The sequence below is a fragment of the Phalaenopsis equestris genome, unplaced genomic scaffold (assembly GCF_001263595.1).
Source record: "Phalaenopsis equestris unplaced genomic scaffold, ASM126359v1 Scaffold000002, whole genome shotgun sequence".
NCBI classification, from domain to species: Eukaryota; Viridiplantae; Streptophyta; class Magnoliopsida; order Asparagales; family Orchidaceae; genus Phalaenopsis; species Phalaenopsis equestris.
Genome location: NW_018164444.1, coordinates 70,875,875 through 70,933,172, shown reverse-complemented (window position 1 = coordinate 70,933,172; position 57,298 = coordinate 70,875,875). Strand labels below are relative to the sequence as shown.

Sequence of the window (57,298 nt, the reverse complement as noted above, 5' to 3'; positions counted from 1 at the left end):
TATATATATATATATATATATATATATATGTTGTATTGTAACCGTAAAGAGAATTTGTACTCTTTTTTTGTGAAATCTAAAGAAGCAGCCGCTCTGCTCTGAGGACGTAGGCAAATTGCCGAACCTCTTAAATCTCTGTGTTTTCTTCTTGATTTTGATGATTGTTGTGCTTTCTTTGCCTTAATTTCTCAACATTTCTCTTATCCAAATTGTTAGAACTATTCTCTCAATCCTCTCAGAAAGATCAGTTTAAACTTTTCACATATGGATTGGAAAGAGAAGTTATCTACAAGTTACTTGAAACTGAAAGCAGATTAACAGGTTATCGTCTCGCCACAACAGAAGTAAGAAAAAGAAAGGAAGAAAGGAAAGCGGGTGAATTAAAAAGAGGAAAGTAAATGAAACGCAAAACAGATCTACAAAAGACGGGCTTTAAGGAACTCCAATCTCGGTCTCTTCTGATTGAGATTATCGTTATAGGTAGGATAAAAAAAAACAGAAAAACATTAAGCAAAGCGAAAAACTCCAAGAAACTCCGACCCACCTCCCTGTCTGAGGGAACAGATTTGTAGCAATTGAGTGCGCAGTTTTCGAGAACAAAATAGCGCTTCCTGGAGTACTGCAGGCCAAGACGATTGAAACGGATTAAGTAGAGCCAGCCCTCCATGTTCCGATCATCCTGTTGCTGCGATAAACTCATCACAGATCCTCACCACCAAACCCTAAAATGCAAAGATAGAATCTTTCACTCAGATTCCTCTACCCGCCAACTTCCCGAGAGAGCTGAAGTTTCCCGGTTGGTTGATTGGCTCCTCTGTACAAAATCAAAACTGCGGAAGAGAAGGAAGCTATGACACCCTTTGAACACCAGAGGGCGGAAGCAGATGCATGAAATGGTAGTAGAATCAGTTCTTCTCCAACTCCGTCCTTCAGCTCTCCCCCAGTTCTTCCTGTAATTTATACTTTGAAATGAGTAGAAAAGCAAAGAAAGGCCCAAACTCTCTCTCTCTTGTTTTTCTCAGCATTGCCGCTCAATTGTAAATTGTTTAATATTTCTGCCATTTTAACAAGTAAGGGAGCACATGAGGCAAACGACGCGGTTAATGAATGAGAACGGTCATCGGGCCGCCATTGGTCGCATGTGTGGAGTAAGTGTGCCTACGAGTTATAAAAATGACATGTTTCAAAAATTTAATATCATTTAATTTTTATTTACTTCTAAAAAGTTATATACAAATGATTATAAGTAATAAGAATAAATAAAAGAGTGATATTTTCTAATATTCATAAAATCTTGATAATTATTCATCATAAAAGCAAAAATAATGTGTATTAGAAAGAAAATTGAAAGAATAACTATTTAAATATTTAAATATATCTTTGTATTCAAATTTGTTAGGATCGCTAAATTAAAAAATAATAAGGGTTGAATTCAAATTTGTTCTTGAATCACACTCAAGGAATAAAATATCAAGAATGAGAGAGAAAATGAGAAGAGAGAGAGAGAGAGAGAGAAAGGGCTAGGCAATTGAGTAACCTAGTTAAGGCAAGAAAGAACCGAATAAGAGAGATTTGGGAGGTGTTTCCTTAGCTCTAGTAAGTGGGAAATCAGGATTGGAATCGAAACTTCTCGGGAGAGGGTACTCCTGTGTACATTTGAAACCATTATTTATAGGGGTTGGCCTTTTATAAAAATGTTTTATTGTGGCTTATATCATTTCTAGACTTTTAAACATATATGATCTATTTTATTAGTAATATCCATACTAAAACTGAGGTCTTAGGGAGATCTTCTTCTGGTTGACTTCTTTAAAGAATGTGTAAATTTTCTGTCTCTTGGTGATTCTCGTTCTAGGTCTTTCATAGTTGGCCTATGAGTTTCCGACCCACGAGCACTTTATTTATCTTCAGTATGACTTTTTTATATTTTAAGTCAACATCTTTGTTGCCTGCTCCAAGGACGTGGCTTATCCTATTTTTTTGTGTTGGAGGATGAGTTGAGTACAATATTAGTTGAGTGTTATTTGACCCTTATCTAGTTCGAGTACTCACTTAATCTTGTACAGTGAGCAATGACACATAAAATTAATATTTAAAAAAATTTACATGCATGACACACAATTCTTTTATATCTACATATCTAACACTCAATGTTTTATATTAATAACTATGATATATTGATGTCATAAAGTTATGCATGAAAATATTTATTTAAATTTTAAAAAATAGGAATATTTGCTTTCTTTATATGTTTTTTAAAACTTAAGTGGTGTATATATAAATATAGATGTTTAAATGTTAGATGGGTAAGTAATATGAGAATTGTGTTATATGTGTATAAATACTCCTATTTTCTTAACCCATCCACCTAATTAAGTGACATTATTTTGGTTTTTTTTTTTTTTTTAACTCGAAGTCATCAGTTTGTCTAATCAGCATCTTAGGATTCCCTTTTCCAAAGTACCTCATTACTTGAATCGCCAGAATGATTTAGAGAAAAGGAGAGATTGGAAGAAGGGAAATAAGACGGAGACTAGACAGACAAATTAAAGAAAGAAACTGAAGAGCTTATGTGAGGTAAACCTCATGTAATAGGTCAAGAATGTAAACAGGATTGGATTGAAACACCCTGAACCGAATATCCAAGAAAGAATACCTATATAATCTACCCAAGTAACGAGAGAACCAAATTTGTGTGTTTGGTTTGGGTCAAGAGTACTTCTAAAGGGATGTTTCCAATTTGGTTAATTACACATTAGGGGATGCCCAAAAATACTCTCGATTAAAGAAGTTTTGTTTGCATTTAAGTAATAACTAGTGAGAGGGTGTCACAAAAGATGGGTATTCCACAGGAGCATCTCGACGCTTTCTAAGGTCACTTCTAGCCGCACAAGCAGAGAATGAGTCTCTCACAATCTCATAGGGATGGTGGCTCATTGGCAATCAAGACCTATAAAATAATCAGATCACCTCATAGGGTCCACACTATGCTTTTAAATCTAACCAAGCCATAAAGAAAGAGGGTGAATCACTGTATCTCAAACAGGCAGCGCCCTGTCCGCAATATAGGTCTACGAGATGCATCGACGAAGAGTCAAATGAGTGATATGGCTCAAAGGAGGTATATCAAAGAAGAGGTAGAGTAATCCTAATCGGGTAGAAATAGTTGGGGCAGGATACCAAGGAACCTTCATCCCAAGTTATTAAGACTCTAAGCATACATGTTCGTGGAGGTAGTTAACCCAACATAATCAAAGATTCTTTTTCAGCAATTTGTGAATTATGACATCTAAAGGAACCTCGGTAGTTCTAAAGTCAAGAGAAAGAAACTCTAAATCTTATGATCCTGTATAGATAAAAAGTAGAGGTGGGACTTATACCTTTCAAAGTGACGATGAAGCCGTTGGAGTAGAAATAAAAGAGATGTACGACTACAAAGTAAAGACACTCTCACAATAGACTTATGTCTCGTCTTGGTCGGGGAAGCCTCTAACAGCTTAAATACGTTAGACAACCACCTAAGTATAAATCTTATGCTTTGTTAGGAAGGTTGAAGAAGCGTAAGAACTTCTCTTTGGGACATGCAAATATGATGCAATGAGCAACATAAGTTCTAATGTGGAGGCTCTATTAGTATGACTTGGGTGATATCCATGTTATGTAAAATGTTTTAAATTCACTATGAAGGCCATGTAGGAAAGTAAAACCAGGTTTTGAAAATCTTGCAATGTTTTAATCCTAAATTTTGATTAGCTTTAATCATTTATTAAGGTTTAAAAAAATTATAGTTTTAGGCCTTCGGACATCCTAAATTATATTTGCAATGATCCCCGACAAGCCACAAACAAAGAACAAGTAACTAGCAAGTACACAACACGATGCATAAGAAAACAAGCCAATTACAAAGAATATAAAGTTGGGTGCCACTAAGTCGGTAACATATCACAAAAAAGCAAAACGCCGACCATACACCGCACATACCTACCCTGCCTAATTCTATACATCAAAGAGAAATCAAAATTAAGGTAAGTGACACGAGCTTACAACTCTTGATCCTCATCATGTGGTCTAACTCATTTGGCATCTCGGAACTCATGCCCCTACCTTATTTCTGACACACTCTACCTAGGCACTCTAAAAAGTACATGGTAAAAGTCTAAATAAAGGATTCAATCTGAATGGAAATATGGTAAGTACAAAAAGATATCTACATGCAACATAATGAACCATGTCTAGTGGGAGGATAACTAAGCAAGCACCTGCATAAGATATGTTGGTTTAACTTATTAATGCTCCTCCTTGTCGGACATGCTCCCTGTAAGAGACTGCCCCTAACATACTAGTGCACACGTCTCACACCGTAGTATACACACAAAAGGTAGCATGCAAAATGTTTAGCTAGGGCAAATAAAACAACAAAGAACAATAGTTATGACATCTAAAAAACTCCATATGCACCCTAGTCCTAGCCTAGTACACCATCTAATGCATAATGTCCTAGTCGCAGCATCTAAGTGTGTGCATATGTAGGTAGAAGGCTGACATATGTTTTGATGGACATATGTTTTTGGGTTTAACTGAAAAAATTAGAGTTAAATAGCACAATTAATGGGTTAAATGGTCATGTATAGATTGATTATGCCAATGGACATCCTATCATGGTCTTAGGGTCTAACTAGTTTGATCAATTTGAAGATCAAAATAAATTGAACAATTTAAACCCTTCAATGGTAAGAGGCACCCTAGCTTAACCCGACTAATTGGCTGAACTATATGGCCAATTAGGACATAAAGGTCTGAGCCAATATATAACACTTTAAGTGGGCTCTAAGACTTCGTGTCAAGGTTATTTGAAAGTCCCGAGTCCACTTAGGTTCATGGTGTAGTGGATAATCTAAGTGGGAACTTTCATGGTCAAAGGGTTGACCATGGCCATGTTAATTGATTTTATGGATTCAATTATGTTTGAACCACTTTAAAACATCTTAAGAAAAATTTAATTTAAACTACTGAAGCTAATTCATTTGAATTAATTCAATTGGCTTCAATGTGTAAAATTCTCAAGTGTTTTGGTAATATTTGTATGGCTCGACTTAATTGAGCTAATTGAGTGAAACCAATGGCAATTTGAACTTTATTAAATTTCACAAATCGATAATAGATTTCAATTCCAAAATTAAACTTAAAAAGTCTTATAATCAATTACATCGCAACGAAAACAATTGAACAAAAGAGAATAGAATCGGATGCTTGTTCATACTAATAAGAATCAAAAGAGTATACCTTAGAATGAACTAAAGGCAAGCCTATTGAAAAGATAATGAATAGAGTTTCCTTCATAGTGTATTTCAATATCCAATGGAGGTTATATGGTCATCTGCAATTACTTCATGTTTACCTAATGTCCAAATGATAACATATGGTTTATAACTAAGCTTAGTTATAGCAAAAACCTGTTGAATAATCTACGGTTGGAATGTGATTTAGATTGCTTGGAGCATTCAGGAGTAGACTAGATGTTCAAGCGAAAGCAATATGTGGACTTTTTGTTATGGCAATACTAATATCTAATTTGTGGGTGTAACAACAAATTCATTGCAAATTAATAAAAGCTAAAAATACAAGTTAAGCCTCCCGGTTCAATATATTCTAAAGAATAATAATTGTATTAATTGAAGGACCGTTTTATGACTCAACTAATCACTCCTAAAAACTTGATAAGGGGTAAAACGACTCAATTTCTATAGAAAATATTACGTCCATTAAATCAGAAGTGCGGTCGACGGCGTGGATCATACCACATCGTCATCCCACGCCGTAGTGCGATCCACATCGTCGTCCGCATGTCCAGGGCACGGATGCAACATTTTCTCATATTTATAAGTTTATTAAAATTTAAAGCTACTCAGTCTATGTTGAGTAATCAAGTTATTAGGCAAGCTTTTTGACTAGTTCCATTAGGTATTTATATCTTTCTTTATTATGCATGTCTTAATCGGCACATAAAAAGTGTTAGAATGACACATCCTCTTAAGAGTTAACAAAAAGGTTGTCCTTTCTAAAGGCAAACCAACATGGTTAGCATAATGACAACCATCTATTGCTAATTTATTAATTAAACAAAATTAACTTGTTTTTTACGGCAAGTACTAAGCTTTAGAACGAGTCAAGCTGACCCGGCTTGAAATCAAGTCCATAAAATGTAGAAAATTGGTTAGGGTTTGGATTTTGATTGGCAATCTAGCTTATCTCTTGAATTGGTCAGTTATTTGATTATGCAAAAGAACAAAGTTTTATGAGGAACAAAATAACCCATAAATGAGTATGTGTAAAGTTTTGGAGCATTTATAAGGCATATGTAGTAATTCCATGTGGGTTTAAGATTGGTGGAATATATAAAGATGTTAAATAAAATTATAGTTTTAAATAGGGCTGATACTTTTGTGCTGTATTGACAAAATTATTTGGAATTTATATGATTTGATGTAGAAATTGATGTTTTTCAGCTTGAGAGTAAACATTGACTCGATTTATAAAATGTTGCTAATATTGGCTTACAATTTGAAGATCGTAGTAGTTGTTCGATGTATTTCCGGATATGTTGAATGAATACACTATAAATATAGTATATAATACACCTAATACGTACATAGTTATCCACATGTAATAATATTTCGTAACTTGGAACGGACAGAAAGCATATATCAAAATTCTAATGTGTTTCATTTTGTAATTATTTTTTTTTTATTTGAATTTTGTATATTCTTAGTCTAGGGTTGATGATTCTTTATGACATTTTAAGCTTACTGGAAAATTATATGAAATTTATGTGATTTGTAATTGAATTTTAGTTGATTTAATTCAAGGATAACTCACACAAAATTAAATAACTTTGAAGGAAAATCGATTAGATTAATATATAATACAAAACCAAAAATAATTATGCATACATACAAACATACATGCATATCTCTCTCTCTCTCTATATATCTATACATACATACATACATATGTATGTATATATATATATATAGACTAGCTAGAAGAGTTTTCTTGATTTCTAAGATGAAGTTCCTAAAGTAATTACAGTTTAGAATAATTAAATTTTAAGAACGCTTTCAATTAAAGATGTCTTTATGATATAGAATATCAAATATCTATACGAAGGAATGAAAGAGGCTCAAAGTACCGATGGAAAATATCAATGTGGGAATGATTAGCATTGATCTAAAGAGTGATATGTTAGAGGCATAAAATCTTAGGAGGTTGAGGATACCCAATAAGCAAGTTCTTATATTTTGTTGTTATTTAAAGATGATGAATCCTACGAGTTCCATATGATTCTTGATCAAAATAGTAAAAAGTGTGGCTTAGAATTTCATAGCTCTTATGACTATACAAATAGGAAACTGGCCATTATAAGTACTTGTTATACCATAAAGTATGCTAGCTTTAAGATTAGATTTAAGGTTGAAATTTTAGATATCCTCATGCTATATTCTTTATATCTGAATTTAATGTGAATAAATGTTTAAGACTATAACTTAAACTTAAGGAGAGGTTAATAAAGCTTAGAATATGGTTGTAAGCCCACCTAGATGGCCTACATAAGTATTTTGAAATACCTGCCACCAATGTTCCTATTCAAATGCAAGATAGAATCTTTTTTTTTTATCATTAAAAGATAAGATTAATGATTTATTTGACTGTTTATTTTTACATAAAAAATATGACAGCATTGATTTTAAGGAGATCCAACGATTCCAAGGGAAAGAAATACAACAAAGACTGGACCATTGCCAGAAGATCATAAAGTCCCTTTGACTGATCAAGCAAAGTCAGATGAGTCGAGCCATAAAAGTCAAAACCGACCAAGCCACGAGGCGAACAAGAAAAAGAATGGATGATCTGAGCCTAAATCTTTCAACCAAAAATGAGTGTTCAATAGTAGCCAAGCCAACCACTACAGGGGAAGCAGATCTGATGTGATAACCTACCCTCTAGAATAATCAATCCAAGAGAAGATCCAATTCAACAGCATCTCCAACCATCCCATGGATGTCTCAAAAGCTCCTCATCAGAGATCAAGAATCAACAACCGTGACATTTCAGTCAGTCGAACCATACTGACCAAGCTCAACTAAACGAGCTGATCCTGTCGACCATAAATCAACTAAACCTACCCAGACAAGCCAAAAAATAATTAGAAGACAAATATATACATGTAAAATACTAAAAATACCCTAATAAAGTCCTCTTTAAAGCAATGACTAAAATTTAATATTATCATTGTATCATATCCTCTAAGAATAAATGATTTATTTTATGAATAAAATATAACATATTATTGTTCATTCTTTATCTTTTTTTTCTCTCTCTTTCTCTTTATTTATCTTTAATTACACTCTATTCCTGAGGCGGGATTCACAGACAAATCAAGATTTAACATCCTCAAAGATGTGGAAGCATGAATCATGTCACGAACAAGAAGAGGAGTAGCCTAAAAAGAAGCAACCCATAATAGAGACACTTACAATATGAAGTGCGCCAAGAATTTCCAGCCCAACATATTCAGAAGTTGAAGGATTAGATGTTGGATGTCATTCTAAGCGCACTGACTCAGGGAAGACCTCAGGTACAATGATGCGACTGATCTCTGAAAAAAAATTTTCTTAATCTTAAGAAATTGGGTTGCCTTGATTTTGAAGCACTTCAAATCAGTTACTTCTTTGAAAAGATTCCAAATCAAGGTACAAGATGTAAGGATCCATCTAACTTTTTGTCCCTTTGGCTTTTACTTCCTTCACTATTGCTCCTTCAATGGTCGGCTGAACTAGCTTTTGGGGTGTTCCTTCTCCCAAACGAATGTAACTAGATTGAAGTTATGATACGTCGTTGTTTGCACATGAAATATGCTTGATTTTGAAGCCTTCAAAGTTTCTGATCTCTATTTTAGCTTTGCTGAGGTATTTAGCCATCATTCCATTTTTTACCTTAAATTGCTCGTCACCTTATTCACCATTAGTAGCAATTTGAATTTTACCAGGAGGTGTCGAGCGCCCGTCTCATAAACGAACAATAGCATGACAATCAGAGCTTCGTATTCAATGTGACTTCAAATCCAAGTTTGATTGAGTGGTACAAATAATCCCTGGTTATATTAGTCAAAGTGAGACTGAGTCCCATCCCGATTTGACTAGACGCTTCGTCAATAAGCAAGACCTAAGTATGGTTATCCATTGCCAGTTATTCACTCGACTCGCTTGGTTAAGAAAAATTAGCCAAGAAATTAGCTATGGCTTATGCTTTGATGGAGGCTTGAGACACATAAAAGAGACCAAACTTTTTTAGTTTCACTGCTCATTTGAGAAGTCAATTGGAGTGCTTCAGCCTTATGATAAAAAAATTGAGTGGATGGTCGGTGAAGGCCTTGATTGAATGCTTCTAGAAATTTTTTTGAAGCCCGCGGGTAGAAATAATGAGAGCAAACATTAGTTTTTTCATAATAGGATACCTAAGCTCGGTGTCTTGGAGGAATTAGCTGGCTTAGTAAGTCGAAGCTGCTTCCTTAGCTCTTCTCAAATTAAAAATGAGCTGAGGGGTTCAAGTATGACTCCCAAGAATAGAAAGAACTCTTTGTTCAGTTTCAAGCTCTGGATGAGCGGCGGTGCACTAAAGAAACTTTTAGCTTTTTGAATGCTTGTTTACATTCATCTAACTAAATGAAGTTATTTTGTTCACGTCAAGGTTTCGAAAAAGGCATCACACATTTAACATGATTTTGAGATGAACCGTCTTAGGTTTGCAATCCAATCAAAATACTTTTGAACTTTCTTGGTGTTTTGGGGAGACAACATATTGATCAGTGCCTGCACATTTCTAGTAGCCTAAGAAATTACTTGTGGATGTGCCAAAGGTTCACTTGAGTGAATTGAGACTCGTGTTAAATTTTCTAAGTATTTCAAAAGTTTTATTTAGATTTTTTATGTTTTGCTCAAGTATTTTATTTTTTACTGGAACATCATCTACAAATATTTCAATATTTTATCCTTTCTTTTTTATAAAGATTACAACCATCATTCACTAGTAGGTAGTGCTATAATTTTTAATTCAAAGGGCATTACATTAGAACAGTGCACTCCCTTGCTGGTGATGAATGCGGTTTTCTCTGCATCAGTCGAGTGCATCTTGATTTGTTGATAGCCACAGAAATTGTCAAGAAAGCTCATTATGTAATAGTTGACTGCTACGTCCACAAGCGTGTCAATTCTTCACAAGGAGTAGTTGTCCTTTGGGCTGGTTATGTTCAAGTTGGCAAAGTCCATCCAAGTCTTCCATTTGTCGTTCGACTTATGTACCATCATAATGTTAGACACCCATGTCAGGTACTAGGCCTCTGAGACATACCCCGCCTCCAGTAGCTTCTAAACCTCCTCCTAGATTGGCTCGACCAAAGTGAGGACCGATGACCTCATCTTTTACTTCATCGGTTGGGACATTAGATTGACGTTCAGATGATTGCACGTTACATCAATTAGTATCCCCAGCATCTTGGAGGTGGATTAAGCGAAAATCTCTTTGTGTTCCCAAAGGGTATTGAAAAACATGTCTTTGCACCCAATATCAAAGATTCACTTATTAGAGAAAAAACAATTATTAGTGTTACCTCGGTCGATGAGATCTGATGGGTGGCCTCGTTAGTCTACAGACCTCTTTCTCACAAATTTTCGAGCATGAAAAGTTTCTGCTTGAAACTTATGACTGGCCAGGGGTAACACGTGTGAGACTGCTCGAGATTGCCTCAGATAGTAATTACATCCCCATCGCTCTAGAGTTCACTGCTACTTGATAGGTGGAGGTGATGGCCTTGAAAGAGTTCAACAAGGAATGACCGATGATGACATTATAGGTGAGTGTAATGTCAACCATCGGAAAGTTTGCTACTTTGGTGAATTATTTATCCTTCTCTCCCCAGTGACTGGGAGGTCAATTGTTTCTAGAGCTTCATTTTTGTAGCCGCTGTCAGTTAGTCATTGCCAATACCTATCTTATCGAACACTGATTTGAACAAAATGTTAACAGAACCACTAGTGTCAATAATGGCGCTACTAATTCGGTTGTTACTAATTAAAGCGGCGGTGACTATAGCGTCATTGTAAGGATTACTCCTAGGGAGCAAATCTTTATCGATGAAGGCAAAGGCAGAATGTGAGCCGTGCTTCTGCAAAAAGGTGGTTGCACATAGTCCTCTTGACCAATGACTCTTCAGACTGGCTCGATGGGATGAATCTCCCCTCAAAGATGGTGGGAACTATGCCAACGATGTTGATTGCATGGGCTCAACGCCATCTTATCATCCGTTCGCACCGTTTTCAACACCATGATATAGTCGGATATATATATATATATTGAAATTTAGATGTTAGATGTATAAATACATGGGAGTTGAGTGGTATGTATGTAAAACTTAGACAAATAAATTTGAATGTCCATCTGTTGCTTAGAAGTTCAAGCGAGCACGGATGTATTTTTGGATGCATCTTCGTACCTAACCCACCATACCCTGCGGCCTACACCCATAGAAGAAACGATATCACATTAATGGTATACGAAGTTAGTATCCCTGCACATCAAGCCAAAGACTTTTCTTCGTAGATATCAAATAGAGACAGAGAGAGAGAGAGACACACACACACACACATTTATTCATTTTATAAACAATTTCCGATCTAAATCTCATTAGAAAACATTAAGAAGTCTTTAAAACACACCACGTGGTCCAAAACATGTGGATGAGTCAACATAAGAGATTTCTCTCTATTTAGAGGATATATTATAATTATTCATTTTTAATTTAAGTGTCATCTAACGGTCTAAAAGAAAGAGAGTACGACAAAGGAAGACCAACCAATAAAAATTCAGTAGACCCGCTTACTGATCGGATGGAACCATCCAAGCTTGAGCAAGCAAGGCCAAAGTTGATGCAAGTTTAGCCGATCAAACTAGTCATGCAGACCCAAAGCCAATAGAGTTATGTTAATCTGCCACACCGATTATGCCCTGCCAAGCCGAAGTCATACATACTCAACCGAGATCAAAGTAGGAGCAAAAAAATAACATCACCATATTACACTCTTATTTATAAATAGTGAGATCATTTCACGAGAATACACATAATAAAAACGATGTATTACTGTTCATTATTGTTCACTTATCTTTTTGTCTCTCTCGTTTTTCACACAAACGCTCTAATTTTTAGAAAGCGTCAAGAAAGTTGGTCTCCCAAACATAATTATGATGGTGGTTTAAAAATCAAAACACATAAAATGTTTTTCCAAACATACCCTAAACCTCAACTTTTAAAAAAAATAAAAAAATACATGTACTCTATGAGAGACAAAGAGGAAGTATTAAAAGGTATGGGAAGGAAAGTAGTTGCGCGTTAGACTTATTGATCAGCAATTATTCCTTGTTGACTTCCATGAATGGGACACCACCATAACTCAATTTTAGTGAGACCCCCCATCTTGCATCTAAAGGTCTAAATTATGAATGATTATCAATGGGAACAAATCGCAAATCTCAATTAAATAAGCCAACACCAATTAATGCTTGTGTCCTATAATATTTAATTCTGATATCTTCTTCTTTAGGTTTATCCAATACAATAATGATGGTGATAAGAATGATTATTTTTATCTTTTGGTAATATTATTTATGATTAGTATTGTGATTTGAGGATGGATCATTGATGGGTAATCTATAAGCAATTAATTTCAAACCACCATGCCATGTGACAATCTTTCCCTCAAGAATCACATCGAGCCAACGTTTTTTTGTTGATTTAAGTGTATATAATAAAGAGGGGTCTATATATCAAGCTCACATAATTTGGGGAAAGTTGGTATAACGAGGGTGGATGAGAGGAAGTAAGAGAGACCCAGACGGTGGAACGTAAGATCTCCCAAAAGGCCCTTCACAGACTCCCTTTGGGATCTCTCTTACATCTTCTCACACATGTTCGAGAAAATATTGAAATATGAATTGTGTTGTCTAAAGTCTATCCACTGTGTTTTTTATGAAGAGATTGTGACGTGAATGTCTGACTGCTCATAAATGAGGACATAAGATATGTCAATCATTGATATTAGGTTGTCAAACTTGACGTTTTGCATTCTGTCAATTATGAGGATCATTATTGGGACAGTTCGACGGATGAATATGATTGGTCAATTCGCTAGATGAATTTGACAGGTCAATTCGACAGGCCAACTTGGCAACTTGTACAAAAACCTGGCATATCAACGAGTAGGGTCAGCGTCCACCTTAACGGTTTATTCGAGTGATGACGTGGAGTTCAAAGTAAAATTATTACTGTTGGATTCCTAATTTGATCTAATTGTGTAAATTTCACTCACAAAATTTAGGTATTGTCTTGAATTTCATAAATTTGATATTATTTATTTATTTATTTATTTTTACCCTTGAAGGCGTCTAAACCTTCATATATTATAAATAATGAAAATGAAGCATTTCATCCATATATGATATATCCTCGCTGAAGTGAGCCATCGTCACCAACTTTAAGATTAATTGTTCATCGTTTCCTAATTAAGGACTATTATTAGCACGAATCCATTTTTATATAACCCATTATAATAAAGCGAAACTTGCATGCATGCCACACAATTCTTATATATTTGCATTTCTAGCACCTAAAGTTTGATATTTAATCTTATAGCACATTGATGTCATTAACCTATGCATTGAAAATGTGTATCACTTTTAAGAAGATAGTTGTTGTGTGTAAGAAACTTTGCAACGGTATAGTAGTAATCTAATGTCTCAGTGTTGCACAAATCCAACACGCACGGAGATAAAGAAAAGAGAAAAAAGAAGAAATCAGAAATTTTTAAGTAGAAAACACAGCAAGTAAAAAAATCATGGGGCCTGACCCAATTGAAAATGACCAAATATATATATTTGTAAATACAAAGATAAACCTTTATCTCACAACTTGAAAAGGGTTGCAAGGTTTCTCTAACTATAATATATGTATCTAGAAAGATTTGTGCAACGATCAAAATAGTTGTTGATGGAAGTTATCACTGGTTCTTTGATATACTGTATTTAAGATACATCGTTGCATAGTATTTAGAACACTACGTTACTCCATATGCATGAGACTCCGTCACTCAATAGAGTACTTTGTTACTCCGTAATGTGTGTTGTTATTCTGTTGGGCACTTCGTTACTTTGCAATGTGCGTTATTACTTCGCAAAATATTTCTTTCTCGGTAGCGTGTTTCGTTATTCCGTAGGATACTTTGTTGCTCCGCAAAATCCAGCAATAGTGCCAAGCAGAGGGCAACTGACATTGGTCTATGGCAGCCGACGAGCGATGGCCGACGACTATGGAGTTCGGGAGTGATATTCGGGTCTTCAGTTTAAAACAACACTAGAAATAGGCTCCTGCTAATTCACCTCCTCCATGTCCTCCTCAAGTGAAAAGAGAGATCTATTTATAGGCCCTAAAGAAGGGACATTTTCTTTCTTTTGCTAATAACTATCATAACCATCTGTTCGAACAGTCCACATTGTCCACTAGATTATAAGAGTTTCTTTGATGACCTGATGGATTTAATGACCTTGAAATCAGGTGATGTTGGGCTTGTTTGATTCCTCTCGTCAAGATGCTCAATTTGACAATAGATGCTTCAAATTTGGAGTTCATTTAACCCCCAAACAACCAACCAAAGCATCCAAAAATTGGTTTAAAGGTTTAATCTGAGGTTGATTTGACTCAGATTTGGATCAATTTTGGCATCATTTAGTCTGTCTCAACAAGCTGGTTAATTTAACTATAAATTTGCTAAAATCGAAGCTCTTGATGAATTTTAACTAAAGTCGGAATATTTTTTGTCGGAATATTTTTTACTCAAATTTTTTCCTAAAATTTTTTTTTTTTTGAGATGCATGACAAATGCCTTAGAAAATTTGCTCAAAATTTTTTTTAATATTCTTGATGACACATCAATACTAAATAAAGTGTCAAAATAGTCTCTGATTATTTACATGGAGCCGTTTTAATCATATTGCCAAAATAATTCCTGACAATTTTAAAATTGAGTTCGAATAGTTCATCAAGTATATTATTTCAACTCCAAGTTAAAGAGTCAGAAACTATTTTGGTACTCTTATAAACTCAAGGATTAAAACGGCTTAACGACCTCATGCAAATAGTCGAAGATTTACTCATAATGAGTGATGATAATATTTTTGATGTGACGTTAAAGATTTGAGCGATATACAACAAATACGAATGTCTAATTGTTAGGCATATAAATACATAAGAAATGTGTGACATATATGTAAATGCCTTTTAGAAATATATAATTTACTTACTTGTCCCTATAAAATTCATAAATCGAATTTCTATTGCAAGAAACCTAAATAATAAATAAATAAATAAATAAATAATATCCTTAGAATACATGCCATAATAAGATGCTGACAATTGCATAAAATTTTTCAGCTAAGAAAAAATATTTAAAAATGAAAAGTAGCTCATAAACGTAACTCTTTATTTTTGAAAAACAATTTAAAAATTAAAATTTTCAAGAAAGAAAATTTGTGCCACCTTCATATTTAAAAATAAATAAATAATATAATATAATAATATAAAAATTAATTTAATAAAAATTAATTTAAAAAAAAAAAAAAGGAAAAACCAAAGGAATCGTAGGCTAGCATGATAAAGAGGTTCCCTCTTCCTTAAGATCACTGGTAACGTGCAAGGAACAAATTAAAAATAAAAATTAATGTAAAAGTCTTTTTTTTTTTAATAATTAAAATACTAAATAAGTGGATAATTTTTTATTTATTTATTTATTTATTTATTTATTTATTTATTTTACTTGATTGTTGGACCTTTGGGAGATATAATAATATATAGCTTTTCTTAATATGGCAGAGTCGGAGGGGTGTAACCTTAAATTTTTTAATCTTTTAATTAAATATTGGAAGAGTAGAGATTTAGGGATTCTTATTTTATATTTTTGCCCACGTTTCACTAAAACTTTCTTTTTTTTTTTTTGTCTTTTTATATTTTTAATTATAAATTTAATGTAATTTTTTGTTGGTTATTTCTATTTCTTCTCTAAAAATATAATATATGTGTGTGTGTGTGTATTGTTGTGTCGTGAACAAATTTTCATCATCTGACATGAATTTCGAGGCATAGCGTGAATCTCGAAGTAACCTGTTGAACAAAGAATGTTAAAACTTTGATTAAGCGTTGATTTCAGCATACTTACAGTCAAACTGGTCGGCTCGATGAGACGGACCCAATGATATCAAAATTGGTCAAATCTGAGTCAAATTAAGCTCAGATCAAGTCATTAAATCGTTTTGAAAGTTTTTTTGACAAATTTGAAAGATCAAACGATTGTCGAATCCTACGAGCTTGTAGTTAAATCGAGTGTCTCGACAAGATGAATCCAGACAACGTTAAGGTGCTCAAATGTATGTTAAACGTTGTCTGATCGAGGGAAGCCGCCTGAGCTGTCTGATCAAATTAATTCATATTTCTACAATAATTGCACCTAAAACTCTATAAATAGAGTCTCACCTCTCTCATGAGAGAGAGAGAGGGGGAGCTTGAGTCTTGAGGAAGAGCTTAAAACTTTGAAATGAGCTGAATTTTATCATCACTCCTACTGCCGTCGGCCACCGTCAATCGTCGTCAACCACCACATGACGAACCAACCGATCGCTATCAGTTGCCACTCATATTTTTTTTCAAAAAATTTATACGCACGTCGACGTTGAAACTTGAGAGACCTTCTAACCCTTTTCTGTTTGTGAGAGAAGTGTTTGAAACTGAAATTATCATTTTATAGTGAAGCTCTTTGTTGGACCATACGCCATGGTTTTTCTCTTTACAGGCTTTCCACATAAGAACTTATGGTGTCAATACCAGTTGTTTCTCTCTTCTAAGTGTGTATTAAATCTTCTTACCACGCTAAGACAATACTACATTACTATACTGTCGTGAATTTTCTAGCACACATTAGTTTGGTGTCTTATGTAGAAAACTACAATACCACCGAAGTACTACGAGGCTCACTACATGGCCACCAATCACAATATTTGTGACAACGGAGCAACCCACTCCAACACCCATCACACTGGGGAGCAGTCAAGAATTCAAGGGCGGTATGTCTTTTCATCTCTCCACCCTAAAAGATGTTATTCAGTCGACAAAGGCTTGTCAAGTTTTTCTTTGGAAGACCGAATGCGCAAAATAGAGGAGTTTCAACTAGAGAACCTACAACTCCTACACGTGGCTCAACGAATGTTGCACACACCGTTGGATCAAGTTCTTTTACCACTTAATCAGTGACCTGCAGGAAATGTGCAGCTTGAAAATACTCATATCGGACTCCCTCACTGGGAAGGAACAATCTTCTTGCCAGGATGGGATGTTGACCTCCTGAATACTGCAAGTTCCACTCATTCATCTCGCGTAGTTCACTTAACACTGTCTCACCTTATTATCGTTCCTGATAATGTCATCCACGATGAGCTACGACGTTTGGTCTTGGAAGAGTTCCCTTTGGATAATAGGGATTATTTTCTTGCTCGTCGCAACTTCCAAGAATCCTTTTCCTTAGCAGAGGCAGTTCTCCAACATCCTATCTGAGAGGGCTTCAAACTCTCTAACATTGAAACCTCAAAACCATCATAAACATTTAGTGTGCCTCTTATGCGCTTTTATGCCAAGTATTCTTGACCACTCTTAAAGGGCAAGCTCGCACCAGATTTTAGTCTCTTTCAGGGGACATTGTTAACACCTTTAACGAGTTTGCCACACTATTTTTGAAGCAATTCATGGCAAACCGACGAATCATCAAGGATTCATCCCATATCTCAGGAATTCTCCAAAGTGAATGAGAGTCACTCAATGACTACTTCTACAGGTTCTCTGTTGAAGCTTGTAAGATTCCAGCAGAGGATCCAAAGTTGTTAAAATGAGTCTTCCTTGGTGTGCTCCACCTAGGACCTTTCTACTCGCCACTAATGCGGGAGACAATTCACTCTTATATCGACTTTGTCCTTCTTATTGATGCCTAAATCTTCACAGACGATGCCATCATTGTGCATAAGAAGCAATTTGAGCAATTTGGAGGAAAGAGCGAACATAACACCGGACTCAATAATCAATCCTCGCATTGGAGAAAGTCCAAACATAGGGGAATCACGACCTTCCTCCCATACCTAAAAACTAGCGAAGCAAAGATCGACCCAAGAAAGAATATACAATGTTCAACACATCGTGTGTTAATATCCTGATGGTTATCAATGACGAGGAAACTGCTAAGTTTCCTCACCCCTTGTAACCTAACTCAAGAAATTAGGAACAATACTATCATTGTCATCAGAGTCGTGGTCACGCCAATGATACATGTAAGCAACTCATGGAAGAGATTGTTCAGCAGGCATATCTTAGCTGATTTGTTCATAGCAAACTAGTGAGTATCGATAACGCTCCCACTGGGGGGGCTACAGACACAAAAGCAACAACGTGAGAATCACTAAATGGAGGGGAGAAATTCAGACAATTGCTGGAGGCCAGTTGTTGACCGATCAAGTACTTATCACTACACGTAGAGAACCGATGCAGAAGAAACTATGCTTCAAGCATATCACTTTCGATGATTTCCAAGTCCCTCGCTAAGATCCTCCTGTTATTAGTGCAAGAATTGACGATCATTGCTACAACATGAAAAGGTTCCTGATCGAGAATGATAGCTCTGCGACGTGTTGTTCTACTCCACTTCCTTAGCTTGGGATTGATAAGGGAAAGGCTTCAACCCTCTTTAGATCCATTGTTTAGTTTTGACAATCGACTGGTAAGGGTTGAAGGAATGATAATTCTCCCCATTGTTATAAGAGATTTTTGTCGACATAAGACGCACTCAATACAGTTCATCGTCGTCAAGTCAGAAACAACATATAATGACATCTTCGGGAGGTCCCTGCAATCCATCTTTAACATTGCGACTTCTGTGGCACACCTGAAACTCAAGTTCCCAACTCCAGCAGGGATGTCGTTGTACGAGGAGATCAGCAGATAGCACAATCATGTTATCTAGAGCAAGCCCGACCACACCCATCGGCGACACTTAGTGTTGAGAACTTTGATCTTTTATGATGAGAGTGTATCTCAACAGGCTTTTCCCGTTGAAGCATTGGTCCACATCCTACTCTTTGATGAGCACCCCAAACGAACAGTGCAGCTTGGTTCCACACTTTCTAATGAGCAAAGTTCAAAATATATTGATCTTCTCCAAATGACCAAGATATTTTTACATGGACCCCGACCAACATGCTTGTAGTCGACCCATAAATAATGCACTCTTTAAATGTTGATCTGACCTTTAAACCGGTCGTCCAAAAGAAGCACAACTTCTCCTCTGATCGCTTAAAAGCCATCAAACATGAAGTCAAATATATATATATATATATATGATCATCGATGTTGTAATTATTACAATTATTATATTAATTAAATATTTAAATCCTTGCCCACCCGCCCATACCTGTTCAGCTTGACCCTCAATCAACAGGAGATATTTAGTTGATAAAATCAATGCGAATACGTCTCAAAGAAGAAAATTTTTTTCCTATGCATGAAAAGCCTCTTTCACCTAATCGTGCTCATTAGTTAGTCAAAAATCAAAAACCCAATCGAACCAAGCTCATTTGGTTGAATCGTATCGATTTTAAAATAATAATTTAATATTTCTATTCTATAAAATTTAGCATTTGAATTTTTAATTTTTGAATCGTTTTGATTTTTCCCTGAATCACATACACAAAAAGATCGAACAATATTAAGATCATTGCGAACCGATTCATCCAAACCATACAACATACTCTCATAGGAATGAATGAATCGAGATGAATCTCACCACTTAGAGTTCTAATTTTAAATGAAACTAAGAAATAACATGTAAAACTAAATAGTTGATACACCACTAACAAATTTTCATCATCCGACATGAATCTCGAGATGATATTTTTTAGTAAGAAATATTCAAATCTTGATAAAAATCATTCAGAGCTCTGATTTGATTTCAGCAAACTATAGTCAAACTGACCGGCTCGATGATACGGATCTGATGATATCAAAGTTAGTCCAGTCTGAGTCAAATCAAGCCAAGATCAAGTGATTAAATCATACTTGAAAGATTTCCGACACATTTGAAAGATCAAACGGATGTCGAATTCAGTGAGATGAATCCAGCAAGTCCAAGATTACTCAATTCCAACATTGTTAAGGCACCAAATTGTCCATCAAATGACATCCGAACGAGGGAAGTTCTCCGGACCGTCCGATCAAAATACTTTATATTTTTGTATTAATTTACACCCAAAAAACTATAAATAGAGCCCAACCACTCAAATGAGAGAGAAGTCTTGAGAGAGAATTTGAGGCTTTGAGAAGGAGCTCAAGTCCAACATCACCCTTGGCATCGTCAATTGTCGTCGACTACCACTGACCGTTGGCGACCACCGTCGACCTTCCTCAACCACCACCAACCGTCGTCGACCACCACCGATCATCACTGACCTTCGTCGACCATCATCGACTGTCATTGACACTGTCGACCACCGCTGACCAGACGTTACCAGTTGACGTTGTAACTTGGAAAATCCTCTTTCCCGACAGTGGGGCAATGGGCATTTGTAATTATTAGGGGTGTAAACGAACCGAACACGAACGAACAGAGCTTGTGTTCGTGTTCGGTTCGTTTGAAATTTAATTTGTTTGAAGTAAGCTCATGTTTAAAATTTATCGTGAAGTCACTGTTCGTGTTCGTTTCTTAAGGAATAAGTCGAACACGAATATAAAACGAGCTGTTTGTGCTGCTCGCGAACGACGAGCCAGTTTGACATCTCTAATATTAATATATATAAATAATATATTATATTATTTATATAACTTATCTTATATAAATATACAATATTTATATCAGTATATTACTAATATAGTATATTAATATATAATAATTATTATTTTATTATATATTATAATTTATAAAATTTAATTTTTTTTAATATCATAATTTCTTTATAAATAACTATTTTAAATTATTTAATATTTCGAACAATAATGATTCAAACACGAACGAACGCATCAATGTTTGTGTTTGGTTCATTTAACTAACCGGATGAAAAAAATTTGTTCATGTTCTTCTCGTCTACTTATCGAACAAATCAAACACAAGCTCATTGACGAACCGAACAAAAATTGTTCGCGAACAACGAGCTTTTTTGACAGCCCTAGTAATCATCATCCTATAATAATTTTTTATAACTGGACCAGACCCCGTGATTTTTTCTCTTTACTGGTTATCCACGTAAAAACTTCTGATGACATCACAGATTGTTTCACTTTTATCCGAGTGTGTGTTGAATCATCGCGCGATGCTAAGACGATAATTCATTACTCTACCGCTGTGAATTTTCTAGCACACATCAATAATAATAAGAGATTAACAACAAACACATGATTTATGTTATTTGATTGTGATGGATACGATGAGAGTAGGGTTGTTATTTGTGTTATTTGTGTGTGGGTGTCTATGTATGTGCATGTATCTATACATACATATGTATATTCATATGTATACACACATATATATGTATGTATGTATGTGTGTAGAGAGAGAGAGAGAGAGAGAGAGAGAGAGAGAGAGAGAGAGAGAGAGAGAGTAGGTAAAGAAGATTGATTAAGCTGGCGGCTGAAGAGTCCCAGCCATGAATTAGCTGTTGCCCGAAACAAAAGGAAACTATAGCATCCACATGCCACCTCGTAAAGGGATGCTCTACTAGCTATACAAATTCGATTTAATTATTTCCTTTCCACCGGATAGTTGTGCTATTTCCATCAAGTGCAAAGCTATATAATTCACAGACAAACCCACACTTAAATTTATTTTACTTTAAATTATATGTAAAACTAATGGAAACATCTTATTTTAAAACATCATTTTTGTATGCTATATCATTTTAAAATTAAAAATAAATCTAATAATAATATTTAAAAAAAAAAAACTACTTTGTTGTACACAGCTAGCAATAGAATCATTATCATGATCATCATCAAATCTATCGGCAACAGATTTTTTATTTGATTAACCAAGATGGATAGCAAATTGACAAAGAAAGAATGCTATTTTGAATTAAACATGCATTTCATGAAGATGTTGATCACTCATTCATTCTTTATATATATATAAGGAAATCAATATTTGCTCCAGTGGACACCAAATATCGATTCGTGCTTAATTCTGATTTGAAGAGTCCGCGCCACGGTATTCGTACCCCTGACCCGAGAGACTTATGTCAGAGGCCGCACCAATAAGCCGTTTTTTTGTGTGCATATATATATATATATATATATATATATATATGCACACCAAAAAATGGCTTTCATGGGCCAAGAATATGTCAACAGACCTAATGAGCCTAGAAAGACCATCTCCTCCAAAGACACAATCACCACATGCTGAAATGACATGCCGATTTGCTAGCTATCACGTAATAGCTTTTGAAGTGATTTGTCAAGATGATCTATTGATCCTTCAAAAGGTCTCCCTCGATATTAGCTAACGATCGAAGTGAAGATTATCATTAAATAATAGACATATGTCCATTTACGGCAGCCTGACCCCCACATCAACATTATTCAATTTGAGCATAATGTACAAGCTTCATACTAAACAAATTCTATTTCTCCTCTCCATATAGTTCCTCAAGGATAGAAAGCCACATATGAGTCATACAAATAAATGAGCTATACATTCAAAGGGAACACGAACAAACCTCTGAAACAATACCTTCCCCTTCCATCTCTCTCGTAAGGAACCAATAACTAAGCCTTGGAGAGCACATAAACATTCCTTTTCATCTCCCTTCTCAAGTATTCTTCGATTTATATGAGCCCATGAGATATACAAGTTAGATTTGAAGCATTTATATACAAGTTAGATTTGAAGCATTTATATAGATAGATATATATATATATAGATATACAAGTTAGATTTGAAGCATTTATATACAAGTTAGATTTGAAGCATTTCAAGTTGGCAAAAACAACAACTCTCGCAAAATCAAAAAATTCTTCTCTTTGAAGCATTCATTGATAATTGATTCAAATCCTACAAAAGCTTAAACTAAACCCATATTTTTTTGTCTTCAAATCCAATCATTACTTGGATTGGAATCCTTCATTATAAGATCTTAATTCATTCTAAAATAAGAAGATTTACATAAATACTACTCAATTCCTATATATTTACATATCTAACGTCTAAATTTTGGTGTTAGGTATGTAAATACCAAAGAATTAGTTCGTATGTATGTAAATGCCTGTCATAAAAACAAACAAGAAAGAACAAAAACGTTAGAAGTCCAAAATTTAAAAACAATAAGCAATCTAATCCAAAATTTGTGCCATAATGACATGTTCTTGCATAAATCCGTACATTCCTGATTCCCTAGAGGCAAATTCTTGCAATTCTTCATGGCTTTGCAAAGGACAGATCCATGCGCAAATATGCAATACAGGCACTGAAGAAAAGGAAAATTGCAGTTACCAGCATCAATGGCTCCGCAAGCATAAATATTGGGTTGAAATTGTAATAGACCTGAAAGACAGCAAAGCCACGCACAAGATTATTTGAAGAATATGAAGGAATTGCAGCAGAGGAAATAAAAGCTGAAATAGCAAAAGAATTGTATTGAAATTAGTTTTGAGGGCATTTGCATACATGTCACCCAATTCCTATGTATTTACATATCTATCACCTAAATCTTTCACATCACATCAAAAAAAAACCATCATTTTAAGTTTAAAAAAAGTAAAATACACCTTTTCGTGTTTTGGTAAGGTGGCATGTATGTATTTATGTAAAAATTGAAGTTTAGGTGTTAAATATGTAAATACAAAAGAATTGAGTGGTATGTATGTAAATATTCCAATTAGTTTTCACTCACTTATATGGTAGAAGAGAGAGTGAGAAAAAAGCCTTTTTTATACTTGTTGATTGATGAGAACATGCGGGTCTTTTTAGTTTTTAGCAAAAACTGATAATTATTTATCTTTGTTTGGGGCAATTACATACAGAGCACTCAAAATCAAAACATTGCTATTTACAAATCTAGCACTCTCTTTCATCCATTTCTCAAATTCAAGATAAAACCCCAACCCATATTTTATCAAATTATCAATGAATTTTTCATGACACACTTAAATGTATCAGTTTGACAATCCAAAAAAATCACCAGGGTGTTAGTTTTGTAAATAGCAATATTTTGACAGGTGTATGTAATTAACCCTAAGTTTTTTTATTTTATTTTTTTAATAAGGTTTGGTGGAGAAAAGTAAAATGAAAAATGGCTGTCCATATTCCCTAGATAAATCCCATTACCTAATAATCTAAATGGAACCAAAACCCCTTAAAATTTTTGAATTAAAATATATTTATATTTTCTCCAACATCTTCAAACCAAATATAGCATAAATGATGAAAAGAAGTGCAGAAGATTAAGGGTCTGTTTGGGCAGCTGCAGCTTATTAAATAATCTGTTGTTAAGCTGATTAAAAATAATCTACTGATAAGCTAGGTGCGGTGACTACTACAAATTTTTATTTTTTTGGAAAAGTCAAACCGCTGTCAGAAAACTGTCATCACACCTAAATAAGTGCGGTGTGAAAACACTGTTTTCAGCGTTTTGAAAATACATAAGCTGTCAAAACGCAGTTTACCCAAACAGATCAGATGTGTTTTCAAAACGCCACCTCACCAAATAAGCCGCCCCAAACGGACCCTAAGAGATGTTGAAAATTTAATTTAGAAAGTTGAGTCAATATATTCCAACACAATTTTGATCAGAAAAGATTTTATTGACATTTGATTTGTTCAGAAATAAGTATAATAGATAATTAATAAATCAAAACTTATATTGTACACATTCAGATCAAATCCAAAAATATAAATCCAATGACAATAAAATCTACCCTAACCAAAGTTAGATGAGAAATTTAAATATTGAGCACAAAATTCTTATATATTTATCTATCTCGCACCTAAGCTTTTATATTTACCTACATAGTACTTCGATGCTTAAAACATATGCATGAAAATGTGTATTTCACTTTTAAAAAGTGATAATAGTGCTATTTTTGACGGGATATTTAAGATTTGAGTGCTATGTGTAAATATGAAAGTTTAGGCGTCCTATATGCACATACACAAGAACTGCGTGCTATGTATATAAATGCCCTAATTTAGAATTTATTTTCATGGCCCTTTCTCTTATTTTTGTTTCTTTTTTTCATTTTTCTAACCATAATGCCCAAATTACATAAATGGAAAATTGGGTCAATTATATCACCAAGACAAAAATATCGATGGGTGCAGCAGCATTACTCGATCTGAAATGTTGTATCAAAAGATGTAAGATTAACAATTTGGGACATTTACATACATACCACCTAATTCTTATGTACTTACATATCCAACACCTAAATTTTAGTTTTTACATTTATACCCCCTAAATCTTTCTTACCACATAAAAAAATACCACTGTTGTGCCTTTTCATGCATAGGTAAGGTACAACATAAGTAAAAATTGAAGTTTAGATGTTAGATATGTAAATTCATAGAAATTGAGTGGTATGTACGTAAATGTTCCTAACAATTTTTTATCTATGAAAACTGTATTTAATGATCATGAAATAGTGCACCCAAGTTAGATGCAAAACTTTCAGTATAAGAATGAAAAACACTGGCATGACTACAACTAATGAGAATATTACCTGGAAAGGAACGTTGTGCTCTGGAACTACATTCTTCTTCTTGATGACCACTGTAGTCCTCCCAACAACATCAAGGTACGAGTAAGTTTTCTGCAAGAAGCATAGCAAGTTACTTGAAGCATTAAAGGACCAAATATGGGTCCATAAAATAAATAAATAAAAAATAATATACTAAATTTTGAGGAATAAAGCTATATAATAGATGGTCATAAATAAAAGAATAATACCAAATAGAGATGAAAGATGTAATTATTGAGTAGCATAGGATTAACAATAAAGTGGCTTTTGCTAAGTAAATTACTAATAAAGATGGCAAAAATTTAACTAGAATGGATCATAGAAGATAAAAAAGAGAAGAATAAAGTATTTATAAATGGTGAGTTGAATTGATGCATAGGTTTTAATACGATGAGTAATGAAATGATTAATGGTGGGTATGGCATGGTAAATAGAAGATAAAAATATGATGGAAGGAATATAAATTAATTTGAAAATAACATATGAAAGTAGAAGCTCAACTTTATAGAAGGAAAATAGCATTTGGTTACTTCCCAAAGTGAGACTGCTAAAGTACAATTCACAATTTTCCACCATTTAAAAATAGGGGATGAAAAGTATTCATGCAGAGATTATAAAATGATTCCATGATAAAGTTTGGCCAAACCATAGAAGTAGTTTATTGCAAGCTATTCCGCCGGTGCTTGGCCTAAAGGCAATTTTGATCTTTTGTACACCTAAGGGAAATTTAGTCTTTTATTATTATTATTGTTGGTTATAAATAGGCCTAATATATTAGGGTTAGGTTTATGCATGAAATTGAGTCTTCTATCTCAGGTTTAGGGTTTGGGAGAGATTTCCTACCTCTCAAATTGTAGGTGCTTATCTTTTGTGCGTGTGAGTTATTAGTGTTATATTACTTTGATTTGATGTTCGAGAAATAAAATTTGTATTTGCCCTATTTTTAATGAAAAAACGTGCCGATTTTGATGTCTGATCACATCACAAGCATGAGAAAAGTAATCAAAAGAAATAAGTGTTCTATGATTAAATAACTTAAAAGGGTAAAAAACTTGTTATCTTCCAAAGTAAAGAGAATTAAAAGGTTGAAATTGAACCAAACTATGTGTGGGATAAAATATCTAGGTTACAGCAGAGAACGTGCATTAAGATTTTTCTTTAGAAATATTAACCAATGATGCAGCGGTCTTAATAAAAGAATAGTTATAACATTCCCTGATATATAAAACTACGGACATAGCGTCATGTGTTGTTCTTGAACAATTACAGTTAAATCATCTCTAATTTCTCAACTTAGACATTTAATAAAACTAGTAATGGAAACATAAAATAAGAGTCTAGAGGAAAATAGTATTCAGTTAAAAGAGCTTTAGCCTTATTCTATATTCCAAAACATCATAATCATCATATTTGGAATTTATATAAAAAACATAAAAGTATACTATTTTGTCACTATATTCACTAAATGGTAGATATCGTTCTCTAATTTTAAATTTAATATCAGTCCCTGTAGATTAGCAGCAACGCCTCACCAAAATAATTAAACATATCACATTAGTTTTGATTTAGAACAATGAACACTTTGGGAATCAGAAATTGTAACTGTTGGATTTTTTAAGAAGATTTTATTTTTAATATCTTTTATTATTAGTATTTTCTATTTTTAAGGTGTAGAATTATTGGCATGACATAAGTTCCAGTTTTCTTCTTTTATTATGAGTTATGGCTGCAATTTTTACTTTCCTAATGCGGGAGTCATACCCCTCTATTTATCTTGCAATTATTTTTTTATGAAATTAAAGAGAAATAATTATTTTTCCCCTCCTAAATCTTACATGGTATTAGAGCCAGAAATAGTCGTCAAAATCAGCCTGATCATTCACGTGTTATGGGTGTCGTGGTTGCCTCCTTTAGCCCCACTTTTGCTCGAAACCGAGCTAGCTGGGAAAACATATGAGATCGCGGTGTACAAAGGCCTTGTCTAGGGAGCTTTTTCTTCCAAAAAAGCTCATTTAAAAATAATTTTTGAATAAACAACAATATAAAGTGATGATTGCTAAAGCAAATATTACCATATGAATAAAAAATGTGTTTTTTAACATTATTACCTATAACTTATGTATTATAGAAGACATCATTAGCCCTAATTTTATTACACTATAACCTCAATAGCTATTTGAGATGGCAAGGATCGAACTCACCTGCGAACAACCCATTGTTCTCCTCCAATTCGACTTCTACCGTCTTCAGAAGTCATATGTCCCCACTTCACTTGGGAAGGACAAGAAACAGAGGAAACATGTAGGCTCCTTCACCGGTATTCAGATTCTCTCTCCTTTCCCATCACCTCTTTTACCAATGAGTTGCGGTCCCAAGTAGCAATTCTCACATCCGTCGCCGCTCTCCATGCAAGCTGATGACTCTAGTAAGATGGCGTGTCAAGCGGCAGCGGAGGAGACCGTTGCCCTTTTCCTCGAGCTCTTAAATTATAGTATCATTTTGATCTCTTCTAAAGCAGTTTTGCGGATTGTTAATTATGCTTTATTAATGCAATTGATTATTCAATTATTAAATTTTATGGGTCATTTCATTGCGAATGTTTATAACCTCATAATATGAAATAATTGATGCATTATAGTTGAGTCATTTCATTATAAATGTTTATAATATCATAATATGAAATAATCAATATATTATAGTTGTAGAAACCCTCTTGGTACCGTGATCACATTTTGCCACCATGTCCTCCACGCCTCTGCATATCTCCACCCAATACATCTGTTGTCAGATGATTGTAGGTTTTTTGCACCCCTGAGTATTCCCTGATCGCACTACCATGAAACTCTTGTAATAATTGAGAATATATGTCGACGACTTGGGTAGCACAAATCGCCCCTGGTGGAGCAGTTGTCCTCTCAATGCATATGCTAGATGATTGTTCGGATCCTGTAGCAACTCGGCTCTTATCTTCCTTAGTTCCTCATCTGATTCATTTTCCTGCCTCAAGGCTTCCCAATCTAGGACCAAGGGTGCCGATAAGACCATAAATTTGGGCTTCCCCCCTTCTCGACAGTGCATTAGCTGTCTTGTTCTTCAATTCTCACCGGTACTGAATCTTGAAATCATATCCTAGTAGCTTGGATAGTCATCTCTGATGCTCCTGCGTCACCATTCACTACTCCAGAAGATACTTTAAGCTCCTCTGATCTATCCTAACCAAAAAATATTGTCCCAACAAGTAGAACAACCACTTCTGAATGGCCAAGACAATTGTCATTAATTTTCGTTCATATACTGGTTTTAGCTTCGCTCTGGCCGTAAGAACCTAGCTGAAATAGGCAGTCAGCCGCTGATTCTGCATGAGCACAACTCCCAATCAGTACGCTGAAGCATCCATCTCCACCACAAATGGTTTACTGAAATCTGAAAGTACTAATATTGGTACACTAGTCATGACCCACTTCAGATGTTCAATTGCTTGTGTTGTTGCTTCCCCCATTTGAAATGTCTTTCTTCAACTGTTTCGTCAACGACCAGGCTATCATGTCATATCCTCCCACGAATCTCCGGTAGTAGCTTATACTCCCAAGAATCCTCTCAACTCCATCAAATTTCTTGGTAAGGATCAATCAACCATAGTCTCGATCTTGGACCGATCCATTGCTACCCCAATTCTAGTCACCACATGTCATAGGTACTCCACCTCTAAATGTGCAAATGAACATTTCTTCAAGTTAGCATACAATTGGTGCTCCCTCAATATCTATAGGACTGTTATTAGGTGTCCCACATGCTCTGTCTCTGTACGACTGTAGATCAGAATATCATCAAAGAAACCCATGACAAATTTTCGAAGATAAGGTTGGAAAACCCTAATCACAAGAGATTAAAATATTGTTAAGGCGTTTGTGAGGTCAAACGACATCACTAAGAACTCATAATAACCTTCATATGTCATGAATGTTGTCTTGTGCACATCTGTCGGATTTATCCTAATCTGGTTGTACCATGACTAAAGATCAATTTTTGAAAACATAACTGCCACATAATGCTCATCCAGTAACTCATCAATAACAAGAATAGAAAACTTATCCAGCGTCGTTCCCTTGTTCAAAGCCCGACAGTGCATGAAAAATCTCCAACTACCATTTTTTTCTTCACCAATAAGACGAAACTGGAAAAAAGTTTTCACACTAGTCCTGATAATCCCAACCTCGAGCATCTCTCGGATCAACTTCTCTTATCTATTCTTCTGAATCTAGGGGAACCTGTATTATCTGACGTTGATGGAAGAAACACCCTCCTTCAATCTAATAGCATGCTTGTGCTCCCTTGGAGGAGGCGATCCGCTTGGCAGTTGAAAGACATCCTTAAACTGTTGTAGGAGTTGTTGGACGCCTTCCGGAAACTCTGTCAACTCTGAATCTCGAATCTCCTCAATGCTCTACTGCTCTACCAAATAACCCAGTCATGCTCCCCGAATCGGCTTGAGCACGATTTTGAGCGACACCATGGTTTTGCATTAACTAGCATCTCCTCTCAAGACCACCTTCCTACCCTCCACTTGGAAATCCACTATCAAGGACTTCCAATCCACATTCATCTCTCCCAATGTTCGCATCTACTTCATCCCAAGAATCACATCTGTGCTGCCCAAATCTAAAAGAAGTTTTCCACCACCTGCAGGTCATGTAGTGTCAGAACCAACTTTTAAATTCCCCGACTTTTCTCCACCTTCTCTGTCCCCATCATGACACCAAAGCTCCCTGTAGTCACCAGCTTTAACCTTCTCCACAACTTGATTTGAGATAAACTTATGTGTAGCTTCACTATCCACCAATATCACAATCATTTGTTCCTCAATCCATGCTCTCACATTCATAGTGTGATTCGGGGTAAATCCCACCACCGAATTAAGGGACACCTCCATCACATTCAAATGCAGATGCTCCTCCACTGCTTCCTCTTCTGAGTCCACACTTTTTGTATCTTCCTCCTAAACTAAAAAAGCCTAAACGCACACTCCTTGCAATGGTGTCTGAGGCGTATTTCTCTTCACAACGATGATACAATAATTTTGTTATTTTATCCTGCACTTCTGCATCTGTGAGATGCTTGAAACTACCCACGGGACGGGGTCCTGTATTCTTCTCCTTCAGCGTCTCTTTCTACAATGACACTGTTTGAGCCCTCGGTGTCGTGGCTATCAAAGTGCCCTTGTAGAATCCTCCAGTGTTACCGCCTTTGTCGGTCTTCTTCACCTATTTCTTATACTCCATTATCTGAGTGAGCTCCATCATTTCCCTCAATCCTCGTGGTATTAAGGGGTGGATGACTCCATCATGCCCCTTACACCATCTCTCCAATTTTCGGCCCATCCCCCTCCATCGGAAGTCTCCACTCCCCCTCCTCTCAGAGTCCTAGAGGGATGCTCTTATAGGTAGATGATGTTTTCTTCGTTGTCTTCTCGCTTAATCTCCTTCGCTTTTAACCTGGGCAAGGATTCCCTAATCACCCCTTGGTTAGGGTTTTGCAACTGGAGCGGTCGACACGGCCTTGGATTGCATCTCCATGAGTTTTTTCATCATCTACCGCATTTCTCCTATGCTCTTGAATCCATCATTCATTCGAATTTTAATGGAAGAAAATTTATCCTACATGGTGGCGAACCTTTCTTGCATCCCCGATTTGATTTACCCTACCTCTCATTCTAGCACATCCACTTTCTTTGTCGCCATCTCGCCAAGATCTAGGCTCTGATACCAATTTGGTACGCCTCGACATCAAAATCAGCGAACAAACCACAAAGAATTGATAATAGAAAGGTGAAGAAACACAAATAGGGGTTGCTCTTACAAAAATCAAAGAAAAACGAGCAAGATACAAGATTGATCTACTATTCGAGAGGTAGATCTTCTCTCCCACACCCTAGACGTCAATAGAAACACAACAAGAAAAAGAAAACAGCAGCCACAACAAAATATGCATGAATAAAACAAACCCTAGGTTACTCCCCTTAGTAGAATTCTCTCACAGCATTTCAAAAACTTTCCTTTCCAACTTTTCGTCCAAAATCCTTTAATTTCTCCTCCTTGTGTATGCAATTAAGCCCCTCGTGGACCCCACTTGCACCCAACTTTCCTCTTCTGCGGTAAATTGCCGCTCGACTGCTTTGCGTGAAAGGAATCAGCGCTCGGCTGCTTCGCGTTAAAGGAATCAACCCACTTCCTTTTGTTGTGGGCCGTATTGATGGCCTTTGACCGGTCTTGGATGGACTGGTTCAGTTTCAGGCATAACATAATTCCATAAGAAAATTAAAGAGTTGTTTCCAATCAAAATGTTGCTATCACAAAAATAAAAATAAATAAATAAATAAATACTTTATCAACAACAGCAATAACAAAGCCTTAATCCCACTACATGGGGTTGGCTGCATGAATCATTTTTCTCCATTGTGTCCTATTTAGTGTCATATTTTCATTCAGTTCTAAAAAAAACTTTATCCTGATGAGATATTAATGCATTCAATAAGATGTACTAAAACATCATTTAAATATACACATAAAGCAATGGCTAAAGTGGTAAAACAGCATTTAGAGGGCATACATACCACTCAATTCTTATGTATTTACATATCTAACACCTACACATACATATTTACCTGCACACCACTTAAATCTTGAACACCATATCAAAAATATCACTATCACACTCTTTTTAAATGGGTAATACACCTTCTCATGCATAGATTCATGTCACCAAGACGTATAAACGCAAATCTCAAACTTTGGTGTTAGATGTGTAAATACATAAGAATTGTGGTATGTTTGTAAATTTCCCTAAAAGTTAAGATATCCTAGCAATAAGATGTTTTCGAAGGTCTGCATTCAAATATTGACATAAATCTACATCAAGCGTGAGACCAAAAACTAATGTTTGAAGGGTTGCGCTAGTTATTTCCGCGATATTCAGACCAAATTTTGAAGGGAAATGTGAAATCAATATTTCAGTGGGTTTAGATATTTGAGAGCTTTTCCTAGCAACTTTCAACTGCCTTCTTTTTTTTATATGGAATTACTAAAGGATTTTTTTTTTTTTTCAGACCAACCAAATTTTAAACAGTACACTTGCAGTACACTTGAAAAAAAAAAAAGGTTACAAAGTTGAGTTACGTTTCGAGATAACTATTCTCATAGCAATTAGGATAGTTATCACAGCTTGGAAACTGCTTAAATGTACAAAAAATGATCGCCAAAGAAGAATAAACACAGTTTATGCTATTTCTAAAAAACTCTTCTTCAAGATTCTACATACATCTCAGAATAAAATAGGGTCATTCACCATTATTCTTTGCTTTCATCCAGCAGGGCTTGTGGAAGAAAGCTTTGAATTTTTTTGTTCACAGATGGCTCATTTGGGAAAATTTTATTAATTTTCTTTGGGGTATGGAGAGTTTTACTCCATCTGAGTAGACCACAGGATTACCAAAATACTAAGCAATCACAAGTCATGCTGAATCTTTACAGTTAAAAGCTAGATTAGGTGTTTACATATACTAGGGAAACATACCATACGTTGCACTGTGTGAATTATATAAGTGGATTTTGCTTATAATTCATATGATAATCATTAAACCGATAAAAATTACCTCTAAATATCGATCTGCTCCAAAGGGAAGTACAGCAGATGGGTTTTTGGATCCCTCCGGCAGTACAACCTGAAGAAAAAAAAAAGTGCAAACTTTTTGTAAGAAAGTTAGAACGGGTTAAACTCTACTGCTTGCATTTCCGTGCTAAAGAATTGATCATACTTAATCCCACCATACTATAAGTTAGCTCAGAGCATGTGATCAAATACATCCTCCCAACATAATAAACCTTGTCAATGCTTAATGTCTCATTTTTTTTTTAATTTGAGTTTAAAAATTCATTAACACATTAGATGTTTTAAGATAAATATAAGAGTAAAATGCTTTAGAAGCAAGCAAATCCCAAATTCTCAGAAAGCAAAACATGGATGCAAGACCTACTTGAAAAATTGTATGTTTCAATGACATAAAATAAGAAAACCAACTCACTCTCTTAATTTTACGTTTGAGGAATAAGTAAAATGTACGGAGCCACCCACATGGTTAGCGTCATTTTGATAGCACAGAAACAACAAATTAAAATTGGGTAGAAGAAGCACCCATTTGACGTGTAGATAAAATTGAAGTTAGAGGATTGGAATGGAGAAGTGTGCAGGAGGCCTAATTGTGCATGAATAGAATTATTCAAAATGTTCTATGGAGAATAGGTTCAACATCTCAGGCAGCACTCAATAAAATGAATAAAAAAATGAGGATTGACGAAGCTGTCCCCAAATAATTAGGATAAGGATAATAATGATGATAATGCCAAGGATGATGACTTCCACATAATAAAAAAAAATGGAACAAGAAACTTGGGGCACAAACATTGATGTAGAGAATATCTCCAAATGAAGGAGAATATATTGCTGTTATCAAGATACTTCTTTTTCATAGTATAAACATGAGAGGAATGACATTATCAATTTATAAAAATTTTGATTTGTATTTTCTTTAAGTCGGGACCTAAATAATTAAAATAATATTAATAATAAACCTATTTAATTTCAATTCTCCAACAAAAAAAGGAGAAAAAAGAAAGATAAAGCACAAAGCACCATCTATAAACTCCTCTATTTTAGGATTGTGATAAGGGTATTCTAGGAGTGATAAAAAAATTAGAGAATTATGTTGTCTAACAGAGTTTTCAAGTATCAATTCGGTAAATATGCAAAATTGGCTCCAGTTTTCAAGTATTAAAAGATGTTTTTCTAATGTACAACAGGGACCATTCAGAAAAGACATAAGCAGAAGATGGCAAGGAACATTAAAGAAGTAATGTGCAAAGGCAGGTTAACGAAGTGAGAGTGAAAAATTGTGAATGGCATGAGATTAGCCCAAATGAAATTAAAAAAAAAAAATCAAACAGTACAAGCGGAAACTTACTTTAATAGTTATAGAATCAACAAGAGTTTCATAGAGAGGACATCCAAAGCTGAAGTTCAAATAATGTTGTCCATCAGGCGATTCAAACAAGAAATCTTCCAGAGGTACCGAGTAACCAATCACAAAACTGGCCTTCCAACCTCCAAATAATGGATAACGAGGCTCTATTTCCAATTCAGACTGTAAATGTGACAACAATAAGCAAAATTAGGTTCAAATGCAAAAAATAAAATCGGTAACAGAAAGAAGTATTTTTAATAGCTTCAAAATGTTTATATAACTATACAATTCTCACTGCATGACACAGTTGACAATTATACTACTACAATCAAACAGAACTGATACTTGAGATGTGATGTTTATCATTCTCAATAAAACTATCTAACAACATGGAGATTCCCACCACAACACCACAAAACAAGAATATTGTGGTGGTAATTAATGTCGTTAAGTCATCCCCTTACTCTCACAACCACATTTTTTTATAAAAAAAACCAACAAAAGCAAAAGTTTTGGTTTAAAGGCTTATCACCCCTTCACCCCCAACCCCCCACACACTGCTTTCTCCCCTCCCAAAATTTGTATCTTGGCATAGAGGACATTAGAGTGGTAACTAATATCTCGCCCCACCTCAACACCAGGAAACGTGATAATGTCACGATATCATCTCGTTAAACATTCCAACCACCATTTTCATAACAAAAAAGGGGGAGTTTTGGCTCTCCATAAACCTCACAATAAGCCTCCCTCTCTCCTCTATCCCCCTTTCTAAGCTTCTATCATGAAAGGTACAGGCATTCTAGTGGTAATCACTCTCTCTCTCTCTCTCTCTCTCTCTCTCTCTCTCTCTCTCTCTATCTATCCATATTCACCTCTAAATTCATAAGACTAATTAATGTCATAAGATAAAATCCCCCTTGATTAATTACAAAAAACTTAATTCACTCTTATGCAGTTCGATGCTCAACCACTTTAGGAACCTTTTTTATCTTTTAAAGACTTTTTACACTGCTTCAACACCTTTTAGACACTCGATTATGAAAATCATGATTTCTCATATTTAGAGTAATAAACTTAAATGTAGTGCCCAACAAGATTTGTGACCTATGTTATTGAAATATCATGTGCCCTATATGCATGTCCATGTGTGTCAATGCATCATAGATTACCACAGGGTTTGAGTCCCTATTGCTGCATAAATCAAATCTAAGATTTATGCCACTGAAGTAAAAGCATCCTACTAAATGCAAGCTCGAATTTGTGTATTTAAATTCATTTACTACATTTTTAGATCGCTGCTGCTTTGGATTTATAAAAAAATATCGCATAGTTAGCTTCAAGTTCGGATGAGTTGCAAGGTTAAATGCATGGTTAACTAATGCAATCAATCTGCACTGTTCACAACACACACACACACAGACACACACATAAATATATGTATGCATACATATTTGTAACATTGATTTATTTCTTAAGAAAAAATGTAATTCATTCAGAAAACTTTGAAAAAACTGCTGAGAGACAAGCATTCATGATGTTTTGCACGGTAAACCTTTTTCTCTCCAATATCTAGTAATAAAAGATACTAAATTACCTTCTGATAATCAGTGCGCAAATGTGATGATGAAATATTCCCGATTGCATCTCGATAATATACTGAGTGAACTCGAGGAGGCAGTTTTGCAAGAAGTTGTTTGAATGATGAGGCGCCATTAATGGATGGCCTTGCCTGGTATTCAAGCCTATGAATGAAGTTTGGCAAATATAATAAGCGGCCAAAAGAACTGAGTAATAAGTTTCCAGCATTCAGGATCTTTTCTTCACAATTAGCTTAAAAATAGCTGTATTTAATAAATTTATGCACGAGATATTTTTTATGCGTGATTAAACATTGTAGTTGAGTTGCAGCTACCACCAACTCTTTCTCAAAAATCAATGGGCAAGTTAGAAAGAAAAAATCAAAAGAAAGACCGAGCGATGGAGAAAAATGATAGAAAATCATAATTAACTTGATTGAAAGAATAAAATATACTAATCTGCTACATTTCTTTAGAAGTAAAATGGTGTTGAAGACTATTGATAGAATGTTGTTCTGCTATATTTCTAAGCATGCTTTACATAACATGCTTATCTTCAGATTAGATTTTTCAGTTTGTATAAAATAACTTGGCTTGAAAAAATAGCTAAATTAAATGAATAAATTTAATAGAAATCGTCAACTTTAGTTGAAATAATGTATTTCTAACAAATTGAAGTAATTTTCTTCGCTGCTACTTCAAGAACATTATAATTGCAATTTGACCTTGAAACTACAACAGTAATGGACATAAGTTACAGCATGTCATAATCCTGCAACTGGAAAAAAAAAACGATGTCTCTTAGAAAAACTACTCAATATCTTCCCCCCACCTGTCTGCAACCAGCAACTTTTAGACTACTTTCTTTCACTCCCTATATTTTATCGCAGTAACTGACTTTTAAGTGGAGCAACCAGTGGAGTCGAAACACAACCCTAATTTGGTCGTCTTCTCAAAAAATTCATCCTAATTTGGTCGTTTTCTCCGAGGAGCCAAAGCAGCAAAAAGTGAAAAAAAAAAATTTAAGAACAGAAGCACAGCGAATCGTGTCACCCGCCTAATATCTCCGATATGAAACCCATTACACATGAGGTTTACGAAAGAGAGGAACGTACAGCAAGGACAACGTCGAAGACAGTGGCAAGCAGGAGCGGAGGAGGAAACCGCCAGCGAACGAGATGCAGAGTGTCGATGGCACTTTGGAGCGACCAGTGGAGTCGAAACACAAACCTCCTCCTTCCACCAATAATCATGATCTTGACACAGGTCTGTCTTAGATCCAATAAGCAACTGGAAAGAAATATTTTCTTAACATTAGGAATAATTATATCTTATCAGCTTTATCTTGAGATCTTTATTATATTTGCAGAATTTTTATTTATACAGATCTAAATGCAAATTTAATGGAATAGAAATATTTCACATGTAGTGGATTCTATGAGAATTTTTTTATGGAGTTTGGAGATTTCTATCGGTTCTTTTTTTCTTTTTTTTTCTTTTTTGTTATTTATTTTTTTAGGATGACTCATTATGTTTTTCATGTTGCTTCTTTTTAAAATTCATTGTGTCAAATTTTAAATTGAATCGAGATTAACATGAGCTCATAATACAGCTTATATATTCACACCCAAAGAACTTGATAGGTCAAATTAGATTGGCTGATTGGTGAGTATAATTTATGGGCTAGTTAGTGATATGTCTACTTAGACCCACCAACCCACGGAGGGAGTCAACAAGTAAATTCAGATCAAATCGACTCATAGGGTAGAAATCCTGCTTTTTTTTTTTTGGTAAGGAGAAAAAAGTTTATATAATCCCTTTTTTTTCTAGGAAGGGAAAAAAAAGGAAAAATCAATGTTGCTCGTGCGCAGAATCCCAACAATATAAGTGTTCTCTCTAGGCAAAATTGACGTTCTGAACGCGCTCGCGCAGTCCGTTTTGTCATCTAAGGTCGTCAGGACAAATTCGTCAATGATTAAGCCAACTTCAATCCAATTCGAGTGCAGTGTGGCAAATGAGATCTGTTTGTCCGATCAAAGCCGTCCGCCAAACAAAATGTCGACTAAACGTGTTTGATATAAACATCTAAATATTTTATTTTAATATTTGGATGTGTCGAGTTTGATATTATTATTGTAACATTATTACAATTTCTATATATATGAGTATGACATTTATATAGTTAGAATTGGTTTTTTTAAAGTTATAAGTTTTTCTTAAAAAAAATAGAAAATACTCAAATAGACATATTTTTATATTTTTTGTTTTTAAAAACAGATAGATCAAAACAATATCAAACGTGTTTTCTAAAAACATAAAACAGAAAACAAAATCAAAACAAAACAGACTCGGAAACAAAAAACAAAAACAAAAAAAAAATGTGATCTCAAACAAAGCCTAAAATTTTAAACTGCATTCCACTTTCATCAAACCAAACACATTTTGAAAATCCCTGCATTCCATTTACTTTACACTACAAACTCATTCAGCCAAACAACCTCTAAGATTATAAATGATGCCACCTTCAAAAAAATTCTAATGTTCCCACTATAACCTATGATGGTGCATTAACCTAAAAAATAATTAATACTAAACACACAAACATAAACCATTATTTTTCTTCTGTGTAAGATAAATTGCATCTAGACAAATGAGATTAACCACTCACAATATATTGGCCCGCCTTTTAAAATTCTTCTTTGAATTCTTCATTGTAGAGTTTTAATAAATCTCTCAATTAAGTTTAATGCATTCACCAAAATCCCTAACGGTTAAAATCACTAGATTTTCGTACAATGATGCCCCATATGGGTTCTGAAACTTTACTCATAAATTAGTTGACGATAAAGATCAAGGGTTGAGACAAGTAGAAGATGTACTCAACAGCTAGATCAACCTTAAAACTACGTTTTGTTATAGAAAAGAGAGAGAGAGAGAGAGAGAGAGGATGGGAAAGTGAAAACGAGACAGAAGGGATGAGCAAAAGAGAGTGGCCAGTGTGGCTTGCAACTCATATCATGTACCCCTATCCCATATGAATATGATACATTTCGTATGGGTCACTGAGAAAATGGAGATTATTTTATCATTTCATCAAAAGAAGATAAATGGCAGAAGATAATTTTACTAAATATTTAGATAAAGCCTGCATGCATTAACCTGCGTGAAATAGCCTGCCAACATAAAATTTACCCCATAAACAATTCACTTCAAAGTAAAAAACTTACTGGAAGCATAAGCATAAAAGTTGAAAACACAAGTAGAAATTATAATTACTTTGAAATATGTATAAACGAAAGAGAACACATTTCTTTAATTTCCAAGATAAATGAATAAAGCAAAATTGTGCAGTTTTAGGACTAACCTTGAGAATACTCCTTTGTGTATGTATAAACCAAGGAAAACACATTTCCTTAATTTTCAAGATAAATGAATAAAGTAAAATTGTGCAGTTTTAGGACTAACCTTGAGAATACTCCTTTGTGTCGCGCACCAGCATGTTTTAATTGATAGTGCTCCTTTACTTGTAGAGAACCCCAATGAGAAATCTCCACTTCCCGAACAAGCTCCTCAACCACCGGAAATGGATTATTATTTTCAAAATGTATAACTATAGGGGAAGAATAATATGGAGGATGGTTGCGAAAGGTCCCATATTTTATCTCTGTACCCAAATGGTTAGTCGGGTCTACTCTCGTAAAAGACTCGATCTTGTTAGTAGGTGTTTTGATATACATAATCTGTTCCACAACATGATAAGGGGACAGCAATACTGCACTGTCTCGGTAATAAACCAATTGTGACTCTGACTGACTGATCTCTGCTGGAAAAGGCTCTAATGAATGAGTCAGTATGTAAAGCACTTCTACAATTGCTGTTTCACCAGCCAGTAGGGGGTTAATCAGAGATACAGAAAAGAGTTTAGCACCGTTAGGTGCATCAGACAATTCAGTGAGATTTACATCAAGAGGAGTATATTTTTTCTTTTTTCGTTTGCCCTCAGGTAAAGATGCTTTTATTATTGCCAAGTGTTCAGCTTCTGTGGGTGAAAATGCAAGAAAAATATCTGATGCATGAGATGTCCCAGAATTTTCTACCTGAAAGTTATACATATCAAAATAACACAAAAAAATGTGTGCCAAAAAAAAGGTTAAAAATATTAAAAATGGTTTTATTGTGTCATCAGTGAGGAGCAAAACAGCAGAGTAACAAAGGAATAAACAACAGAATTTGATCCATGGCACCAACACCATAAAAGCCACCAATGACTGCCTCTAAAAGCCAACAATGGATATCACACTCTCCACCAACAGCATTTTTATGGTATATTACCTTCAGAGTTAAGTAAACCTTTACAATTGATGAGGTCAAATCAACCTGAAGAACACAGTTAAAAATTAGTTAGAGAAATCAAAAAATAATTCAGAAGAGCACGAGTAACCAAAAAAATAAAAAGAAAGAATTTGATCAAATATACATATCTTTGATATAGAAATGAATATTCAACCAATCAAACACATTCAGAGAGGGCACAACCAACCACATTTGGCCTATATAAATAAGGCTAAAAAAAGATACTTTAATAAACACAAAACCAAAGACCAAAAACAGAAGCATTAATTAAGAAGTTTATACACATACACACACATTACTAAACTATTTAATTGGTTTTCAGGGTAAAAAACATATAATTAATTGAGTGTGGACATCTATCTAAGGGGTATTTGGTAGCATATTATTAAAAGGATTTAGGCATGGATTTAACTTAAATCCAGCCAAACATCAGAAAAATCAAACTTAAATCCGAACCACCGTAAAATCTAGTTTTTTTGTGTTACGTTGCTTTCTACACGTGTTCTTCCTGTGTTCCATCTAATGGAGATGTAAATCCGGATTTGATAAATCCGAATAGGAGTTAAATTTAAAGGATTTGTTCCTTCGTCGATGACCTTCATCTCCGTGAAAGCTCCGTGGAAGAATTTGTCGGATTTGATAAATCCTATTTTACGCTAATCCCAGTTACAGCCAAACACCACGTAAAATCTCTAACAAAAAAAGTCACATACTTGTAATAATTAATAAAATCGACCACTTACAACACCCTAAGTTTGAAAAAACAACATAAAAATCCTGGCATGGCCAACTTGGTGCTGACGCTAGGCAAGTAGGCCTTGTTATTAGGCGAGTATGCTCTAGTAAGATATTAGGTGATTATAATGGACTTTATGAGTTTCTCGAGATCCTGACAAGTTCATTATCTTTGTCTCTCATATCTTGCAAACTTAGCTTGAGCTAAGCCTATGCCTAGCTGAGCAAGGCCCTTTTCGGATGTACAATAATAAAAATAGAAATATAGAAATAGAAGAATAATGGAATAAGAAAAGAAAATACTAAAAAGAATAACTACCAGTTCAGCAAGGCACTGCATCATAAAAAATTTTCAAGCATTACATTTTATTAAGAACTTTAAATTTAAAAGTAATCATCATTCATAAATCATAAAATAGCATCATCATTCATCTTAAGGATCCTCAGGAACCACAGTAACAAAATTAATAAAAAATTAGTAAAAAAGACGATAATAATAATAAGAATGGTCATGACATTTAGCACAAATAAAATAATAGAAAAAATGGCATAGACAATGCCCATACTGAAAATAAATACAAGTTTGGCCCTATAAGAAATGTTTTCATCGTTTCAGCTGCAAAATGTTAGAAGGATGGAATATCGGGAACCCATATTGAGCCCAATATGCAAAAAGATGGGCATCCATCAACACAAAAAAATAAGTTGATGGCAAGGGCCATTACTAGCATTAAAATCTTAGTTCTTATTTTCATTTAGATAGGTGCTATTGGCTCCACAAGTGCTCAATATTAAAAGTTACTTCCCACAAATGAAAGTTTTTTGCACTATCAAGTGCATGCACCAAGTCTTTACTCGATAATGTGAAGCCTACATAGACTACAAAAATGAAGTTAAACCTCACGCCACAAAACACTTATTCATTTAACCTCAAAACACAGAACACTTAAACCCTTATATGGTGAGAGCAAATGAAATGATTGTCAGGTAAATCGAGGAGGAAAACAAAGATAAAATTGTATTAAAAAAATTTCTATAAAGAATGCAAGAAATTGCGTGGTTCATCAAGCTTGTCTCACCTGCTCCATGGCCACATGAGAAATATCCCATTGAAGTTTAAAAGGAGCACATAATTTCCTCTTAAAACATGCCTCAACATTTCAAAAGAGTTATGAAAGAATCTACTTATAATTTTAAGAGACTTTGTCGAGTTCATATCAATCAAACCTTATTTTACATCAATATTTAAAATAGCCAAATATTTTACGGAATCTCTATGCTTGCTTCTCATGCCACTATTATTTTCAACACAATATGTTAACTTTGGGCACCACAATGCTTGCATCTGGCACCATCATGTTTGACATTTGGACTATGATGCTTGTCTTACCACCACCAAACTTTGACACATAATACTTGTTTTATACTATAACATACAAATACCATTTTGATATGTTTCCTTTTAGAGCTATATTCACTTAATATTATTTCTAGTTATCCATTTTCTCATAAATTTAGAGGATCATTACAAGAAAAAAAATTATGATATGCACCTTTTGACTCCCGTAAAAATAGCGTGTTCATAAATGTATGAGATAACTTTCACTGAACCACATTATTTCATGTGTTCTTGGTCTTAAGTTTTCTGTAGTACTTTTCTGTCGTCAATTTAACTTCCGATATTTTCCAACAACACGCTTCAAAACAAGTTATTAGGTTCCAAGAAAAAACTACAATGATGAAAAGTAAAGAACGAGAAGTTTAACTAAAATGATTTTAAATACCAAATACTAATTATTTAAACTGGAATAAGCTTTATACGCCTCTATAGAAAATAAAATTAGCATGCATGAGTTAACGAGAAAAAAATCTTCTTGATACATAGGCATGAGGCACTATGCTGCTATCACTTTCAAATAATATTGCTTTCTCTATACTGCATGAAAATCTTACAACTAAACTGAAAAAAGCTCTATCAAATACGTATGAAAAGCCATTTGCACAAATATAAACATAAATGATGAGAATAGCTTTTTAATCTCAGGATGACAAAGATGCCTTTACAATAGAAGCATATCAATAAGCTTAATCTGATCATAAGATAAGGGGCTGTTTGAGAAAACTTCCAAACTTTATTTTTTAAACTACAACCACACAAGCATTTGCTCAAATATTTTTTATTTCTTTTCAAAAAAAAAACTGACTGGAAGAATTTTCTATGATTGATCTCATTATTCTACGTCAAGCGATGCCCCTGTTTTACATAGCATATGTAATTTTATCATCCATCCATATTCTAAATAAATTATGTAATTATTTCAAACAAAGATTTATCTATAGCAGCACATTTGACTTTATAAATTGTTATTGCAACCCCAAAACAAGCTATAAGTTGAGTTCAGCTGATATCAATGTCAATGATGGCAGTAGCGCTTTAGACTCGTCAATGCGTGAAACTTGGAGCATAAATGGGATGGTGATTAGTTCTCATGGGTTGATGAAGCTAAAACTCAACAGTGCCTAAGGCTTAATCCTATCATAAGACTTCTAAAGGAGAGAATCAAGAGACAAATATTTTCTATTTTGAATATTGAAGGTACAGGAAGAGCAGCAAGATGAACAGCTATGAGAGATTCAAAGAATAATTAAAAGAGGTCACTCTTAAGATCGCATCATAGTATGTTTATAAGATGAAAAAGATGGCGCTTCAAAGCTATCTTAGACTGATTATTTTTAGAATGTGTAAACTAGATTTAAACTGCTAAAAGCAAAATCAAACTCTCAAATACAAAGTCACTTGAAACTAATGAAAAGATAGTGCATACGTCCAAAGTACTTCATGTTTCAGTGGCTCATTTACAATTGCAAGTTTTGGTGTGTATAATGGAAGCAATGGGAAGGCACCATAAAGACGCATGAGATGTTTGTGAAAAGAACTTTGTGCTACTCAGTTCCTGAAGTAATGTTATCAAAGCGAAAAGCCTAATGTGATGCGCGAGGATTTACATTTTGCTTCAAAACGCAAATCCCTGAAAAAAACATTGATTTTATTAACTAAAACACTAATATGTTAAATAAAACTACTAATATAAAAATATATTCTTAATAATAAGAAAAATAAAATGACTTAAAAGTTGATATGAAATAGAAAAGAATATCATGTAATCCTAAATTGAAGGCAAACATTCATGGCAAACTTACGACTTAAAATTTTGAATAATTTCTAATAGTTTATTGCAATAATTAAAAATTGCAAATTAACTAGAACTTCGAAGCATGTTTCAGCGAAGCGAAGCAAACATCACGCATTTTGAAAAACATTGACCTGAGGAGATACAAAATGTGATATTTTTAGCTTGAGTGGCGGTACTATACTTGGGTATCATAGTTATAAAAGACAATATTTTTGCAACGAAACCCGAATATATAACAATTATTGAGCACGCTAGAAAATGGTTCAATTCAAGAATTTCTCTCAAAGTTTAGTAAATAATTGGATGATAACTTATTTTTTTGTGAAAATCAGACATATACGTCCGGAAAAGGGTAAAACACGATTCCAAAATAAAATTTATTTATCTTATATATAGTTTTACCCAATCTTTATCAAAATAAAGTACAAAAAGACAAAATTAAATGATATGAGTATCCAAACACATACTAACAAATATCTCACTGTGATAAAATTATGGTTTTAAAAGCTCCATAAAGCCTAAATCAACTTTCATCATTACTAAGGTCAACAGGTGCCACACAATTTCTTACAACAACTCGGTGCATCAAAAATTCAATCTATAGATTAGAGATTGTCAGTGGGGACCACATTTGTTATTGACATTAAAACTTATTTTTTCTTGAGTTCATTTGAATGAAGCAACTATTGTGTTGGCTATTACTCATTCATCATCATCCTTAATTATTTTAATAGCACTATGTAATGTGGAAGCTAATAAATAAGAAAGAAATAGAAGAAATGATCGTGAGTAGAGGGAAAAAAAGAATATGATGGCTAGGGGAAAAAATAGGGTGAAGTGCAGATGATGAAAAAAATGACAAAAGGTGGTAAATACTACAGTTCTCATGGAATAAAGATGGTGCTTTAAGCAAAAACATCACATTGAATGCCGGCATGGAGGTGTTAGAAGCTGGTATGGGCGGATTTGGGCATAAGAATGATGGTGCGAGAGAAAAGTGGAATACGGTGACAAGTGTGTTGGAGACAGCCATAATGGTGCTAAAAATACTTTGTTATTATGAAGAAGGATACGAGTAAAGAGCTCTTACATAAGGAACAATTTAATAATGCATGCAAGAATAAGTAATCATGCAGATCCAATAAACTGTATTCATCGAATATGCAAGTCATGTGGATTAATGTTACTTTATTTTTAATTTTCTAGTTTAGTTTGATGTAAAATGTTTCAAGTAATAGTGCATATAAGAATGAAATTTGTTCTCTAATGTTTTGCTTACTGCATCAAGTTTGCTTTACCATAGCAAGCATTTCAATTAGTTCTTGTATTCCATCAATTAGTTGTTTTTGGTTCCCTATTCTATCCAACCAATTGAGAATGCCTTGCTTCGGGTAGACTTATGTCTAGTGATATTGCAGTTGGGAGGTCCTATGTGTAGTTTTTATGCTTCACCACAAACAAGCTTCAATTTTATGTAAATTGATTCTTATTCTTTTATTCTATAATGTGTTGCTTATGAATTTCTAGACTATGGCTTGAGGGTTTCCTATTGTGATATCTTTTACGAAAGTTTCCCCATTGACTCAATAAATGAGGCTTTGCCTATTGACAATTTTACAACTTCAGCATTTAGTCAATATAGTTATCAAAATTAAACTTTTAGGAGATTAATAAGAAAGTTACAGTTCCATTATTTCTAACAGGCCATTACCAGCATTGGCATTACGTCGCCCCTGCAACCTAATAAATTACACCTTCTGTGTTCATAAATGCTTGAAATTTGTTGTTCTATTAACGTAAGTATATATAATTAGAAACGATGTTGTGCTCCTTACAGGCCCGTAACTGCTTATTTACAAGATCAAGCAAAATTAACTATGAAAGGCAATAAAGTTACACTAACTCAATGTTGGTTCAAGCTTTATTATTAAAAAAAATATGTGAAAGAACAATTCCAAGTTTAAATTAAGCCCACTTATTTCCCATAAAGATTAGCTTCTTTGGATCACTAATTTATCATAACCCTCAAAAACCTTTACGTTCATTGATGTTTAACAAACTATAATTATTCTATGGACAATAAATTAGCTTGACATTCTTCTTAGTTCTTACCAAAGATCTTAAATATGCCGTACCTTTTCAGGATCAAACTTAGTTGAGAAAGAACAGTTTTGATCAAATATATATATATATATATATATATATATATATATATATTTGTTTTAACTTAATTTAATTTAATTTAATTTAATAATAAAGATTTTAATTTTGATTCATATGTACATATAACTATATTAAATCTATTTTAAGTTTTTATTTAATTTAATTTTTATTTTTATTTTTATGATGTGTAAATCACTTTCCACAAAATTAATAACTTGCACATCTCAAAATACATGTCGTCACCTCATTTGCAAGCAATTTTCGCATTACGCATTCATGTGAGCACTCGAACATCATGGTTGCTCTCCGAATTTCAACATTAGGAGCACATTGACGTAGTTCATTCTGCAAAAAGACAACATTTGAGTAGATTTGATGGTGAGCAATACATTTCAGCTCTAATTTGTACGATGACGCATCTGTAGTGGTTGTCTTTGATCAAGTTGGTTGTAGGGGCTTCGTCTTGGTAAAATCTAAACTTCAAATGCATCAGCATAATCCCATTTTTTTTAACGCACAATGTTTGAACGATTAAGATTGTTGACTATGCAATTCAAACACATTTTGTATATCGTCGTGTTTGTCATCTGTCATCATCATCTTTTCATACAATCCAACGAACCGACTAAGAGAGTCCAATAATTTTGATCCACCGAATGCATCAACTCAATCCGATCTACAAACATACATTTTCTGAGTGGTTTCAGCTGCAATTGAGGCATCTTGAGTTTGATCTATGTGGTGTGGGTCCATTGCCCATCATTATCATCATGATCTATCAAGTTGCATTATGGAAGTGATATGAAATTCTACATGTAATTTCACAGATTAGAAGTTAAAAAATGTTTCTTTCAATTTTTTATGGTATTAGCAATCTCAAGAAACAAAGTGGGTTGAAGAAAAGGCTAAGGAGATTGATAATTTAGGTTTTAAACTTTAGTATTTTGTAAGAGTCGCACTAGAAATGGTGTAGATGTAATTATAGATAAGAGTTTGAAAGATAATGTTATAAAAATTAATAGAGTTGGAGATAGAATTATGGCCCTGAAGATTGTCATTGAAATTAAGATTTTTAATATTATAAGTGTTTATGCTCCTCAAGCAGGTTTTGATACAGTGTCTAATGATAAATTTTGGAATGACTTAGAAGACTTAATACAAATGATACCTTTTAAAGAAAAAAATTTTATTGAAGGAGATTTAAATGGACATGTTGATAGAGTGGTAGAAAACTTCAGAAATACTCAAGGTGGCTACGATTTTAGAGTAACTAATAAAGAAGGTAGAACTATTTTAGATTTTGTTCTTTAGCATATGATTTTATCATTACTAATATTTTATTCAAGAAAAGAGATGAGCATCTTATTACTTACAAGAGTAGATCTAATAAAACACAAATTGATTATTTTCTTATGAGAATAAGAGATCGTGGAGATTGTAAAAATTGTAAGGTCATTCCAAGTGAAAATTTAAGTACCCAGCATCGTTTATTAGTTCTTGATTTTAAGATTAAGTGTCGTAAAATAAAGAATACTGGGACTCGGCATCGTAAAATTAGTTAGAGAAACTTAAAAGACACAAATAAAATTATTTTTATGAGTGAAATTCAATATTTTAAAATTTGGGATATTCATGAAGAAGCAAATGTTATGTGCGATAAAGTAACAAACACTATTAAACAAATAGCAAAAATGTGCTTGGAGAATCAAAAGAAAAAATTTTTATAAATAAAAATAGTTGGTGGTATAATGTGCAAGAAAAGTAGTAATGTGCAAGAAAAGATAAAATATAAGAAGTCATGTTATAAAAATTGGTTTAAATGTAAAAGCTTAGAGATCTAGGAAAAATATCAAACGGCCCACAGAAAGTCTAAAACAACAATCTCTGACGCTAAAAATTCTGCTTTTAATGATCTTTATAATAGATTATATACTAAGAAGAATGAAAAATATATGTATAAACTAGCCAAACAAAAAGAAAAGAAAAGGAAAGATTCAACTCAACTAAATTGTATTAAAGATGAAAATCAAAAAGTACTTTTCTTTGAAAAAGATATTCAACATAGGTGGGTGAGTTACTTTAATAAACTTTTTAATGAAGTTTTTGAAAATATGATCGACCTTAGTGATCTTAATATCGTGAATAATAATAAAATGTTTCATTTTTACCGTCGCATTAATAAAAAAAGAAGTTGAGGAGGTTTTAAAGAAAACCAAGGGTAGAAAGTCTGTAGGACCTGATGATCCCAATTGAAATGTGAATAAATATTTAAGAGATTTGGGAGTTTCTTGGCTTACTAAACTTTTTAATATTATTTTAAAAACTAAAAAGATGCCTGAGGAGTAGAGGAAGAGTATTTTAGTCCCTATTTTTAAGAATAAAGGTGATGCACAAGAGTGTGCAAAGTATAGAGGGATTAAGTTGATGTGTCATACTTTCAAATTATGGGAGAGGCTAATTGAACATAGGTTAAAACGTATTACGAGAATCTACATTTGATTTTTATTGATTTAGAGAAAGTTTACGATAAGGTTTTAAGAGATATCCTTTGGAGAGTCCTCGAGAAGAAAGGTGTTGATATGACTTATATTCAAGTCATTCAAACTGAAGGAGGATTGACCAAATATTTTCCTATTTCTGTTGGATTACATCAGGGATCGGCTTTAAGCCCTTATCTTTTTTGCTTTAGTTATGGATGGTCTTACTAAACATCTATAAGAGGATGTACCTTGGTGTATGCTTTTTGCTGATGATATCCTTCTCGTGGATAAAACGAGAGAAAAAACCCAGGAAAAACTTGAATTATGAAAGTTAGAACTAAAACTGAATACATGGAATGTAATTTTAGTATTAATAGCTCTAGAGACAGAAGTGTGACTTTGGGTGATCAAATTATTAAAAAGTGTGAACGATTTAGATATATAGGGTCCGTTGTTCAAAGCGATGGTGATATAGATGAGGATGTTAATAGGAGAATTCAAGTTGGTTGGTTGAAGTGGAGGAATGCTTCGGGTCTTTTGTGTGATAGAAAAGTACCGCTTAGACTGAAAGGAAAATTTTATAAGACGGTGGTGAGACCTGCAATGCTCTATGGCGTTGAATGTTGGCCTTTAAAAGAGAAGCATAATAATAAGTTAAGTGTTGCCGAGATGAGAATGATTAGGTGGATGAGTAGCTTTACACTTAGAGAAAATGCGAAATGAATATATTCGTGATAGGGGTGGTGTAGCTCCTGTGACGGACAAAATTAGAGAAAGTCGTCTTAGATGGTTTGGTCACACTAAACGTCGACCATCTGATGATTCGATTAGGAGAGTAGATGTTTTAGATTCGACTTGTGTTAAGGAAGGCAGAGGTAGACCTAGGAAGAATTGGACTTATTATATTAAAAAAGATCTTAATTTACTAGAACTAAATGAAAATATGACACTAAATAGGACGCAGTGGAGAAATAGGATTCATGTAGCCGACCCCACGTAGTGGGATTAAGGCTTTGTTGTTGTTGTTGTAGCAATCTCACCAACAAACACTTGTGAGGAGATGTTTTTACAATAGCAAGAAAAAGTAGCACTCCAACAAATAGTAGCTAGTGTCTAATGGAACACTTGGATCAAAGGCTAACAGAATGTTTCCATCATGAATGGAGTAGGACTTTCAGTTACCAATAAATTATTAATTTAAGTCTCATTGATTAGAGGAAATTCTACAATTCCCAACATGTAGTATACCAAAATACATTTTAAAATATTCAATAGATAAATTAATTCTATTATTCCCATCATGTATATTGTCAAAGCATGCATATAATTTTTAAATAGTTACTCCTCTCGATTCAAATTTTAATCATGTTTTTTCTTCAATTCACCCACAAATGTCAATTCATTCGCTCAATTTGGTGTTCATGCAAGAGTTGTTATTTAGGTAAAAAAATCTCATGGCGATAAATTTCTTTTCAAACATTTAAAAAAATCTTAGGAATAGAGTTGCACAACGACAAGATTGTTCCATTGTCTTATGCTATGCTTGAAAAGAGTGGTTGCTTTGCTATTTTACAATGAAAATTTTATGTTATTACAAGTTAGAGCAAGACCTGTAAGCATCCTTTCCTAGGGTTATATAATCATACTATTATTTGATATGGGCCGAGGACAACATTTCTACAAAAAAATTGAAGAACTTCTTTGCACTACTAGCATTGATTGTATTGTTCTCCCTTTGTTATCACATTCAAAAAAAAAAAAAATCTTTCAGATTTTTTTCTTATTATTGAATTTTTTATATTTTGTTTGAATTCAATTCAGTCATTTTCTTAATCTTTCTTATTCTTTTCTTTCTGATTAATATTTGAATTGAAATTTGAGATTTGAATTGAATTAAGCTTTTTTTTTCAATTGATTCAAAAAATTTGTTGAAGCTTTAAATAAGGATTTGTTTAGGCCTTTTAAAAATTTCATTTTATTTGCATCTAATTCTAAATTCGTTACAGATTTGGTTTTCTAATCCCCTTAACTCATATTCATTAGAATTTTATCCATAAGTGGTTATTGAATTGAAGCTGCTACATAATGACTTTGACTTGGACAAAATGGATTACAATAATTTCCTCCAATTTGTAGGTCAAATCTCACACCTCTCTACACTTAATCCCTATTTTCTCTTCAAATTGCTCATTGATGGTCGAAGAAACAAAATTGCAGTGAATTTTAGCCAAAAAATCATAGAAAAGTGATGTGTTTGGAGAAGCACAATGAAGAGAGAAAAAGAGTGTATCAAAAGTCTATTACAATTTGAAGAAAAATAGAAATCCTATCTCTAAATCTTTGTATGGCAGCTACAGCCTTTGAGCTGTGCATATCCATAGATATATGAAAAGGATTGGCATGGAAATTGTAGCAAATGAGCAGACATTTCATGTGATCAATACACCACTTGAAAGAGCACATTTTGTATGGGGTGATTATATACAGACCACTCAATTCCTATGTTGTCACATATATAAGACCAAAATTTTACTTCTTTACATTTATAACACCCAAATCTTTCATATCACGTCAAAAGTACTACCATTTTAACTTTTAGAAAGTGAAAGACACCTTTTCATGCATAGGTAAGGTGGCATGTATGTAAAAATTTAAGTTTAGGTGTTAGATATGTAAGTACATATGAATTGAGTGGTAGGTATATAAATATTTGATTTTAAAAATATTCCCGACAAGCATGACATAAATAGATGCCTTCTTTAAAATTGCGCAATAATAGGCCCATCTTGTGGCTCATCTCAGCGCTTTTTTCAGAAAAATCGTACTAAGGCCTATTTCTCGTTGCCTCAAGGTAAGGTGTTCGCTCACCCAAGCTAAGGCGGGCCTTAGGGCACGCCTTGCCTCAAAAAGACACCTCAAATTTTGAGGCTATCCATAATTTTTAAACAAAATTAAAAGCAAATTTAATATATTTCAACAATTAACATTTGCACCTTACACACTAAATAACAAGAAAAAAAATGTATTCATAAAAATTTATGAAGTTGAAGTTTTAATTATCAACAAATTTACTATTTTAATTAATATTTTTATTAATGATTATTCATTAAAAAATAGAAAAAAAAAAATGGGATTAAAAATAATAAGGAATGAGATAATAGATACGACAAAAGGTAAGGCACAAAATAAATAATTTATCATGCGATGATCCTCATAAAATCTAATTGGATAATGAGAGTAATAGGGACTTTAAAATTAAAAATTCAAATGTTGATGACTTGTTATAATCTTATTTAAGTGGGGGATGGTATAAGTGAGAGTGAAAGTTTAATGTCGAACTTATTTTGATTGTTATGTTTTGATGTTTTAGTATTTTATTTTATATCTTATCTTACTTTAATAGCTTAATGTTTGTATAATCCATCTTATTTCATAATTTGATTTTAGGATATTAACATGTTTCTTCTAATTTTATGCAATTAATTACTTCTTATTTAGTTAGAATGTTGTTATATTCCTTTTTAACGTGTTAGTAAATTAGAATATTAATGTTCGCATCCACTTTGATTGAATTTCAAAAGGTTGTTAAAACCGTGACCATACCTTACACATCTACTCATATTATAATATACACTTTATTTGTTTATATTTACATCACTTGGGCTCTAATTCCACAGCTTAATTTTTCGCGCTTGGTTTTAAGCTTGAGGAACTATGGAGAAGAAGAATTCATATTGCCGACCCTACTTAGTGGGATAAAGGCTTGTTGTTGTTCATGTGGTTTTAAGCTCGAGGAACTATCCTAAGAGCATGGTAAGTGACAATATCAGGCTACCAAGGCACTATTGAGCACAATTCTCTCCCATCCAAGGGATGCTTTTGCAAAGATAACGTCAACTATAAATCATACAAGACACTGCATAAGCAGATTTGTCTTCCAAACATTGGTTGCTCTGACAAATGGAAGCTACAATGAACTGTTAGAATTTATGAAGCATTAGTAGACTAATTCTTAACACAGAAAATTTGAATAGTATCTGTAACAATCCTTTGCAATGATTATAAGCTCAACTATCCTGTAAAACTTTCAGATTTTGTTTCAGGTAGCTTTTCATTCCGGAATGTCTACAAATCCAACAATGAAACCATCTTTCATTTTTCTTTTCAAGCAAGAAAAAGAGAACCCTTCAGCTTCTCATAAGAAAGATGATTCATCCAATTCAAGACCTTGTAGTTGATCCTCGAGCTGATGAGTCAAAAAGCCATAAACTTAAGAGGATTAAAAAATCACAATGCCATGATCGCAAATTAATATTGTTCTACCATCAAATTCAGTTTAGCATTAAGAAAAAAAATAACCAACAAAGAAGAAGATAACACAAGGCGAACACTGCCAGAATGACAATCTGCATTCGTTCTAGGAAATCCCTCTACGAATAAAGTTTTAAGACATGCGACTAAAACCAGAAAGCAAAATTCAATAGCAAAGTTAATTTAACGAAAACCAAAAACCAAGCACAAAATTCATAAAAAGAAACAGAAAAACAGATAGATGGGATTCCCGAGATTTGATTTTTTTTTTTCCTTAAAAACAGATACAACACGCAACTCCGGGGGGTTTCGAAGTTTTGTATGAATATCAAATTTTGATACTATGAATCGACAGCAGAACTAGGGAAGATTGGATCGATCGTAACACTTACCCTTTTCTCGGCGCTAAGAATCCGCACATCCGACGAAGGAGAGGAGAATCCGAGAGGGTATTGAGAGGAGACAAAGATAAGCAGGATGAACTGAATTCGTCGCAGCATGGAGACCGTCAGTTTTTCCGCCATTGTCTCTGCTCGCGAAAGACCTGCGAGACCTCGCAAAACCTCCTTCTTAAGTTATAAGAACTGCGGCCTTCGCGGCACATCAAGGGTTACAAAACGCGAGCAGAGGAGCGAGCCTTAGCTCAGTGTCACCGATAAATAGTCCACATCGATTCGATTTCGGTGATTAGGTGTATAAGATTTGGGCTGCTCGATGCCACTAAGAGCTTTTAAGAGATGATAAATGATATTAGAACACGTTATTATCTGTCAGATGTGTGAATTCTCTATGATCAAATGGGAAATGGGACAATCGGTGGAGCCGATCCGTGAGGGGGGGGATCCGTGACGAGGGCGTCACGTGATTGGGTGGAGGAGAATGTCACGGACATCGGCTAGGTGTAGGGCTAGGTGTAGGACCGAAAAATAGTATTTAAGTCTTGGGCTGCCCACCATCTTTAAAAGTTATTTTGAGAGGTGATATTAGGCTACAAATTTAACATTTTTTTTCAATGTTTTTTCAAGTTCTCTCAAAATAAAAACCAACTAATATTTTTGTTTTCTTATCAAATTCTCACTGCTTTGATTTAAAAATAAAGTTTATTGTTCAAAAAAATCAATTTGAGAATTTATTTGTAGACATAAAAATTTTGAATGCTCTGTATTTAATTATTTTTTTTAATTGACCTCTTATATTTATTTCATTATCAAAATATTTATGAATGAAAAATTTATTTCTACAATTAATAAATATTAGAGTATTTACATTCAAATACACAATACTCAAAATTTATTAAAACTTTAAATAGGATACATGTTATTGAAAATATATAAGATGGTCATAAAATTTAGGAAAATTTATATACATATTAGACAATTCTTACTTATTTATATAGTTAATATTTAAAGTTCTAGATTTGCAATTGTAATATATTAGTATAAAAAAATTATGCATGAAAATATACATTTCATATTTTAGAAGTGAATAACAATGGAATTTTTTTATGTGATTTCAAAAATTTAAGTGTCATGTATGTAAATAAGTTAGATATATGTTAAATTCAGACATGTTCTGTGAATCATACCCAAAATATAGATCATGGGACAGACTAGAGAAATAAAAAGAGAGAGAGAGAGCACATTAACACTAGTTTTGATACAGTAAATTAGTCTCCTTTTCTTACAGAAAGGACCCCCTAATTTATAGGTTTTGGAGTTAACTATTATATAATTAAATATTTATCCCTATTTTAATATGGATGTTACAAGATATTATGATGCATTTTTATTTTCATAATTTACTCGGACACCCTTTGTAGCCAATCTTAGTAGTGTTTCGTATTCATAACCAATATTAATATCGTTTTGTATTCATAGCAATTTGACTAGAGGAATCTGGTGTGTTGTCAACCAGTTTTTATTGAGCATTTGATGTGTTATCAACTAGTTTTTAACAAGCATGAGTCTCGATGCATTTTTATAAGGAATATTCTAAACGCAAATTCAAGGTCATCCACGACCCGATTTCAAAGTTTATAATCAAACTGACTGTCTCAACAAGACAAGCTCAATGAAGCCAAAATTGGTTCAATATGGGTCTAATCAAGCCTAAATTAAGTCATCACAGCAATTTGGAGGCTTTCGATCATCAATTTAATATTCAAATGAATTTCAAATTTGATATATTCATAGTTGAATTAATGTGGGAAATCCAACGGGCCTGAGATCACTAAATTATGAACTCATTAAGCTATTTACGATCTAGAAGTTGGGGGGTGTCAACAAAGCTTGTTCGATTTAATGGTTATCAAAGTCATGCATTAAAAGACTAAAATACCCCCTTCAAAAGACTATAAATAGACCCACCTCACTTTATCTGGGAGAGGGAGGAGGAGAAGAAAGAGAAGTGCAATTCCAAAGTTTATTATGAAGAGAAGACCTAACAATAATCATCAGCTTCCGTAGTTGTCGGCCCAGTTCGACCACTGTTAGTGGTCATGCCCGTCGACACTGACCATCGACCCCCTATGGTCTCTACTTGCAAGTATTGTAATGCAAATATAGTTGTTTAAAACGATTCTCTCTAATCTTGTATGCCACTGACAGTGGTCATTGCCCGTCGACAGACCATCGACCCCCTATGGTCTCTACTTGCAACTATTGTAATGCAAATATAGTTGTTGTGTCAAACACCTATATATATATATTTGCACTGCATCAAGCAAAGTGTAATTATTTTATGTAAAATTGTAAAAAACCAGCTTATTGTATCTAACACCTATATTGAATAATTGACCATAACCACCACCCTCCATGACAGGTGAGCAACGCCGACCACCGCCCACAACTAACATCAACCACTGTCGACCACCAGGCTTCTCCGACCCCTACTTGCAATCATTGTAGCCAAACTACGACCTTTGTAGTTAATTGTCGTTATTGCATCAACCAACTACGACCTTTATCGACAACTATTGTTGTTATTGAAACAACCAACTATGACATTTTCTTACTATTATTATTATAGCTTACAACTACAATCTTTATAAACAACTATCACTGTTGCAACTACCAACTCCAATATTTATAATCACTTATCACTACTATTGCAATAATCAACTACGACATTTGTGGCAAACTACTACGGCAACAATAGCAAACCTTTAGCCCACTAAGGGGGGCTGGCCACATAAATTCTTTTTCTCCATTGTCTTATTGATTGTCTTATTGATTGTCATATTTTCATTTAATTCTAATAGATTAAGATAATTTTTTATATAATATGTCAAATTCTTTTTAGGTCTATCTCCGTCTTTATTAACATATGTCGAATCTAAAATATCTACTCTCCTAATTGGATTATCAAATGATCGACGCTTAATGTGACCAAACCATCTAAGACAACTCTCTCTAATCTTGTATGCCACTGTCAGTGGTCATTGCCCGTCGACATTGACCATCGACCCGCTATGGTCTCTACTTGTAACTATTGTAATGCAAATATAGTTGTTGTGTCAAACACCTCTCTCTCTCTCTCTCTCTCTCTCTCTCTCTCTCGAG

At 34.0% G+C, this 57,298-nt stretch overlaps 2 protein-coding genes across 2 annotated transcripts in view; both read right to left on the bottom strand.

Moving 5' to 3' along the window:
* LOC110019938 (protein ENHANCED DISEASE RESISTANCE 2-like) overlaps window positions 1–1,023 on the bottom strand; it is a 6,836-nt gene extending 5,813 nt beyond the window's left edge. The window contains exon 1 of the mRNA XM_020717832.1: window positions 545–1,023. Within this exon, the coding sequence (XP_020573491.1) occupies window positions 545–700 (156 nt within the window). The 5' untranslated portion in view covers window positions 701–1,023. The remainder of the gene's footprint in view (window positions 1–544) is intronic.
* A 22,467-nt stretch (window positions 1,024–23,490) lies between these two features.
* Window positions 23,491–54,371, bottom strand: LOC110026631 (dolichyl-diphosphooligosaccharide--protein glycosyltransferase subunit 1B). The gene is made up of 8 exons (XM_020727641.1): window positions 54,131–54,371; window positions 40,835–40,879; window positions 39,968–40,599; window positions 36,520–36,667; window positions 34,926–35,105; window positions 33,561–33,629; window positions 25,895–25,984; window positions 23,491–23,720 (listed from the first exon to the last, which is right to left on the bottom strand). The coding sequence occupies exons 1-8, from the start codon at window positions 54,260–54,262 to the stop codon at window positions 23,595–23,597; spliced, it is 1,422 nt and encodes a 473-aa protein (XP_020583300.1). The 5' UTR covers window positions 54,263–54,371; the 3' UTR covers window positions 23,491–23,594.
* Window positions 54,372–57,298: the final 2,927 nt, after the last annotated feature.

Coding starts and splice junctions, on each gene's coding strand:
- LOC110026631 (XM_020727641.1), bottom strand. CDS start 54,262: ATGGCGGAAAAACTGACGGTCTCCATGCTGCGACGAATTCAGTTCATC. Junction 40,600..40,834: donor AGGTTTACTTAACTCTGAAG/GTAATATACCAT, acceptor TATAACTTTCAG/GTAGAAAATTCTGGGACATC. Junction 36,668..39,967: donor CACAAAGGAGTATTCTCAAG/GTTAGTCCTAAA, acceptor CTTCATTCATAG/GCTTGAATACCAGGCAAGGC.